The sequence below is a fragment of the Carassius gibelio genome, chromosome A22 (assembly GCF_023724105.1).
Source record: "Carassius gibelio isolate Cgi1373 ecotype wild population from Czech Republic chromosome A22, carGib1.2-hapl.c, whole genome shotgun sequence".
NCBI lineage: Eukaryota > Metazoa > Chordata > Actinopteri > Cypriniformes > Cyprinidae > Carassius > Carassius gibelio.
In genome coordinates, this window is record NC_068392.1 from 6,419,725 (window position 1) to 6,491,813 (window position 72,089).

General features: G+C 37.7%; 3 protein-coding genes across 5 annotated transcripts in view; 2 read left to right on the forward strand and 1 right to left on the reverse strand.

The window, feature by feature from the left end:
* mrasb (muscle RAS oncogene homolog b) overlaps positions 1-4,499 on the forward strand; it is a 10,328-nt gene extending 5,829 nt beyond the window's left edge. Inside the window, exons 3-7 of one of the 2 annotated variants that reach the window (XR_008149639.1) lie at positions 1-114; positions 195-294; positions 1,594-1,673; positions 1,760-2,815; positions 3,335-4,499. The exon at positions 1-114 is cut by the window's left edge and continues 40 nt beyond it. Coding sequence is in view for 1 of the 2 variants with exons in the window: in XM_052539857.1 (XP_052395817.1) it covers positions 1-114; positions 195-294; positions 1,594-1,673; positions 1,760-1,859 (394 nt within the window). In the remaining variant the exon portion in view is untranslated. Of the gene's footprint in view, positions 115-194; positions 295-1,593; positions 1,674-1,759 lie in introns of both variants that reach the window. The other variant, XM_052539857.1, reaches the window with a different exon arrangement.
* Positions 4,500-10,917: 6,418 nt separating this feature from the next.
* On the reverse strand, positions 10,918-42,411 carry LOC127942608 (parathyroid hormone 2 receptor-like). The gene is made up of 13 exons (XM_052538433.1): positions 42,092-42,411; positions 41,398-41,500; positions 35,794-35,904; positions 35,599-35,714; positions 35,266-35,363; positions 33,889-34,072; positions 25,339-25,492; positions 23,992-24,052; positions 23,798-23,864; positions 21,515-21,609; positions 17,183-17,321; positions 13,168-13,209; positions 10,918-13,013 (listed from the first exon to the last, which is right to left on the reverse strand). Exons 1-13 carry the CDS (start codon positions 42,143-42,145, stop codon positions 12,456-12,458), a joined length of 1,782 nt encoding a protein of 593 aa, XP_052394393.1. The 5' UTR covers positions 42,146-42,411; the 3' UTR covers positions 10,918-12,455.
* Positions 42,412-46,802: 4,391 nt separating this feature from the next.
* Positions 46,803-72,089, forward strand: part of mgat5 (alpha-1,6-mannosylglycoprotein 6-beta-N-acetylglucosaminyltransferase) — a 56,028-nt gene continuing 30,741 nt past the window's right edge. The window contains exons 1-3 of one of the 2 annotated variants that reach the window (XM_052539047.1): positions 46,803-46,978; positions 56,762-57,183; positions 63,991-64,158. In XM_052539047.1, coding sequence (XP_052395007.1) covers positions 56,943-57,183; positions 63,991-64,158 — 409 coding nt within the window. In that variant the 5' untranslated portion in view covers positions 46,803-46,978; positions 56,762-56,942. Of the gene's footprint in view, positions 46,979-47,021; positions 47,482-56,761; positions 57,184-63,990; positions 64,159-72,089 lie in introns of those variants that run through there. The other variant, XM_052539046.1, reaches the window with a different exon arrangement.

Here is a 72,089-nt window from a genome sequence, read left to right on the forward strand (position 1 = left end):
AGAGCAGTATATGAGGACAGGAGACGGCTTTCTCATCGTGTTTTCAGTCACTGATAAAGCCAGTTTTGAACATGTGGATCGTTTCCACCAGCTGATTCTGAGAGTGAAGGACAGGTACGAACACGCAAACTCATCTGAGATGCAGACTGATATTCAGTGGGATTTATGGAGTGATTTTATTGTGTGTGTTGCAGGGATTCGTTTCCCATGGTTCTTGTGGCTAATAAAGTCGACCTGGTGCATTTACGTAAGATCACTAGTGAGCAGGGACACGAGATGGCCTCCAAACACAGCGTGAGTTAAACGCTATTCACAACACATTTCATCTGTCAAACAAATACTTTATAATATCATGTTGACTTTTTTATTCATTTTTCTAAATTATAATTTTTATATAATAATTTAATATTATTAGTAGTAGTATTTATTAATATTTTATTTACAATTTGTTCGTTTAAATATTTTCAAATATTTTACAATAACGCAAAATACTAATACGCAATAAGACCAGCAGTGTTTATGAAGTCCATTTTTATTTAATCTTTAATTTTTCATTCATTTAAAAAAATGCTTATTTTTATATTATATTTACGGATTTTTTACATTATTTTTTATATTATTACATTATAATTTAATGTTTATTATTATAATTTTTTCTGTCCATTATTATTAAATGGTCCAATTATCTTTATAAATTTTAATTATATTTTTATATGATAATTTTTTTTTTATATGAATATTTATTATTGTTGTTATAATACTAATTATTATTATTTTTCTGTCTGTTATTGTTGAACAGTCAAATTATCTTTATATATATTTTTATTATATTTTTACAAAATAATTTTTATTATTTGAATGTTTATTATTATAATAATAATAATTATTTTTATTATTGATCAGGACATTATTATTGAACAGTTGAATTATCCTTATATATTTTTTTATCATGTCTTTACATTATTAATTTTATTATTTGAATGTTTATTGTTATTATAATCAAAATTATTCTTATTGATTGGCCCATTTGTTTTGTAATCTTTAGTTTGATTTTTAAAAAATATATTTTTAATATGTATATAATAATTCAACTAAAAAATAGTTCACCATAAGTGAATATATTATATATGTTTTTAAATGTCAGTTTTGTCAATTTCATACTATTTTTTCCATTCATTTTTCTACATTATATATATATATATATAATCATTTATTGTTATTCATCAATTAATTTGTTGTTTGATTTTTTTTAAACATTATTAATTTATATTATATTTTTAAATGTTCACATTATTAGTACATTATTATAATTTTTTGTAATAAAAAAGATATCACATTTTTATCGATTGATCCATGTTATAATCTAAACTTTTATTTAATATTTTCAATTCAGCAAATATTCTTTACAATAATGCAAACCAATAAATGGTTGACAATAAGACCAGCGGTGTGTATTAATAAATAGTCTATTCTGATTTCATGTTGACTTTAGTTTTTATTTTATATTAATACATTGCTAGTATCAGTCTTAATCACAATAATAATAGTAAATAATTTTCTACTAATTGTTGCATATTCATATCTTCCTGACAGATCACTTATATTGAAACAAGTGCAAAGGATCCACCCATGAATGTAGACAAAGCGTTTCACGAGCTCGTCAGAGTGATACGGTGAGTCGAATTTTACAGATTCCCTCCTCTTTGCCACTCCGTATGCTACAAAGCTAGCTATGTGTTAGCATCATCTCCGTTTACAGCCAGCAGATCCCTGAACGGGGCCTGAAGAAGAAAAGGAAAGCTAAATGGCGGGCAGACAGACCTTCGGGTTCCCAGAGGCTGCACTGCGTCTTACTGTGACCGCACACCCTCTATCTCAATGCCGCGTCAATGCCGCGATGATGACTCCGTGACACGGACTGTTAAAACACACACACAGCTATGATTAATATCCAGGAACTAAAGGACACAGCTTGAATATTCCATAATTAATGACGAAATTCCCCAAAATGTGGAATTTCAGCCAATTTTCATGGGGTTTTCTTAGCAGGTGAAAGCCTGGATGATCTGACAGAATTCTAGCGCTGTACTCTCACATTATCTCTCAGAGAAAAATTCAGAGACAAGCTTTCTGAGGCCTTGTTTTGTATTGTGTTTCTATATTTATTGTGCTGAATTCTATATTGTTAATTGATTGTTAATACAGCATAACAGCTTTGAAAACAACAAGGGAACAGATGGGACTCAAGTTGCACAACTGGCATTTATAGATACAGTAAACTCCTAAGGCGAGGGAAATACTGGTTACCATTGTCAATCATTTGTTTTTATGAAGAAAATTAAGATATTTTGTCAAAACAAAAGGGAAAAAATGCATCAGTTTACACATACGACATTAAATTAATGCAATCATGTAAAACACATAATAGAACAAAGTGTGTTAAAGTTTTTAATTAAAAAGTTTTATAAATTTTATATGACGTCAACAACAATTTACTATAAAAGTATTTGTTTTGGCTTGTTACATATAAATACAGTTTTACTACTCTAAGTATATATGTTCTAATTCTGAATTTATGTCTCACATTTCTGAGTTTAAACCTCTCAATGTTTTGCAATTCTGAGTTTAAACCTCTCAATGTTTTGCAATTCTGAGTTTATGTCGCAATTCTGAATTAACGTCTCGCAATTTTACTTCTAACAATTCTGAGTTTGTAACTTGCAATTCTAAGTATATATGTTCTAATTCTGAATTTACGTCTCGCAATTCTGAGTTTGTGACTCGCAATTGTAAGTTTATAAATGACAATTCTGAGGTTACAACTTACAAGTTTAAGTCTCACTATCATAAGTTTATGTCACAATTCCTAATTAATGTCTCACAAGTTTTAGTCTCACAATTCTGAGTTTAAAACTCTCAATTATAAGTTTATGTCGCAATTCTGAGTTTACGTCTTGCAAATTTAAGTCTCGCAATTCTGAATTAATGTCTCGCAAGTTTACTTCTAACAATTCTGAGGTTGTAACTCGCAATTCTAAGTTTATATGTTCTAATTCTGAATTTACATCTCACAATTCTGAGTTTAAACCTCTCAATTCTAAGTTTATGTCTCAATTCTGAATAAACGTCTCGCAAGTTTAAGTCTCACAATTGTAAGTTTGTAACTCGCAATTGTAAGTTTATATGTTCTAATTCTGAGTTTACGTCTTTCAAGTTTAAGTCTCGCAATTCTGAATTTACGTCTTGCAATACTATATTAACGTCTCGCAAGTTAACTTCCCACAATTCTGAGTTTGTAACTCGCAATTCTAAGTTTATATGTTGCAATTCTGAGTTTACGTCTTGCAAGTTTAAGTCTCGCAATTCTGAGTTTGTCACAATTCTGAATTAATGTCTCGCAAGTTTACTTCTCACAATTCTGAGTTTGTAACTTGCAATTCTGAGATAATCTATTTTTTATATTGCAGAATAACGAGCTTTCGTTTAAGTTTAAGTTTAAGTTTATGTCTCGCAATTCTAAGTTTATGTTACAATTCTAATTTACTTCCCACAATTCTGAATTTATGTCTCAGAATTCTGAGTTTACATCCCACAACTCAATTTACAAATGGTCGCCTTTGCACTCGCGTAAATAAATTGGTAGATATTCTTTGATTTTCCTCTTAGAAATGCATGGGTAACTGTGGTAACCTGGATTTGTTTATCCCGACATTAAACCACGCCTCCAATGTGTGATGTGTCGCTTGTATCTATAAAAACTCAAAGAAAGTTGCTGTTCTTTCATCAGCACCCCAGTGACGATGTTATTTTATTAATCAGGTTTGTAGTTCAAAACTATCATGATGAAAGTTTTGAAAATGTAATGCCTGATTTCAGTTACGTTGCCATTAAACTGAGTCAAATCAGTAATTGCACAAAATGTTAGTGTTATGTTAAGATCACAGGATTGATCTCATGTTTATATTTTTCTGCTTGTCTTGAATGCATCGTCACTTTATTTTGAATGTGTTTTTGCTTGTTTCAAAGTTTTCATTGATGTTTTGAATGTATTGTATGTTGTTCTATACGCCAATTTTGCTTTTGATGTTTCAAGTCCTGCTTTAGTGTTTAGCATATTAAAGGAACATCGTCTTAGTAGCCCGTTTATGCATTTTGTGATTGTATACTGCTCATTTACTTGTTTTTTGTGTGTGTGTGTGTGTGTTATTTTAACTTTACAGAATCTGTTTTGTTCCAAAGACTGGATGTTCTTACATTTTCAGTTTTGTTTGAAACTTGGTGCAAATTTTGTGGATCAGTTAATACATTTTTGTTTTTACTTTTCTTTTTTAAAGTAATTTATTATAAAAATGACATGTATTCTGTGATTATGTTTGTATAAAGATCATTAAGACCAATTAAGGCCAAAAACTGCTCTGAAAAAGAAGGGATTTTTACATCAGGAATATTGTAAGAATTTGTAAAGTGGAATATAAACATAATAAAAATCTAATCAATCAGTTTTAAACTCCTTATTGTTTTATTTGTATTATTATTTTTAATCAGCATAATGATGTAATGGTTCAAAAGGTGAATTATCTCATTGTAGTTGTTTTTATTATTATTTGCACATAGGCTAAATATAAAACTTTATTTAATAATTTCTTAATTATAACTGAATAAATTACGCTTAAATAAAATAAGAGAAAATTTGTTATAAATAGCATGCTGCTTACCACACGTTATTTATTATTTCATTATTTATGTTATGCCTTTTCAGCCAAAAGATGGCGCTATTAGAGTTCTCACACAAAGTGAACACTTCAAGTTTAAGAAAAACAACCTTATTATCCACAGCATCCTAATTCTTATGCGACCTACTTTACATGAGAGGAAATCAGTCGCTGGATATGAAACGTACTCATGCCTGAACATACTAATGTTCATAATTATTATAATACTATTAACCTCATTCACAGACAGACCCAACAATACCGTGCCCAAATGCAATCAGCAAACAGAAGGAAAGCTTAAGTGTTCTTAAATGATCATAAACCATTATATTCGTCTTGATCAAGGGTTTGCAGCACTTTCCGAATGGATTTGAGTGTGGAAAGCTCTTGTTATTGTGCCAGTCACACAGTTACTGTGACAAAAGAAATAACAGAAATTCAAAGTCAAGGTTCCTGTAGGACTACAACAAAAAGATATTTGTATTCGGCACTTCAGTGTATATTTTGCCTTTTCCCTGCATGATTCATTTCTTACCTGATGGACGGATTTTTACATTTAATCTTCAAAGGGTTCCATCAACTGAAACAGTTTCACACATCAAAATTGACCGTTATACTTGAACCAGCCAAAGAGATTTGTCCCCAAAATTCTGATATATATCTTAAGTCTCACATATGCAGATCTTCGAACCATCATGAGAATATAAAAATGCTTCTGTAAAGTTCATGTAAGGAAAGGTTATCTGAGGATTCTGGGTGCAGTATAAGTTAAACCCTACAGCATTTAATTGAGGGATGAATCAAAATTGTATATAATATCAAATATTATATTTGTTATTTTACACTGCTCTATATTTTTGTAAATAACCACTGTATAATTGCTAATTTTGCTGTGTTGCTTCGCGATCTAATTTTTTGTCAAGCACAATTGAGGTGTTCAAGAAAAACAGTTAAAACCAGCCTAAGCTGGTTGGCTGGTTTTAGCTGGTTAGTCATAAGGCTGGTTTTAGAGGGTTTTTGACTTTAGCTAGTCAGGCTAGGAGACCAGCTTTCTGAAGTTTTCGTAGGTTACATGAAGATGAAAATGGTACCATTTTCAAAAACATGCACTTTGAAATTTGCATTTTCAAAAGTTTTCAGGCCCCCAGAATGCTATTGTTTTAATGAACAACTCAAGGTATCTAAAATATGGTCATGCAGAATAAGGCATTAATACGTAATTCATAAATACTAATAAACAGCCAACATGCTAGTAAAGTGCATATTAATAAGCAAACTGTTAAATGCATAAAAATTGTCAGTTTTTAGTGTCACGTAAACTACACAAGTTACTGGTCTAACAAACCCACAACATTCCTTTGACTTTGGCACTGAAAATGAAATAAGTTTTTGTTATATAAAATAGTTTTTGCTTCTTCCAGGTTTTTTTCTGATAATGATGCTCTCTGTCAGAGTTAAAAGAGAAACGGAGGGCTTGTGGGTATTCAATTGGTCTTTTTCTGAAAAATAAACCTTCAAGGAGAACTAAAAGTGTGCAGTAAGACTGATTTCCTCTTGAATTTCCACTCACCTTTCAGGGGGAATTGAACTGCGACTGAACAGAATATGAGCTTCTTTTGTAAGGTTCTTTAGTAATGATGTCGTCTGCTGTCAGTCTGTTTCCAGTTATAAGAAAACCTGAGGGCTTATGGGTAGTTTTTGTACACCTCTATCTTTCACTGTTCTGGAACTTTTGTTTCTTTCTTTGTTTCTCAACTCTTTCTTGGATAGGATCTCTTTAGCCAAGTGTTGTTTCTAACACAGAATGACTCTCATTTCAATTATTCCACCAGTAAAGATGAGACTGAGAACATTGATCGCCCACAATGCATTGCAGCATAACAAATAGACTATCATGGGAGAACCTCAATACGATGTGATTGAGTATTATCTATCTGAATACGTGATAGGTATGATATAAAGATGGTTTAATCAGCATACTGAGTAGGAGGGACATTTGGGAGAATAGCGAGACAAATCTTGTTCCTATATTGCATTGTGGGTGGGGGAAGAACAACTCTGAATGGCGTTAATGAGTGTATCAGGCTTAAGTGTCAAGGTCACTTTACTAATTACTGCATTTGAAAAGTAACTTCACTACTTATTACTTTACTTTACTTTTTTAGGGCCCTATGAAATCCGTTTATTTATTCCCAAATTCGGTTGAATTTTTTTCCATATTCTGTTTTTCCGTTTAAATTTTTCTGGATTCCATTTTTTTCTGTTTATTTTTTCTCAACTCCTTTTTAATGGTTAAATTTAATTGTATTAATCAAATACTTGTCTTTAAATTAAATCAGACTCTTATTTTGACGTGTTAACGTGAATACCTTTACAGTTCCGTATGTGATGTGACCCTAGTTTTACTCAAATCAAACGGTCAAATGCTCATGAAGTGAACGCAGCATGACTCTCAGTGCAGTTCTGGAGGGGGAAAAACATTTCAAAAGGCTATTTTAAGAAATAGTTGAATAAATTAAGTTTAAGTTTTTATGCATGTAAATATGTCAATGACTTGCTGAAGTGCTTGAAAACCAGCTGTATGTATTAGACCTGGAAATAACGTCTCTCTCTCTCTCTCTACTGTATTAAAAGTACATTATATATTATTATGTAAAGTATAATCGGGAAACCCGGCCCAGAACTTCACACACAGGCAAACACGGCATGTGTAACGCAGAAAAGCGCGTTCCTATAGTCTAGTAAAGTAGTGTAATTACCATTATTATTATGGTAATGCGTTACTTTACTTCGTTACCCAAAAAAGTAATATAGTTACTGTAATCCGTTACTTTGTAACTCGTTACCCCCAACACTGTTCCAAACCTGCACACTCTTAAAAATAAAGGGTGGAAAACGAGTTTTCACAGTGACGCAATCGAAAAACCATTTTAGGACCATTTTCCAGCCTTCCAAAAGAGAAATCAGTGGTTAGCTTGTATTAACACTGTTCCAGAACAGATCAAACCAAATATTATGATCTGCGCAGATTCTGGGAGAGAAGACTACAATGCCAGCTGTTTTGACTCACAGTCTGTAAGTATGTTTTCATATTTAAAAAATTTGCCACTGATGATTCAAATGTGAGTTTTGAGCAGTGTAGTGTAGACTTGTTGTTTGTTGTTTCTCCGATCACAAATGCAGACATGGTTTTATGTTTACGTGGCGCAATGCAACGCAACGCGTAAAAAGACAGTATATGTTATTATAATAAGTAATTATTTCCCCACTGGTCACGTCGAGAGACAGCTTCATAGTATGGTAAGGGGCGTAACATTTCCATCATACACTTGAGGTTTGGCCAATCACAACATAGCTGGCCAATCAGAGCTCACTTCACTTTTCATAACTATGAGCTTTGTAAAAATCAATGCATTTCAAAAGGCAGGGCATAGAAGAGAAACAATAATGTACAGCATGTGAAGAATAATGTGTTTTTAGAACCTTAAACCTCATAATCACATTTCATCACCAAAATACACAAAATAATGTAATTTTTTAGTAACGTCATTTGACCCCTTTTAAAGAACCGAGATTTGTTGTGAATCAGACTGCGCTGTATGTTTTTGATTCACATAGCGCCATTTTGGAGAATACTTGCTGGACGCAAGCAGCGTACGCTCTTCTGTGTCAGCCGTACTGGATGGATACACTGTATTCGTTCAAGTCAAAGTGTAAATACATGTAGAAAACATATCCTTGTGTCACGTCTTGGAGAATAGCGTACGTAGTTTGCGTTCAACAGATGTTCTCCAAAATAACTCTACTGTAATACAGAGAGACATAGAGGAGACTAACTGTTGAATAAAATCATTATTTTTGTTTGTTTTTCGCTTACAAAAAGTATTCTCGTCGCTTCATAATGTTAGGGTTGAAAGACTGATGCTTTTCATACTTTTCTGGACCTTGACAGTGTATTTTACTTGGCAGTCAATGGGACAGTCACAAGCCTCCCGGTTTTCATCCGAAATATCTTAAATTGTGTTCCCAAGATGAACTGAGCTTTTATGGTTTTGGAATATTCATTTTGGGGTGGAGTAACCCTTTAACATCATTAATATCATTTGTAAAGTTGCATTTAAAAATTTAGCAGAAACAGATATTGACGCACATTGATTTATTTTACATGGAGGGAGGGAACTAGAGCAACAGCAACACAAAAATAACATGAGTTACAGACTTTTCCAACAAATATATTGTACTAATTTTGATGTTAATTTTGACATAAATTTTGGCACTTTAGAAATTTTTTTTTTTTTGAGTGAGAGAAATTGAAATTGAGCAAGAGAAGGGTTCTTTCCACAGATTGTGTTAAAAAAAACTTTGCTGCTGGAACTTCTACACAAGAACAGGCATTCAGAAGGTTTCTAAAAATACATTTGAAATTGCGATTTTTTTTTTCTTCAACTGGACAAAGCAGGGGTCCTTGCTAAAGAGAAAGAGTGTTGAAAGATTGGTATATATATAAAGCCCATTAAGATGAGTTTCACCTGCTATGCTTGTCAGTGGCTAATAAGCACAGGAAGTGCAGGAGAAGGAAGATTAAAAGACGAGGGGGGAGGTGGGACACTTTGTATTGATGCATTTGCTAATGGCGTCAGAAATTCGCAATATTAATGATGGAGGGGACACAGAAATGTACAAGCGTAATTTGAGAAAAAGCAACATTTTGTCACCTGCTCTCACAAAATGGCCATCATTAAGGTTAATAATTTTCCATTTCCTTTCTATGAAAATAATTTGTTTGCATGTTCAAAAGGACAAAGCATCAGCTGCTTTTCACAGGAGACCAATCAATATTGCCATGAGTCTGAGGACTTCAATTCAGCTTCATAATAGGGAAAATTGGTAGGATGTGGTTTGATTTTTGCAGTTTAGTCAAGAATGTCTGCCACCAACTGATCTAAATGAAATTCAAATGCATATGTTCTCCAAAAGAAAAGATAGTGGAATTGTTTCAATGAAGTATGACCTGTACAATTCCCAAGAGAAATAAGACACATAAAATGAGACAATTGCTGACCAAATTGCTGCAAAAATACTTTGCATGGGTCAAAATTACAGATTTTTAATTTATGCATAAATCATTAGGATATGAAGTAAAGATCATGTTCCATGAAGATATTTTGTAAATGTCATACTGTAAATATATTAAAAAGAAAAAAACTGTTGATTGGTAATATGCATTGCTGGGCAATATTTTTTGCACTCTTACAGTCCAGATTATTAAATAGTTGTATCTGGGTCCTATCCTAACAAACAATACATCAATGGAAAGCTTATATATTAAGCTTTCAAATTATGTATTAATCTCAAATAACACTGAGATGAGAAGCCAGTTGAGAGTTTTACAAAAGTTGCCAGTTTCTTAGATTTTTCATATAGACATAATGAAATAAACATTCAATTGTATAGCATGGCTTACAAGTCCTTCTAAAAAAATAGCATATTGTGATAAAAGTTCATTATTTTCCATAATGTAATGATAAAAATTAAACTTTCATATATAAAGGCAAATAAATGCACATCTGCACCAACTTAACTTTTATTTCACAGGAATAAAAAAAAAAAACATAAACATCATGGACATCATTATCAAAAAATCTGATAAATCTCAGCACTAATTTTTATATTTCATTTAATAAAAATAAAAATAAATAATTAATTTAAAATGCTGAATCTCAGTACCAACTTGTCTGGTTTAGATCATTTGCAAAGATTAATATGAAATGACTTCATATTAAATCTGGGACTTCTGAGCACAGTTTGAAACATTCATTACAACGCCATGAGATTTTTTTGGAGTTATCATTTGTTCTTTCTGGCCTGCGAAATAATCAAAAAGTATGCTTACATCTATTACATCTTTTCATATATGCATATTGCATTTGTAGATTTATTTTCTAAAAATGTATATTTCTGTGTGATTGAACAGGAGTCCTGTTGAGAAAGGTTATGTAACTGTTATCACAGTATGAAGAAATAACATGGCTCCCACAGGGCCTCAAATAGCTGTTCAGTCAATTTAAACTCGGAAGCAAGACACATTAAGAGCGCCCTGGGGAAACCAAGGGTAAACACTTCAGTCTATTAAGGACGGCTTTCGACTTAATTCAGATATTCAGCTATTCACTAGGAGGCGTACGAATATCCCAGTGTTGTCAAATTTATCAGCCTGTCTTCAGTAATGTTTGTTGTTATTCAGATGTAACATGTTGTAACGTATTTTTATTGTTTGTTTCACATACATTTAAGTGTGTAGAATGACACATCGATGCACAATACATTTAAAACAATTTGAGAAAAACATTTACTGATAAATCACAGTAGAAAAATAGCTTGATGTAAAATTTGTGCAATCAAAATATTCATGCCAAGCAACGTCCAACTGACTTATTTTCGCTAAAGGCGTCATCAAATACCAGCAGAACTCTGAACATTGGGTCGCATTCATGAAACACGAGCGGAACTAATATTTTGTGTAAATTTATTGGTGAAAATGAACAGCACATTTTACGCACAGATGGTTTTGCGAACAATTTTTACAGACATAAAACACAAGCAGAACAAATTTGTTTAAACGATTTGTAAAACCATTCTTGCATAAACTGTAACAGAACAGACAGAATTTACATAAGAACATGTTTTACGAACTATTTACGCAGAAATTAATTTCACTTGTGTTTCATGAATGAGTCCTGCTGTTTGATTTCACAGAACAACATCATTTGTGTGTCAAAAATGACACAGCTTGACACTTGGCAAAGGAAATATTTACACATACTTAATTCACCAAACTTAAAGATGTTAACAATCTTATACGGCAGTGCGATGGCGCTAATTTCCAGCAAAAAATAGTGCAAATTTAAAGACAAATCTTTCTCCAAGGTTTAAAATGAGTGAAACCAGATGATCCCAACCAAATATTTGTTTTCATGCATCATACAATACAAATGGCCTCTTTATTTGACTCGAAAATAATTTTACAAGTCAACATGAAGTCAAAATAGAGCCCATTTACTTTTCTTAAAGGAATAGTTTCACTGGAAAAAGTAATATTATGGAGAATATTTCTTTATTTAAAAACATCATGGATTTGTTTCTTACAGACAGCTTTTTGCTTTACAAGACGTTAACTGATGGTCTGGAGTCGTGTAGACTACTTGTGGATTATTGTGAGGTTTTTATCAGCTGTTTGGACTCTCATTCTGACGGCACCCATTCACTGAGGAGCATCCATTGGTGAGCAAATGATGCAATGCTACATTTCTCCAAATCTGATGAAGAAGCAAACTCATCTATATCTTGAGTGTAAGTAAACTTTTAAATTTAATTAAAATTAATTAATTTTAAATTAAATTAAAATTTTGGGGGGAAATATTCCTTTAAGACACACTTTCAGTCTTATTGTGAATCAGTGCATGTCATTCCAAAGAAATTGTTTTATTTATTCTTTGATTAATACTTACTTTCCTCTAAGGTAAATTTTTTTTACACCATTTTCACTTAGACCTTTATCACTTAGCATTATTGGATAACGCTAACAAATAGCCAAACAGCTATTTAGGCACTATTTTATCAAATTTAACTCCATTCTGGTATTTAACCCATCAATCCCCAAAGAATAAAACCAAACACCCTGTTTCAATTGTAAATATTGTTGCCTTACAGAAGTAAAACGGGTTGCAAACAGCAATTCACATTTTAAAGTACTTCCTCGTCCTCTTGATCCAAACTGTTGTATCCCACCGATGAAGACTCCTTCAACGATATTTTATCAGTGCACTTGGAGATTTCGGAAGTGGTGATGTCATCAGGACGACATCTGAGATCATCAGAATCTGTGTTGGATGAGCTTTGTCCGCTCTCTTCGAAACAGATGCTGAGGGCTTCCTGTCGTACAGCAATGTGGTTAACGGCTTTGAGCGTGATGTCATCGATGTGTTTGGCCTCCTCTTCGATTTCTTCTGGAATGGAAGGCGGTAGGCTCTCGATGTCTGAGTTGCTGAAGACGTATCCAGGCAGGGTGGTGTGTATTTGCGAGCTGTGTACGAGTGAGCCGATGCTGGACCGAGCGGCGCAGCGGTATACCCTGCTGGGGAGGAGGGCAGAACTACGGGTCACAGAGGTCATCTGGAACTGGACGCTGGCACCGCTGCTGTTCAGGACCGTCCCATAGCGGTAGTTGGCCAAAACAACAGGACCTTTCCAGTCAAATGCAAGTGTCCAGCGGAGCCAGGTCTTCCGGATTTCTGTCTGGACCTGGGAGAGAACAATGAAGATCAAAAATGAATGGTGTGCACTGACCTTCTACAAAACCTTTGAAATGTTGAGATAAAATGAATAATCACTTTCAATGTGAACTTTACTGAAGTGGCAATATTTTAAATATGAATGCTGTTACGCCCACACTTACCTCTCCATTGCAGAAGCAGTAGATAATGGACACAAAAAATCCCTGAAAGAGAGCAAAAAACACCTGTGAGAAGGACAAGTGGACAGAAAACCTCCACAACACACAATATAATATCACAAGTGAAAGAAAGTTTATTTTGCTCTTTTCTTCTTTTTTTTTACCTTTCATTTCTGGTTTGATTTAATATTAAATATATTTATTATATTTCCCCCCAATTAAAAAAAAAAAGAAGATGGAAGACCTGCTCAAGATCTTCACCAAGGTGAGCATCCGCCAGCAGCAGATCATGGAGCACATGGCCTCTTCAACAAGGGGAAACTGAACGCATGGCCGCTGCCCCGTGAACTCTGCTACCTGACCCCCGTGCCCAGGCCACACAGCTCATCCCCAAGATGACGGCGCATGATGACGTTGAAATGTTCCTCCAGATGTTTGAGACGATCGCTACCTGGGAGGCGTGGTCCTGAATGGGCATGGATCATGGCGCCATTGTTGACAGGAAAGGCCCAGTGAGCGTACTTTATGCTTACCCCTGAGCGGTTCATATGAATAGCTGAAAAAGGAGATCTTAGGACGGGTTGGATTATCGCCCATTAGTGCCGCCCAACTCTTCCACCACTGGTCCTACAACCCAAGGCGGCCTGCCCGTGCTCAAGTCCCACCGTACACCAGGTAGCGGAGCGCGTAGTGGTCGACCGCCTCCTTCAGGCCCTTCCCCACCCTCTCCGTCAGGCAGCCAACATACGGAACCCCACCAACGTTGATGAGCTTGTGGAGGCCATTGAGCTGGCAAAGGCCACCCAACACCAGGAGGTTGGGGAGCGAGCACCGCCCTTTCCCCACAGGGTGGTCTAGGAGCGACGCACGCCGGAGGGCACCCAGTGACCAGGAAGCAGGTCGGCGGTTCCCGGCCCTCAGGACGAGCCCATGCCCGCCGAAGCACCCCACTACCCTGGACAGGCTTGGCTAGCAGGCTTTGCCATACACACTGTGAGAAACGTCCTGCTTTACTGTATCACGCAGCGAAGGGGGGAGGAAAAAACCCTGCTGGTTGTTGATCCAAGACAGAAGAGGTGATGGAGCTGGCACATGCACATCCCATGGCAGGCCACCTGGGTGCCCAGAAGACGGTTCAATGCATACGCAACCGCTTCCACTTGCCAGGCCTGGAGGCCGCAGTCAAGCGGATCTGTCAAGACTGCCCTACCTGCCAGCGGGCATCTCCGCGTACCCCAGCCCGCTGATTCCGCTGTCTTTCATTGAGGTGCCCTTCCCGCAGATCGGGATGGACCTAGTGGGGCCGCTGCCGAAGTCCGCCCGGGGACATGAACACATCCTGGTCATCCTCGACTATGCCACCTGCTACCCTTAGGCCATTCCACTCTGTAAGGCCACCACAAAAGCCATCGCTCAGGAGCTCTGCCTGCTGAGTAGTCGGGTCGGCCTACCATCCCAGATACTGACTGACAAAGGCACCTCGTTTATGTCCCGGGTGATGGCTGACCTCTGTAAGCTCCTTCAAATTAAACAGCTCCGCACCACCGTGTACCACAACCCAAACAGACAGCCTGATCGAGTGGTTCAACCAAACGCTCAAGTAGATGCTACGTCGAGTGGCTGTTGAGGACAAGCGGGACTAGGGTAAAATGCTGCCCTATGTCCTCTTCGGGATTCGAGAGGTACCCCAGGCTTCCACCAGCTTTACCCCCTTCGAGCTCCTCTTCAACCGACAGCCCCTTGGCCTGCTTGACATTGCCAGAGAAGCCTGGGAGCAACAGCAAGCCGTCCACCGGACCACGGTGGAGCATGTCCGAGAGATGAGGGAGCGAATCAACAGGGTCATGCCCATCGTCTGGAAACACCTTGCCAAGGCCCAACAAGCCCAGTAACGGCACTATAATAGGGCGACCCAGCCACAGGAGATCATGTCATGGTCCTAGTCCCCACAGCCACCTGCAAATTCTTGGCCAGCTGGTAAGGTCCCTACACCATCACCGAAAGTATCGGTCCTGTCACCTACCGAGTCTGGCAGCCCGGAAGACGGAGGGAAGATTAGATATACCACGTGAATCTCCTGAAGTGCTGGGTCGGGGCCAGGCCCCAGCTCTCTGCCCTTGCTCATATACCTCCCGTGGCTATCGACATGGACCCCCACATTTCGGCCGCCCAAAAGTTGGAGCTGCAACACCTGGTCAGTCAGTTCACTGATGTGTTCTCTCCCCAGCCTGGGCTTCCGCTTCTGCAATGACTTCCTCCGCCTAAATGAAGTTCGTCAGCTACCTGATGCCGCGGGTTGAAGAGCTGTTGGATCGCCTGGGAAGGGCCCAGTTCATCTCAACCCTCGGCCGCATCAAGGGCTACTGGCAGGTCCCCCGGTGTTCTCATCCCCAAGTGGCCACTGGCAGTACCGGGTCCTTCCCTTCGGCCTGCCTTGGACCCCCGCCACCTTCCAACGCCTCATGGATGTCCTCCTGCGGCCCCACCAGCTCTATGCAGCGGCCTACCTCGATTATGTCATCATACACTCAGAGACTTGGGAGGACCACATGGAGCAGCTGCGGAAGGTGCTGTTGAAACTCCTCTCCCCGACAGACCTTACCAGGAAGGGGCAACCGGAGAAGGTCCCGTGGAACCCGGAGACGGAGAATCCGTTCCATCGGATAAAAACAGCTCTGATGTCGGCGCCCGTGCTCAGAGCCCTCGACTTCAACCGGCCCTTCCTGCTGCAGACGGATGCCTCCAATACCGGGTTGGGAGCCGTCCTCTCCCAGCTCCTTAATGGCGAGGAACACCCGGTAATTTATATCAGCCGAAAGCTGTCCCCAGCGGAGCTACGGTACGCGACCGTCGAGAGGGAGGCATTGGCCATCAAGTGGGCGGTCCTGGAGCTCCACTATTACCTCCTCGGCCACCAGTTCACCCTGGTCACTGACCTTGCCACTCTACAATGGATGGCCCGAGCCAAGGACACAAGTGCCAGGGTTGTCTGGGCTTCACTGTACAACACCGAGCGGGGGACGGCCAATGTGAATGCCGATGGTCTCTCAAGGATATGGGCAGCTTTCGCAGGTCTGTCAGGCTCCACTTCCCGCACTCCCCGCTTCTCCACAGGGATAGGACGACGCTTGAGGGGGGGGGTTGTGGCACATGTCCCGTGCTCTCGTCACCCTGGAAACAGAGGAGGCACACCTGCACCTGCTCATCACGGGCTGAGCAGCCACACCTGCACATCATCAAACGCTGGCTTCATAAGCCTTACAGACGAACACAGAGGTGAGAGATAACCTACCTCTGTTATTTCTTTCTCTGTCAGAACTTTAAGTAGTTCTGATAGATATCATCATCAACTTTTAAATGAACATAATTTATTTTGATTTATTTTAACATTTCACTTTATTTAAAGCTTTTATTTCAAAGTAACTTAAATTTCACAGGAAAGACAGAAAAGCAAATGAAAGCTTCTAACACACACCAGCATTGACTTTTAATGTAAATGATTTTTTTTAAAATGTTTTTTAACTTTAACTTTTTAACTTTACTTTTAAGTAAAGGCACAATATCAAAGAAGAAATATAAGCACCAATTTCTAATTAGTTTTAATTGAATTTATTTTAACTAAAAACCAACAAAAGTAAAAGCTTTTGATGAAACTCAGCACCAATTTTTAATTTTCATTTTATTTTAACTTTTGTTTCACATGTAAAGACAGAAAGCCAAGGGCCAAAAAGCTTCAATGCACCTCAGGACAAACTTTTAATTTAGTTTTTTTTTAATCTATTCAATTATTTCATAAATTGTTTAGTTTTTTTTTTATTACTGTATCTCCCATAATTTATTCCATGTGCTGTTATTAATTTCCCATCGTCTACAGATAAGCTGCAAAATGCTTTCGAAAAATGAAAGCAGTTATTTATGACCCTGGCAGAGCAAATTAAACCGAAATGCAAAGCAACACATCATTTTACTAAACGTTATCACAGTGAGTATTTATTGAGAGGGTAAAACATTAAGTCACCTGGAATGAGTTGAAGAAGAGTTCACAGTACATGCGGAGCTCCCAGCCGACACCTGTGAATGTGTGCGGCATTCCCACAAACACGATGTAGTGGACACCGAAAACCAGAACCAGAACCAATGTGGACTTTGCCAGCTTCCTGTACACACACATATACATTTTCTGTCTGTAAATATTTACATTTTATATCACACTTTATTCACAATAATTAAATCCACATCTATATAAAGAAATAAGTAACATGTGGCTCTTACAAACAGGCTGCTTCAAATTGTAAGGTTTGTTGAGAAGTAAGCAATCAGCAATGGATTTTTATTACCTAGCAAACCCCCAAAACAATGGCCTAGAACACCATAGCCACTCAGAACACACTAGAAACAACCCCAAACCACCAAACTAACTACACAGAACACCTCAAAAATCACCAGAACACCAGTGAAACCACTCAGAACACTTTACATTGCATACATCAATACCAGCCATAAAACCATACCAACCACTCAGAACACCCTAGAAATTACTCAGGTTCCCCTAAAAACCCAGTACACCAGAGAAACCTCTCAGAACACTTCAAAAACTACTCAGAACACTATAGCATCCACTCAGAATACACCAAAACTACACGGAACACCATAGCATCCACTCAGAACACCCCAAAACTACTCAGAACACTATAGCATCCACTCAGAACACCCCAAAACTACTCAGAACACTATAGCATCCACTCAGAACACCCCAAAACTACTCAGAACACTATAGCATCCACTCAGAACACCCCAAAACTACTCAGAACACTATAGAATCCACTCAGAATACACCAAAACTACACGGAACACCATAGCATCCACTCAGAACACCCCAAAACTACTCAGAACACCATAGCATCCACTCAGAACACCCCAAAACTACTCAGAACACTATAGCATCCACTCAGAATACCCCAAAACTACTCAGAACACTATAGCATCCACTCAGAACACCCCAAAACTACTCAGAACACTATAGCATCCACTCAGAACACCCCAAAACTACTCAGAACACTATAGCATCCACTCAGAACACCCCAAAACTACTCAGAACACTATAGCATCCACTCAGAACACCCCAAAACTACTCAGAACACTATAGCATCCACTCAGAACACCCCAAAACTACTCAGAACACTATAGCATCCACTCAGAACACCCCAAAACTACTCAGAACACTATAGCATCCACTCAGAACACCCCAAAACTACTCAGAACACTATAGCATCCACTCAGAACACCCCAAAACTACTCAGAACACTATAGCATCCACTCAGAATACCCCAAAACTACTCAGAACACTATAGCATCCACTCAGAACACCCCCAAAACTACTCAGAACACCATAGCATCCACTCAGAACACCCAAAACTATTCAGAAAACCATAGCATCCCCAGCCACTCAGAACTCCCCAAAAGCTACTCAGAACACCATAGCATCCGCATCCCCTCAGAACTCCCCAAAACTACTCAGAACACCCCAAAAGCTACTCAGAACACTATAGCATCCACTCAGAACACCCCAAAACTACTCAGAACACTATAGCATCCACTCAGAATACCCCAAAACTACTCAGAACACTATAGCATCCACTCAGAACACCCCAAAACTACTCAGAACACTATAGCATCCACTCAGAACACCCCAAAACTACTCAGAACACTATAGCATCCACTCAGAACACCCCAAAACTACTCAGAACACTATAGCATCCACTCAGAACACCCCAAAACTACTCAGAGCACTATAGCATCCACTCAAAACACCCCAAAACTACTCAGAACACTATAGCATCCACTCAGAACACCCCAAAACTACTCAGAACACTATAGCATCCACTCAGAACACCCCAAAACTACTCAGAACACCATAGCATCCACTCAAAACACCCCAAAACTACTCAGAACACTATAGCATCCACTCAGAACACCCCAAAACTACTCAGAACACTATAGCATCCACTCAGAACACCCCAAAACTACTCAGAACACTATAGCATCCACTCAGAATACCCCAAAACTACTCAGAACACTATAGCATCCACTCAGAACACCCCAAAACTACTCAGAACACCATAGCATCCACTCAGAACACCCAAAACTATTCAGAAAACCATAGCATCCCCAGCCACTCAGAACTCCCCAAAAGCTACTCAGAACACCATAGCATCCGCATCCCCTCAGAACTCCCCAAAACTACTCAGAACACCATAGCATCCACTCAGAACACCCCAAAACTACTCAGAACACCATAGCATCCACTCAGAACACTCCAAACTACAAAGAACACCATATCATCCACTCAGAACACCCCAAAACTACACAGAAAACCATAGCATCCACTCAGAACACCCCAAAAACTACTCAAAACACCATAGCACTCACTCAGAACACCACAAACTACTCAGAACACTATAGAATCCACTCCGAACACCCTAAAAACCACCAAGAGCACTGAAGCAGCCACTCCAAACACCCTAAAAACTACCAGAACACCATAGAAACCACCCACAACACTCTAAAACCCACCAGAACACACTGTAAACCATTCAGAACACCCTAGCAACCACCCACAAAAACAATGTAGTGGACCCCAAACCCAGAACACATTTTCCCATCCCTATTTTCAACCCTACCATGCAAAGTCATTGCTATCCAATGTACTTTGAAATATACCCCAGTATTCACATGGGACACCAAAAATGTCATGGTTTTACTGTGGTTTTAGACTTCACACCAAGCAAAAGTGATGAAAAACAGCCTCTGTCTCGCTGCTGAGAGACTGAAATTGAAATGAGAGCAAGACACTGAGAGTGAGACTCAACATCTCTCTAAACCCTGATTATTACATTACAGGCCAGAAAATGAGAAATGAGTTGTTAAGTTTTGACTATAGCATCTGCATCCACTCAGAACACCCCAAAAATTATTCAGAACACCCTAAAAACCACCAGAACACCTTAACAGCCACCTACAAAAACAATGTAGTGGACACCAAAACCAGAACACATTTTCCCATTCCTATTTTCAACCCTACCATGCAAAATAATAGCTATACTATGGTACTTTGAAATATACCCCGGTATTCACATGAGACACCAAAAATATCATGGTTTTAGACTTCACACCAAGCAAAAGTGATGAAAAAATTCCTCTGTCTCACTGCTGAGAGACTGAAATTGAAATGAGAGCAAGACACTGAGAGTGAGACTCAACATCTCTCTAAAGGGTTATTATTACATTACAGGCCAGAAAATGAGAAAAGCAGAGTTAGGTTTTGAGTTGGCAGCATTTCTGCTGTTTTTTAGATCCTCAAATAAAGTGTCACAGAAGCAGAGGAGCCCTGCACTGAGCTCAAATCCCATGGAAATCTTTTAATTACTTCAAGTTCAGAGCATAAGTCCGACTCTCATTAAGAGTAAAATGCGACTGTGTCCGTTCATCCATAACGTCTTTAATAGCGCTCATTGCCTGGATTAAATTTCTCTCAAGGTTATCAAACCCCTGTAGGTTTAAAACCCTCAGCAGCAGCTCTAATACTTTCCCACATTTTTTAGAATATATGATATATCAATTAAGGAAGTTTAGCCATAAATTTGGTCTTTGTCTTTGGACAAAAATATAGTGTATTGAACAAGAATAAAATTGTTAATAAACATTTTTTTTCTCTCGTAAAGCTGAAATGGCAGTTTGGCTGACAAGGAATAATGAAACACTCCTTAATGAGGATAATGAATCTTTACAAATGTTTAAAGATTTGGTCGAAAAAGTGGGTTCGTTTTGGAGTATAAGTTCTAAGAATTAATAAATGACATTGACTCCTTTTTTATGTCAACCCTGTGGAGACAGAGGTAATGGAATTGATTTTTATGCGTATGTGTATATATATAGCCTATGTATCTATATGTATATTTATAACTGTTTGTACATAAAAGAGTTTTAAGTCTCTCTCTGTTTCTCTCACTCAGCCTTTCAAAGCTTTTCTACTCTCTGGAAAATGACAGTCCTCTCCTGGATATATCAGCAGTGATGTCCAATCACTCCACCTTGCCGAAAGCAGCCTCAAGAACACAGGCAAACAGAATCCAGTCAAGGCACAGGCTGCTATGAACCTATTTTCATATATTATATTAAGTAACACCTGTTCTATTGGGCTCGTGGAATCAGGTGCCATCAGAAACGGCAAGTATTGGATTTTTTGCGTTTAATTTGTCACTGGTCAAAAACAATCCCAAGTGTAGTATCATGCAGTATAGATCCTCATATGAGGTCATATACCAGCATAACAATAATTTCATGCACTTACCTGCACTGTTTACGTGTGTCGTAGCGCCCCGCATTCGTTTCTCGGATCTTCGTGGCCAGAACTCGAACGATATTTACGAACAGAATAAAATTCAGCTGCAAAAAAAGAAGCGATTCATTTAAAATTAATTTGTCTTAAGGGTCAAACACATACGATAAAGATGTAAAATAAAAATGAATACATGTTTTAAAATATATTTGTATAATATCATCATCATGTGTTTAGGGACAGCTACGGAATAACCATTAGTAAGTAAAGAAAAAAAAATCCAAAAAGTATTTAAAATGTTGTTTCCACAGACATTAACTGAGATGTGGCGGAAATGACAAAAAAGAAAAAAAAATTGAAATTTTAAATAAACCAGTAAATAAGAAAAAAAATTTAACTAATTTTTTTAAATATAAATTTCATTCTGCTTATATTTTTACGCTCGGGAATTAGTCTGTCAATGTGTGATGAGCTTTTGTCGCATCTGAGCCTCTAAAAGTTTCAGCAGGTTGGTTAACATATTCTGCTTTACTCTGTTTAGACATCATAATCAATAAACCCTAGAAATTGTTAGTCATGAGCGCTTGTGCGCAAATTCATCCACGTGTGTTAAGTACTAATTTATATGTTTTGCTGACAAGCAGCCAGGACGGAAAAACATTTGCATTTCTGTCGCATAATTACAACTCTCCTGGTGCGCAACGGTCCAGATGTTCTTGAAATGGGAGATCCATTACTATGGGAAGCGCTTATGCTCGGCAAAGCTGATAATTAACAGCATAATGTCTCTGTCTGCCCATCCAGCAGATAAATATATGCATGCAAAGGCTAACTGGTCAATCACATTCAGTCGGTGCATGTCAAGAAACGACAGCACGCTGCTATCCAAATCGACCCTTTGACACACTGGATTACAGGACTTTGACGAGCTCTTTCAGTGTGTATCATGTTCAGAGCATGGGGTTGATTTCGGGGTTAATGGGAAGACAGCTGTAACTGCTTTGATGCCACTTTCCACCAAAACGGTGCAATTTGGCGGCCCATGATGCACCAGTTCCATGTTTTGCAATGAGAACTTTTAGATATATTAGATAGACTATTATCCAACATACAGTTAACCCAAAATGAGTAGTTAGTTTTAAACTTCTCGAATGTTTCTAACCCACCATCCTGAAAATGGTGGTTTTGGCTTGTCCCATCGCAGACGTCTTGACGTTCTCAACTGTATCCATTAACTAAATCTTTTTAATTTGTCTAAATCATTTCATCAAAGTAAAATAATGTGTTGTTTCAGACTAGTGTCGAGACAAGTCCAATCAAGTCAACTTTATTAGCACTTAGTACAATACAATTTGTTTCAAAGCTGCTTCACAGTAATAAACAGGAAAACAGCTAAATCAGTTATGAAGCCCATTTTTTAGAGGCAATTAAAAAGACAATAGTGTCCTTATTTAGCTTAAGTTAGTTCAAAATAATATAAACCAATTCTTAACAGAATAACAAGAGTTGTACATTTTATCTAAAGTTAGTTAGCTAGTTGCTAGTTTAGGGCCAAATGTTGACTGATAGTTACTGGTAAACATATATCACACATAAATCTAAGAAAAATATTTTTTCTTACTAAAACGTTTAAGATTTCAAGCATATTTTTAAAGGCAGATTTCACAAAATTTCACTTTTTTCACATATCATCTGCCTGATTTTATGACATAACATGTTAAGGAATATCCTAAATACCCTCTTTGAATCTTATTTGTCAACAAAATGAAAGAGAATGTTGAACCAGACGTTAAACAAAGTTCAGATTTATTTTCTGGAAATGTATTCAAATTGGTGCGTATTAAATTAGATAATTGTTCATTGCCTATTTTAACAGAAACATTTAAGAAAACTTAAAAACCTTAGAAAACATAAAACAACAACAACAAAAGTTTGCAATCTATTAAGTAGTTACATTCTTACCATATTCATCTTCATTATTGACAAATTTTAATGGCCAAAACCTTTTGTGTGTCTTTCACCCATACACGAAATGTAACATTCCTTAAAACTGTTATATTTAGGAAGTGACATCATCTGCATGTCAGGAAGTAAATTGTAGTGTTGACTGCATTTGTCAAGATCAAGCATTCAACTTAAATGTTTACCAATAACTATCAATCAACATACACCATGCATGAAATGTATGTTATTGTTAACTAAAACTAAAACTATTACAGAAATAATAATCAAATATAAATATTAGATGAAAAACGTAATGGTAAATTTTTGTTGGCAAACTCCTAACCAACTCACCCCAATTGCTGTCAGTATCGGAACTTGGTAAATCCATTTAATATTGCCAGCGCTCAACTCCCAACACCTTTGAGAGAAAGACATCTTCAGAAATCTTATATTACATTTTATATATAGAACAGCGTCTCTCTCAGTATATAAATGTACAACTTTTTTCCCTTACTGAGAATCTGGATCACGTACGGGAAACTCACCTTACATCCATCAGCGTTGCCCTGACGACAGCCCAGGTTGATACAAAGAGAGCGGGAACACCTGCGGTCACACAAATTAGAAAATGACAAGATTTATCAACTGTAATGCAGCATACAAGCACAGGAGCATGTCCGTCACTTGCCACAAACTCACCGGAACAACACAATTTTCTGTTTGTTTGATTTTGAACTGATGAGATCCGACAAGTCAAACGCTTCCCGAAAGTCTCCTTGACCCTCCTGACCGTAAATTAAATGCAAAGTCTATATTTTCTGTGTTGACACAAACAAAACTGAAGGTTTCTGATCACTCCCCTCACTTGCCATTGTCAAAAAGACGAACAAAAATCAATGTAGTTCCACTCCAATCTCACACTATTTTTTTAAATAAAAATCTTTAATGTTTTTTTTTCAGCCATATTCTGAAAAAATAAATATAAAAACTAATATATGTTAATATTCATGTACATAAAATTAAAAATTAATTTCAATTATATATACCTTGCGAACAGCCTCTTATATCACAGGCTATTGCTAATCTCAAAAACAGTCTTTGCAGGGAAATACTGATGATTTATTTACAGCTGTGGCTGCCACCGCGCATTACATGGAGATAGTCTTTTAATTTTGAGAAAACTACACTTCAACTTTCAGATATAAATGATCTGGCTATAAAAACCACGCTGAGAGTAAGCACCAGTGGGCACTGATTTATGATGTGTCTCCCTAAACACAGAGTTTATTAATTATGAAAAAGCCAAAAGAGCCTCAGACCTCAGCGAAACGTGTTCCAGCGATGTGTTTTTGATCTTATGTTTCAGAGTGCTTGAATATGAAAATGTAACCCGCATTAGGTGGTTACTATACTGCAAACGTACCGATGCTAGGAACATTAATTATGCATTTTTGATTATGATTACACATTAATATGTTCGGAAGATGAATAAGTAATGCACATTATCATGCTTTTATGTCATTGTTTGTCTGTTTAAAGTAGGACAAACATGTTTGGGCTTCTCTGTCGTCTGGCTTTTAACAAAGTATTTAAGCATGCGGGATCCTTGACAAAAGTATTTGCACTTCAAAGGTGTCTGTTTCGCTTGCCTGGCAAGTATTATGCATCAAAACATAAAGTATGAATAAATAAGGCTTCAAGTAAGTGTTGCTGCCTCAAAGGGCACCAAAACGATTTGACTGAGATTCTTGAAGGCAGATGTAACACAAGCCTCAGATGAGAATTATCATAACAAGCTGTGAAACTGGGAAGGTTGCGTCTGGGCGTCTGGTAAAATAAACAACGTTTAAAAACAAAATCAAGTGCTGATTGATCATAACATGTGCACTTACCCCACCCTATGAGGGTGAAACCCCAAAGATATTTGGAGTCGGAGAAGAACGCCATGAAAATGAGACTGTGAAGGTACAGGCCCTCCACTAGGATCCAGTAGTAGTTCGTTGCCAGGAAATAAATGAAGAATAGGACTGTGATCTTGCACCCGACCTGAAAGTACAAATGACGCTGGCTTCAGCCAATCAGAATTCTCAAAACCATGAGCATTCAGTCAATCACATTTACATTTAATGCATTTAGCAGATGCTTTTATCCCAAAGCGATTTTAAGTGCTTTCAGGCTATAATTTATTTTATTTTTTTACCAGTATGTATGTTCCCTGGGAATTAAACCCACAACCTTTTGCACTGCTAATGCAATGCTCTTCCACTGAGCCACTGGAACATAATCACAATCACAGCACAACTATTCATTGTCATCAGTGTTGGGGCTAGTTACTCAAAAAAGTAATATATTACATATTACATATTACTCTCAAAAATAGTAATGCCTTACTTTACTTTATTACTCCCTGGAGAAAGTAACTAGTTATATTACTAGTTATATTACTAGTTACATCTTTTTTTCTTAATTACTCTATGATTGCCTGAGATGCATCAGATGGAGGGAGAACATACAAAGGAGGAGTGTTCTTTAGGGTCTTTATCAGTGGCGGCTCCTGCCAATTCTCTCAGGGGGGGCAAATGTTTGCTCTATTAATGAGGATAGGTCACCCATTCAATTGATAAATTAACGGGTAGTTAAAGATGTAAAGGGAACCGAACTACTGTAGTATTAATTAAAAATAAACTGACATTAGGAATCAATCTCTTGCACTCCTTATTTTTCTATATCCGTGTTAACACTATTCAGCAGCATATGAAGACTAACACCAGGATGTGGTTTTTCCAAAAAATACTTTTTACTTTTCGATTTCAGTTTAATAAGAAATAATTGAAATCACTGTTTACACAACTCACTTATATTACTGCTCGTCAGTACACCTGTTCTCTAATCAGCGGTTAATTCCATCAGGTGCGTGATTTCACATAGAGCAGCTGTTACTACACAGAGCCGTTATTAACTGAGAAGATGCGCAAATCCACGTTCATTTTCAGCGTTTATTGGCACGGTTGTATGAACATATGGTTCACGCACCTGATGGAATAAACCGCTGATTAGAGAACCGGCTTTACTGAGATGCGCATTAACGAGCGGGCCGATCGTGATCGGAGCACTCCTACAAAATAATTACTGAATCTCCACCCGTCGAAACTAGCTTTCTGTTGCTGGGAACCTTCCTCTGAAAAAGAGCTTGCCGTTGTTGACGCTTCCATTTTCCCCATCTGTCTGAGCGTGCCGCTCTGCTGCCGGCTGTCGACCAATCAGTGATGGTAAATTATACCTCGTGCCAAACCCAGACCAATCACTGTTCCATTCACGCCCTCCTTCCCTTCCCTTCTGTTCTCTGTGTTGTGTGCCTTGTGTGTGATGAAGGTGCTACTGGCAAATGTAACGCAAGTAACTAGCTTGGGAAAACTGTAATAATATTACCATTTTCAGACGAGTAATGCCTTACACTACTAGTTACTGAAAAAGTAATATTATTACTTTGTAACGCGTTACACCCAACACTGATTGTCATGCAGCCCTTTAGTTGCAATGAATGTATTTACAAGGTGAACGTGCATGAATTCTTCCACAAAGGCATATTTACCAGTCGGAAACTGTTGGGAGAGTGTCACTAAAAAACACTGGTCGTGCAGGAAAAACATTGGGAATACAAATAATTGTACAGTATATTAAGGAAACTTGCTTCCGCTACTCAATACAAATAAATAAAATACTTTTTATCACTCAGTTCTGACCTTTTTCTCTGAACTGTGCGATATAATCTCACAATTGAGAGAAATAAAGTTATAATTGCGCAATATGAAATAGAAATTGCGAGATATAATTTCTAATTGAGAGGAAACAATTCTGCATACAGTTCTGGCATCTTACTATTGCGAGTTTATATCTTGCAGTTCTGACTTTATAAGTTGCAATTGTGAATTTATATCTCAATAAAAAAGTCAGAATTCTGAAATAAAAAGTCTTAATTACCTGTTTTATTTATTTTTTGTTCAGTGGCAGAAATGGGATTCTATAGAATACTTAAGTCCTGACTGTCAGCATTTGACCTCCTGTAGTTTGTTTCCGTGCCTCTAGAGGTCCCCTGTGTTCCCTTCTGTCTTTGTTCTTCTTTGTCTACTCTTGTTAGCGTTATCCAGGTCACCTGTGCCTTGTTTCTGTTAGAGTATTTTAGCTGAGTCTTTCCCTTGTTTGACACTTGGTTTTTGAGTTCAGGCTGCATGATACCAGCTCTGTATTTACTAGTTCTTCCAAGTCCTCCCAAGCTACCTCAAGTAAGGTGTTCCTAGTTATTTGTTTCTTCACACGCTCTTGATCTGTTTTCTCCCCTTGTGGAGTTTTTATTTTCCCTTGTGGTTTTGTTTTCCCATTATCTCTCTTGTTATTAATTCCTCTGTCTGAGAAGAACTTTTGTTGGATTTTTTGGCTTGCAAAGTCCTTTTTTTTTAATAAACCAAAATTGCTTGGAGTACTGCCTTGAGTATTTCAATTGGGTCCAACACCTCAGCCTCTGTGGCCTAGTGGCAGATCTCTCACCCACCACACCAGAGACCCGAGTTCTAGCCCGGCCCGTGACAGAAAACCAAGTCACTCATGGACCCCGAAACACTCAGTTCCAAGGACCTATTGGCAGTGATTGCTCAACATGAGGCATCCTTTCAGTGCCATGAAGCCGTTCTCAGCCAACAAGAAGAGCTAATGACCAAACATTCTCAACTCCTGGCTGATGTGATGAGCTCCATCCGCCAGCTATTTGAACGCCTCCCGGGTTCTTCACCTTCCTCTGCATCACCTCCGAGTGGCATCAGGCCTTCTCCTGTGGCGGAACCCCGACTACCGCCTCCTAAGCCCTTTGCTGGAGATCCCAGTTCCTGCCAGGGTTTCCTCACCCAGTGTTCTCTCACTTTTGAGCTCCAACCATCAAGCTTCCCTACGGATCGCTCTAAGATTGCCTACATTATCACCCTTCTCTCAGACAAAGCACTCTCTTGGGCCTCAGCAGTGTGGACACCTGTTGTAGTGTGGACACCTGTTCCAGGACACCTGTTGTAAGTCGTACATGGCATTCGTGGAAGAGTTCAAGCGAGTGTTTGATCATCCTGTCAGTGGTCGGGAGGCTTCTAAGCGCCTACTCACTCTCCGTCAGGGTCCCCGTAGCACTGCAGATTATGCCATTGAGTTTCGGACCATAGCTGCAAAAAGTGGATGGAACGATGAGGCACTGAGGGTCTGCTTTCAGGGAGGGTTGTCTGAGCCCCTTCAAGATGAGTTAGCCACTCGAGAAACGCCTGAAGATCTTGAATCCCTCATAGCAATGGCCATCCGTCTAGACAATCGTCTGAGAGAGCGGAGGACCGCCCGTCGCAAGGAGTCTCAGTCCCAAGTTCCTCTGAGGAGGTCCGGTTCTCCAGTTTGTGCTCCTTCCTCCAGAAATTCCCCAATTCCTGAACCGCTCCATGATTCCCCAGAAGAAATGCAATTGGGCCGTTCCAGGCTTTCTCCAAACGAGAGGGAACGTCGCATGAGGGAGCGTCGTTGTCTCTACTGCGGTGCCTCCGGCCACTTCCGTTCCTCTTGCCCCAAGCTCTTGGGAAACGCCTGTCCCCATACAGCAACAGGAGGGCTGTGATGGGGAAAATTAGAGCTCCTCCTGCTAATGCCGTCCTAGCAGTTCCAGTTACGTTGTCCTGGGAGGGCCACCAGCGTCAGGTCCAGGCTATGATTGATTCTGGGGCTGCAGGCGACTTTCTAGACCTATCCTTGGCGAAGAGACTTAATATCCCCTAACAACTTCTCCCTCACCCCCAGGCAGTTACTGCTTTGGATGGCAGACCTCTGGAACCGGGCAAAGTTACAGAGGCCACTCAATCCCTGCGACTTACCACCTTCAACACCAGCAGGAGGAGACCCTCTATCTTATTGACTCCCCTGAGTACCCTGTTATCCTGGGTCACCCTTGGCTGTGCAGACACAATCCCCATATCGACTGGCCCACTGGCACTATCCTAAGCTGGGGCTCTACTTGCCAACTCTCCTGCCAACTTCAGAGTTCCCCAGCCCCTTGTCCCGAGTTTCAAGAGTCTATCGACCTGTCTCGAGTCCCCAGAGTTTATCATAAGTTTAAGGCAGTGTTCAGCAAGTCCCGGGCCACCTCCTTACCACCTCACCGCGCTTATGACTGTGCTATTGAATTACTCCCTGGCTCTTGCCCTCCCAGGGGTCGGATCTTCTCCCTGTCTCCCCCTGAGCGCTCAGCTATGGATCTCTACATTAAGGAGTCCTTGGCAGCCGGTATCATCCATGCCTCAACCTCCCCAGCTGGGGCAGGTTTCTTCTTTGTTCAGAAGAAAGACGGGGGTCTTAGGCCTTGTATTGATTACCGGGGCCTCAACAAGATAACGGTTCGTAATCGATACCCTCTACCGCTCATGGCCACTGCCTTTGAACTGCTTCAAGGAGCCTCTGTTTTCACTAAACTGGATCTCCGCAACGCTTACCATCTTGTGCGGATCCGGCAGGGAGACGAATGGAAGACTGCCTTCAACACCACCACAGGCCACTATGAGTATCTAGTAATGCCGTTCGGACTCACCAATGCCCCAGCGGTGTTCCAAGCACTAATTAATGATGTCCTCCGGGACCTTCTTAATCAATTCGTCTTTGTATACCTTGACGATATTCTCATTTTCTCAAAGTCACTGGAGGAGCATGAGGGGCATGTAAGCAGGGTTCTCCAGAGACTCCTTGATAATCACCTCTACGTAAAGCCAGAGAAGTGCGAATTTCATGTTACCCAGGCTCAGTTTCTTGGATTCATTGTCACTCCTGGCCACCTGGAGATGGACCCTAAGAAGGTAGAGGCGATCCACAACTGGCCCATACCTACTAATGTGAAGGAGGTACAACGTTTCATTGGCTTTGCAAACTTCTACAGGAAGTTCATTAAGAATTTCAGCTCTGTTGTTGCCCCCTTGACAGCACTTACTAAGGGAGGAGGTACCAAGGTTTCGTTGAAGCCTGGAGGCAGCGGGGGCCTTCGAAGATCTCAAGCGCCGTTTCACTTCCGCTCCTATTCTTCTGATCCCTGACCCAGACAGACCTTTTGTGGTGGAGGTGGATGCCTCAGAGGTGGGGGTGGGGGCCATCCTGTCGCAGAGAGGTACAGATGGAAAGTTACACCCTTGCGCCTTCATATCTCGTCGCCTGTCGGATGCCGAGCGCAACTACCACGTGGGGGATCGTGAGTTGCTTGCAGTTAAACTGGCCTTGGAGGAGTGGCGCCACTGGCTCGAGGGGGCCCAGCACCCTTTCCAGGTTCTCACGGACCACAAAAACCTGGAGTATCTCCAGCAGGCTAAGCGGTTGAATCCTCGGCAAGCTAGGTGGTCACTGTTTTTTAATCGATTCCAGTTTCTCCTATCTTACAGACCTGGCACCAAGAACGTCAAGCCAGATGCCCTGTCTCGAGCCTACTCCCCTGAGACACAAGAGAAGCCTTTGACTCCAATAATTTCGAGGTCTTGTATTGTCGCGCCCCTTCAGTGGGAACTGGAAAGAATGGTGCGAGAGGCCCTTGCCCATGAGCCCGATCCAGGTGGTGGTCCCCCTGGACGCCTGTTCATTCCTCTAGCGGCCTGATCCCGGGTCTTGCAGTGGGCTCATGAGTCTCCCTTTACTTGTCATCCAGGTAGTGCCCGCACCCTTGACTTTCTCCAGCGGCGGTTTTGGTGGCCATCCATCAAGAGGGACGTTAAAGTCTATGTGGAGGCCTGCCTGCTGTGCAACCAAGGGAAGTCTGCACATCAGCGACCTCAGGGACTGCTCCGTCCCTTACCTATTCCCCGCAGGCCATGGTCCCATCTCTCCCTGGACTTTGTTACCGGGCTTCCGCCATCCAAGGGCAATACAGTCATCCTGGTGGTTGTAGACCGGTTCTCCAAAGCGGCCCGGTTCATTCCCCTGCCCAAGCTGCCTTCAGCCAAGGAGACTGCGGAGCTCCTCATGAACCATGTCTTCCGCATATTTGGTATTCCCCTGGACATTGTCTCTGACCGAGGTCCCCAGTTCTCGTCCCGGTTCTGGGGAGCCTTCTGCAGGCTTATTGGGGCAACGGCCAGCCTATCGTCTGGGTTCCATCCGGAGTCTAATGGCCAGACGGAACGTATTAATCAGGACCTGGAGACCACCCTACGGTGTATGGCGGCTAACAATCCCACGTCTTGGGCCACCTATATTATTTGGGCTGAATATGCCCATAACACCCTCCAGTCCTCGGCCACTGAACTATCCCCCTTTGAATGCCAGTTTGGTTATACCCCTCCATTATTCCCAGAGGAAGAGGCACAAGTTGGTGTTCCCTCGGCCCAACGCTTTGTCCAACGCTGTCGGCTTACATGGAGGAAGGCCAGACGTACCCTCCTTCGGACTTCCCAGAGGTACCAGGTTCAGGCTAATCGTCGCCGTCGGACAGCCCCCAACTTTCGAGCTGGTCAAAGAGTTTGGCTATCTACTAAGCACCTGCCCCTCCGGGTCGAATCCAAGAAACTCTCCCAGAAATACATCGGCCCTTTTCGCATAGCAAGGAAAGTTAACCCTGTTTCTTATCGTTTATTTCTCCCTCGTTCCCTTAGAATTAACCCCACATTTCATGTCTCTTTACTAAAACCTGTCTTGTCTTCTCCGTTTGCTCCCCCGCACAGGCCCCCTCCACCTCCCAGGATCATCAACGGCCAGCCAGCCTACACAGTGCGCCGGATACTGGACTCCCGGAGGGTCCAGAACTCATTACAATATCTGGTGGACTGGGAGGGCTATGGGCCAGAGGAGCGCTCCTGGGTTCCAGCCAAAGACATCCTTGACCCAAGTTTAATCCGGGAGTTTCACACCCGGAGGCCCGGGTGTTCTGGAAGGAACGTCAGGAGCCGTTCCTAGAGGAGGGGGTCCTGTCAGCATTTGACCTCCTGTAGTTTGTCTCCGTGCCTCTAGAGGTCCCCTGTGTTCCCTTCTGTCTTTGTTCTTCTTTGTCTACTCTTGTTAGCGTTATCCAGGTCACCTGTGCCTTGTTTCTGTTAGAGTATTTTAGCTGAGTCTTTCCCTTGTTTGACACTTGGTTTTTGAGTTCAGGCTGCATGATACCAGCTCTGTATTTACTAGTTCTTCCAAGTCCTCCCAAGCTACCTCAAGTAAGGTGTTCCTAGTTATTTGTTTCTTCACACGCTCTTGATCTGTTTTCTCCCCTTGTGGAGTTTTTATTTTCCCTTGTGGTTTTGTTTTCCCATTATCTCTCTTGTTATTAATTCCTCTGTCTGAGAAGAACTTTTGTTGGATTTTTTGGCTTGCAAAGTCCTTTTTCAACACCTCAGCCTCTGTGGCCTAGTGGCAGATCTCTCACCCACCACACCAGAGACCCGAGTTCTAGCCCGGCCCGTGACACTGACTATGTTAAGTTTTGTCGTGAACAGACATGGTCATTGATATAGTCGCTACAATTTATTGTTGTTAAGGTCTGGCCACATTAGCAAAATTTCAGCAAAATAATGCTAGCAAAAACATTATTGTTAATGTAGCAATGTATGAAGCAGATTATTAAAAAATAGCTAATTTACTTCAACAAATTGATCCAGGAAATCTTTCGTCCTAATGTGAAATTCCTGATCGTGTGGATCTAAATGACTGGATTTTGTCCATGAAAATTTAACGACTAGCGCTAAATGTGGCCACACTTTGAACTTTAACTTCACTAACAAAATTACTAGCAACAATGTTAACTGATGAAACGTTTTCCGATTTCATCAACAACAACAAAGGCGTAAAAAGACGCATTGTGATAATTAGTAAACTATTGAAAACATAATGTTACCGAAAATATGCTAATTAAAAAAAACACATTCAAATGTTAACAATGCACTAACAATATTTGTAAGTTATTTTATTCCCAAGAAAAAAAAACGTTTACAATTAAATTTATATATTATAAACAACATATACAAATAATTAGCATTTAGTTTACTGTTGATAAAATAAGATCAAAGTTCATCAGAAAAATAGTGCTGATATAGTCATAACATGAGGGGACTGTATTATAAGACAAATAAATAAATTACAATAAAATAAATACATTTCCCATCATTCCCAGTAGCTCAACAGGAATAGTAAAATGCACAGATGCAATTTCAATCACTTGAACACAATGGAGTAGTCTTTAATACATTTCAAACATTGCAATTTATAGTTAAAGCCTGTGCAGTGCAAGAATGAATGAATCTTTGATGACAAAAGAACACTCAACCCATATTAATGGAGAGAAAGTTAACTTAATTTAAGTTAACTAAAGGAAATTAAAGTCATTTTGCCAAAACTAATTCAGCTGAGAAAAAATTACAAATCATTAAGCCTGGCCAGGTTTATCAACGTAGCTCATTCACTGCACTCACATACTGAGTCTTGTCCAGAGGGGAAATGGAGACAGTGCTGATGTTGTCCATTAGCATGGTGTCGTACTCCTGTAGCACACCATTAGCGTACACCACTCTGTCTTTGACAAAGATGCTGACCGCACGCAGCATGAAAGACACAAAGAGGTGCATGTGAATGTAGTTTCTGGTGCAGTGGAGACGCCTGGGAGACAAAAGAGAGAACATTTCAGCTAAATCACAGGAATCATGTCAATTTTGTCCTTTATCTCCTTCAAACCGGCATGAATAACTGTAATTTCTGCCACATTTCAACTCACCATTCTTTCTGTGATGGTTTTGGAAAATAAATTTTGAATATTTATGGAATGAAAAGGCAAGTTTTTTTTTTTGTTTTTGTAAAGATTTTCTGTTCACAACTGACATATCTGATATTTCATCTCAAACTCTTAATTGACATAGTTGTCTTCATGGGAATATAAATAAACTAAATACATACATAAACAAACTAATTAATTAATTGTTTGTTGTGCTTGATTTTTCTTTCTTTTTTTTAGAAATTAAAATTAATTATTTGCAAAAAAATATTGAAATATGTTATGTTTATTTCACTCTGTTTATATAATCAATTTAATAATTAATACTTTTATGATAGATTTTCATATTTAAAGATTGAACGTCTGGGACTAAAAAGGTCTATAACAATAAAATAATATCATATGCATAAATTACATTTGAACAGTAATAAAAATAAAAAACAACTATGGTAAAAAAGTTTTCAAGAAAGTTTTGAGTTGACCTTCATATTAGCGGTATTTTAGTATCATTAATATACTATCATAGTTAATACTGTTAATATTTTGATTTCGGATAATGTTTTGTTATTTTGTTGTGTGTTTTTGTAATTTTATTTGCAAGTTTTCCTTTTTAGTTTATTTAGTTATGTTATTACTTCAACTTTAAACTACAAACAAAATGAGAAATGTTGCCTTGTCAAATTGCTAAATATTTTTTTTATGTATTTTATTAATATAAATATAATATAAATATAAATAATATAAATATCAGTTAATTCTTCTTATTATTTGTGGTATTAGTTTTGCTACGTTTGTTTAAAAATATCTCATAATGATTATACATAAATGTGGACCCAGTAACATCCTTCACAATTAGAAAAAGCAAAGCACTAGTCATTCAGTTTTAGCAGAAACTCAGTGGGGAACTCTTCAGCTAATTTAATGTCTCAAGGTCTTTAAAAAAGATGAACACCTGAGACTCCTAAGAGCCCCTCAACAGCAGCCACTTGTGCAGAACAAGTTCATTTTGTTCGCTTGCTGTGCAACTTCATAATGCATATCTAGAATTATTAGTGTTTTTTTTTTTTCTCGGTTCAATTACCGAAAGTATCCAATGATGAAAATGGCGACCAGCAGCGAGCTGAAGGACACCGCGTAGCCAACTGTGTACATGATGTGCAGCCGCTCAAAAAAGTCCCTCTGGAAACACAACAAGACTTGAGTCATCTCAACAACATCCTAAACATTTCCAAAAACGTTTCACTTAATAAATCTGTGGCATTTGAATCTATATAAGCAGCTTGTCTGATAAGACTTTGTGTTGAAGACACCATCCCAACTACATCTCATTGGACCGTTGTTATCAAAAAGTAACTCTTGAATGATTTTGAAACTTGTCTGTAAGTCACCACAAACTCTTCCGGCTTGGACTTACTTTGCCTTTTTCAACGCCTGGAGCCAAGAAGCGCAGACAGTCTGAATAATTGACCCAAGTTCTGTTCTCCACCGATACCCACGACCCATTCGAGTTGCACTGACGGTATACAAATCCTACGAAAATGAAGAAACCGAACAATTTGATTAGATGCTGTTGGAAAGAAACTGGCGATCACATCAGTTTTGCAAGTACCGTTGTGGTTGAAGTCATACACATAGCTGGGACACTGCACTTTGGTGACCGTTCCTGGGGATCCTCGAGGCCAGCAAACCAACCCGTCCCATCCTGGAGAACAGACCTCATCTGTGTGCAAAATGTGTAAACCACAATCACACTTTATGTAATCTGTGAGTCTGGAAGTTAAACTGCTTTAACATCACAAGCCTGTGTTGTTGTTTTTCCTAGCAGTGAAACTAAATAGAGATCCAATTTTGCTGCTAAATTCTGGTTCTGGCTCCAGTTCCCCTGAATAACTTAATTTCATTAATGGTTCCATTAACAATGCTTTAAGAACTTTGAGGAAGAAATCCAAAAGAATGAACAGAAATCCAATTCCACTGCCAAATAATAAAAAGTAAGTGTGTAATAATAGCAATTACGTTTATGCATGGAAGATGCCTTTATTATTATAAGAGCCAAAATATTCATACAATACAATGCCAAGTTAATTAGACTATGATTAACAAGCAAACTAGAGAAGATGAGAAAAGCAGATCAGAATTTAATATATACAAATATTTATTTTGGATGTGATTAATCGCGATTAATCGTTTGACAGCACTAATACATAATATGCCTTCATTGTCTTCTTAGCTTTAATTCTCAGATACCACACATGCTTTTTGGAAATATCTCAACAATATCAGCTCAGATTGTTCAGCAGTCAGAGTTTATATCATCATATAACAATTTCATCAGCTTCTTCCAGGAGTAATCATCTGAACTCTGAATATCTGAAATTATTCATAAATGAACATATTTTCAAAAACGAGTTCTTTTTATTTTCACAATCTCCATTAAAAAAAATCTTCAAAATGGGGTATGATTTGTTGGACTCGACCAAAAAAAAAAAAAAAAAACTTAACTAAACTTGAGAAAAAGACAAAGCAACAGTTTAAATCTGTCTGAAACACTGCCCTTATCAAATCGAATCTGTAATCTGTATACACGGCCCTATTCTAGATGACACTGTGGATAGTATTCTGTATGTTTCATTGCCTGTGCGTTTCTCATTCAAAACGAACCTAATTAAAACTGTTCAGAGTCCATTGGGGAACGTCTAATGTAATTATAGTTTCTTTAATATCAGACGGTAACAGGGTTATCTAAAGTGAGACTTGACATCTCGTGCTCTCAGACATTATAATTGCGAACAATGCTTTCCTCAAAGCATAAAAGCATATTTGCCTCAGCAATTTTCACACATTTCACACACTTACTAAGCTCCGGTATCAAAAAAAGATGGTTTATTAATCAAATAAATCACAGTTCTATGCATTCGAAGATTTCAAGAAAATGGAGAAGAATATAAATCAGAATCTTGCAAAGTGAGCACGAAAGGAATAACCTCAAAGCCCATGGAGACATGAACAGTTTATCTTCCTCGCGGCTCATTGATTCGGCGCCTTTGTAAGTCTTCCTTCTAAGTGCAAGTATTCCGTCAACCATTGAATAAACCCCGCAGAGCAATGTGTGAAAAGGGCAGAGTCTCTGTATGGGAGCACCGCACCAGCCGGTCAGCTCCTTGAATGGAGAGGGTCCGCGCTGCTAAAAGTGCATGATGCTATTTAGAAACTTTATACAAAGTGAATGAATCAGCAGAGCTCAATTCAACCTGGTGGCTTGCTGATGACGGTTGGAAGAAAGAGCATCAACAAACTTTGTCTGTGCTGTTTCTATTTGTGGATTCCATTGGTCATCGGGTTGAGATGTCACCATGTTGTCTTTCACACTTGAACATTTATTGATTTTTAGGTCCTGACTTAATAAACAAACCATTTTCAGTATGACGGGGAATCTTTCTTTTTCATACAAACATATATACACATAGGGTGAATTTGGGTAAATTGGGATTTTTGCCAATTAGTTGACTGGGAAAAATGTCCCAACTAACCTTAATTCAGCTCTATGTATAAAACATACAGAACTGTGAAATTATATTTAGAATATCTTGAACATTCTGAGAAAGTTCTGAGAGTTGCCATGGCAAATTTATTTTTAGCATTCGACAACTTGATGCAAATGACAATAGCTACACTCTAATTAGCTCTAATAACCAATATTAGCAAATGTTGTCAAACAAAGGAGAGCTTTTTTGTATAGCTTTTATTTTTTACCGTGCCTTTGAAGAGCAGCACAAATGTCCAAATGAAAAGAAAATGACTGGAGATATAAACCTTGGACAAAAGCTACTTCACAGCGGGTTAGAGATTGAAAAATGTATAACATCTGGTGGGAGATTTATAATTGGGTAAGGAAATAAAATGCCGTGTGTAAGATATACGATTAATGCAATCTGGTATTTGAATGTGATTAACTGAGCGTAGTTTCAAGAGCACTTATCCACCTAATTTTTAACGTAAGAGCGGATGCAAATGTGCAAGCTTCAAGTGTCATTCGCTTCCAGTAATTCTTTCTGTAAAAAACCTCCCGTTATGGTGCTTGATAGCTTGATATTACAAACTGTTATCATATTATCTCAATTCAATTTCATAATCATAGACACACTAGTTTTAAGGTGCAAATAGTTTTACTGTTTGGTGCACTTTGTTATTCTTAGTTATAAACCAATGAATCGGAAGTCTCGAACATTCAAAGTCAATTTTTACTCTAGCTTACTTCTGTGTTTAAAAAAAACTTGTTAATATTCCAGCCGTACGGTGTCTGTTCAGTTTGGTAGTCTGTCGCTTGTCTGCATTTTTACTGACTCTTTCTGGAAGGTTCATAGTTAAGCCAAAAGGTGGCGAAATTAACCTCAGCTAAATCTTTACAAATATGATTCATTAATTCGAACAAGTGTCGACTGTGCCTTTAGGTGGGTTTAGATTGGTTCAAAAGTCCAATCTGAATGAAAGTGCTACTGTAATCACCTCAATTGGAATAAAAATGCCAGAAACCCATCGAAATTTCAATCTGGTTGAGAGGGGTGGGATTAACCTTTTCTAATCCATTTGATCGGATCGAAAACCGATACTTGAAAGTTTTGCGCGTGTGCAACGATGTAGAAATGTCGCAATGATGAATGCTGCACGGAACGAGCTCCTGTCGTTGTTCAGAATAATAAATGACTGTCGTGTCAATCTAAAATTCTCTTTTACACTCATCGTCTGTGAAGCGGTGCAAGATTACATTGTGCCACAAGTGCTTATTAAAAAACTCTCATTTGCAGATATGTTTTTACCGCTTAATTAATATAAGCATCATTGCACAAAGCTTCATGTTGTCGTCTTTTAATAAGTACCCAAAATAGATAAATAAATCTGTTTTTTAAAACAAAGAAAATGAGGATGGTTAGCATTTAAACACAGTGGAACACTATTTATATTTGTGCAGTGTGCGCATGTCAAAATATTAAATCTAAATTTAAAGCTTCTGACATATAAGCGTGCACATCAATGCAACCACTTTAATAAGTGTTCTTGTGAACACTATGTTTGGATTCATGAAATCATTCCAGTTGAAATAAAAAGTGCCCATGTAAACGTGGTTAATGAGTCATTCACTCAACCGTTTCATTCAAACATTATTCATCGAAGAATGAACATGGGTTTTTTTTTTTTTTGAGTCAATGAATCTAAACAAATGAAACACAGTTCATTCCGGTTTCTCTTATTTTACACAAGGTTACAATTGTTACATCACACAGCAACGGTGACATCATTTCCTTCTATGCGTTCTATGCCGATCAGGAACTTGCTGGATTTTGTAAATGGACAAGGAATCAGCTCATAGCGTGCGAGAACATGGAAGTCAAACTGTTTTTTTGGAAAATATTTTTCTTTAAAAATTGGGGAAAAACACTTAATGAACGAAACGTCACGGACATTGTTATGTCTCAATAACAATTTAATCAACATTAAATTCTTGTTTATTGAACTGTCGTATAAAAGTAGCTTTGGAACCCAGTTGTAAATAAAACAAAAATTATGTTTTACAGAAAAACTTCTACTTAAACATTTCACATTCGATTCAGTATTATTTGACCTTTCTTTGTAATTATTTGTGAAATTTCATTGCAATATCTGTTGAAAATCTTACACCAAATGTTTGCTTGCTAGCATTGTGGTGGTGAGTTTTGCAAAAGCAAACGCACTTCACATTTCTTGCTCTCTGAAATTAACACATTGACATCAGTGTATTTTGTATTCACAAAATCACGCCATTTGTGCTTGTTGGATTTGAAAATATTCATCTGTGTTGGATATTACACTGGCATGTGCCAGATTATTAGTTGATAATAACATTTTGTTGGATAAACTGCAAGAAATAGAAAGATTCCAGCTCGGATTATGTACATATAATCCTGTGCAGCTGACTGGAAGTGTCTCAATTTGCAGAAGCCTTTATAGTTCAGTAATGATTTATTAATCGATGTACGGAGCCATCACCTTGTTTCTGTGATGATTCACATGTGCTTGAATCATCCTCAAATTCCTAATTCAGAATTACGCAGGTAACCAGGAACCTCTCGCAATCTTAACTGGGTATGGATGCACAATCAGCTAACACAGGGTTAATGCTAGGACCAACATGTGTAAATGAGGAAAAAGAAAATGGAAAAAAAAAACAATACATGTGCGTCAGCTTCTGTAAACAGCAGGGTGACTCACAAGCCGCACTACACCATTAATCTGTGACATCACAAACTCCCATCAGAGTAAAAAAGATTGGACTGGATGTACATAAGTGGAGCATTTTTGCTGTGGCACATCCGAAAGCAATTGCACTTCAAAAGTTCCAGTATATCTGCAGCCTTTATTATTAGAGTAGATTTTACAAGAAATCTTTTTTTCTTGAAATTCTCATTTTTATTTCAATGATAATGATTTATGGACTCATAGCAATATGAGTGAAAAATGTTAAGTAAATCCTACACCTGTGAATTCTTGCTCCTGCTGGGATTCAAACCCACAACCTTTTGGTTACCAATCCAGCATTTTAACAACATACACCCAGCTTGCATTTAAGACGGAAAACTGTCACTAATTTTGTTAGAATTAAACCAGGCCAACTTGAAAAGTGGCAAATCCATCACAGCCGAGATCAATATCCTGCATCAAATTAAATGCAAAGCAGACACATTTTCATTAGTGCCATCATTTGGACTCCACTGTATATGTTGAGATGCTTATATGAGTGGGCAGATATAGACAGTACGTGACTGTAAGGTAATTCAGTGTCTAAATAAATCAACAAAGCAGAGAGAGCAACGACACTTGGACAGGAGCGAGAGACATTCAAGCTTGATTCATTAACCAACCAAAGATGTGAGACTCTTCAGTTGAAATGGATCTTGGATCTCTCTGGTGGCAGATTTTGACAGATAAATCCTCTAAGAAGATTCGAATGTCACATTCTGTTCCACGGATTATGCGTCAGATGTGAATTCACATGCAAAAGGCTTCGAAACTAATGAACTAATGACATAAATGCGTTTAAGTGTGAGTCACTTTCATCTTGATCCCCCCATATTTCTATCAGTTATGCAAATGATCTATCCTCTCGGGCTGCACTGATCATCCCAATAGAGGGGAAAAGGGTCAGAGGACCAAACAGAATCCGCAGGTGGGGTCTTACCGGCAGGACTGTGTTCGGAGATGTTCTGAAGGCACTGCAGTTTGATGTCGTACAGCAGGAGAACTTGTTCCTGAGCTGTTAATCCCACTTCAGGGTCCACATGCTGCCGAGACAAATACAGAGTCATTGATTGTCTGACAGCTTGACACGCTTATTTTAGACTTGATTTGGAAATTAGAAACCATCCAATTAGATGATTCAGAGGGCTCGTGGAGATTTAAAGCCACCAGCAGACCTTCAAGCTTCATTGTTAATTGGAAAATCATGAAAACCATCAAAAGAGATGTGCATGCTTGCTTGCATCAGATTTAGCAATATGCCACAATTTCTACAACATTTAATACAATTATGTCCAAATTAACCCCATTCACAACATCTGACTTTACACGACCTTACAATGTTGGTAAGCTAATGTTAGCCTTAAAATGATTTAAGAGGTAGAACTGGTTTATGTAAGCCAAAATAATATATATATATTATTAAAATATACTGAACCTATGTTAGGTTACAGCTGAAAGTGACTTTAAGAGTTAAATAAGATAGAAACATTTAGTATTTTTCGTTTTCACGGTGAACCTGGCAGGAAGCTAAACATTTAGACATGTCAAGAGTTAAACGTTCAAAAATGTTGACTTCAAATTTACATACAAACAAAGAGAATAAAAAACTGCAACAAATTGTTCACTCTTCTTACCTGTGCTTCGACGGAAGTACCAATCAAAAATAGCCACAGTACTATAATCCACATGTTGAACGTTTAAAATAGTTGTGTATGTAAATTGACTGTATTCGCTCATATGATGTGTTCAGTGTTTTCTCAGTGTTTCTAAAGCTCAGTATGCGCCTTTTCTGCGCCTCCGGTGATTATATCCAGCTCCATTTGCACAGGAGAATGAACTCAGCATCTGCTGAAAGCGAAGTGAATTGATGCCACCACCTACAGCAGAAATCCTCCTTCACAGAAACGAGAGAGGTGGTGCATATCTGCGCACTCCACTCTTCAAATGACTACGCAAAATTCTAATGAATAACTTTACATAATCACTGCACTCAGCAGTATTTTCTTCTTCTTCTTGCATTTAAAATAAATAAATCAAGAGTTTAGGCTTACTTGGGGTGGGTGGGGGGTTATATAATTAGTGTTAACAATAAAATTATATTAACACGGAAAATTATTTTTCAGTTATGAGTTATAAACCATTCGAAAACTTTTATCTTTCTGGTAATAATAGAGCGTAAAGTGTGATATTCCGCCACAAAATCGAATCTTCTCATTCTCGCGCGCTGGAGACGCAGATAACGGTTCCCAATGGCGCTTTTTGGCGCGTAAACAGAAGACCAACCGCAAAGTTCCTCACATGGAGAGGCGTTCAGTAGATTTGCCAGCAGACGGTTGATTTGGGTGAATGTGTGGGCAGGGGATCCCTGCAGTGGAAGGAAGGAGACAGTCAAAGCCACAGCTGTAGAAATAGCGCAGTTATGCTCCGGATTGACCTGATTTAAACAGCGACGCTACTGAAGTCACAGCTGCGTTGTAGAGATTAGTTTCAATTAACATTTTAGATTTTAAAGCCTTTCTGTAACGTCCTTTTCTTTTGCACTCTAATCTGTCCATTAAGATATAGCTACTAAGTTAGCCCTATTCATTTTGGAAGGAGATGCTGATGCACAATCTGACCACATTCTTTACTCAGGCATGGTTAGACTACTTTTATATTTTTCATAAAATCAGCTTTGTCAGTGCATTTAGTTTTGTTCAACGGGTGAACAGCATCTCTTTCTGTATCCATATAGTACAGCAATTTGAGAGCAATTTCACTGATTTAGACAATAATTTAACTCGAACCACCTCAATCTGTCTCAAACAGACATCTTTCTCTTCTCTTCGCCTCACAACACTGAGGTTATCTGTTCAGGACAAAACTACCCTCACCAGAATTATTTCTATTCCATTCAATTCAATCCCCTCGTTCTGTTATGTCCTCCTCTTTCATCTTGTCCTTCATGTGGTTTCATATTCATCATCAGAATTTCTCTCCCCTTCAAATCCGTCTTGTAAGAAGGAGAACTCTGCCCCGAAGGCAGCTGGAGTGTGAAGAGCCTTATCAGACCACTTTCAAAATATGACAACTTCAAAAAGTTCCCCTCTCTCTGTCTCCATCGCTGTCTCTGTTTAAATCCTCTTTTCTGTTGGACTCTTGTGCTGGGATTTTGCACCTTCCTCTGCATTCTGGGCAGAGCACCATGTTGCCTTTGTTTTATTTGAATCGTGTTCTCAGATTAGTGCTGGACAGCTGCATGTAAGGGACAGATTTCTGCTGGAACGTGCCAGACACTGCGGAATAAAGGGACACATATGAAATATGCACTAAACAATGCATTTTGTTTTAATGAAAATATATATTTTACATATATTGTAAAAGTATATTTTTGTAAAAGTAAATTGTATTTTATATATATATATATATATATATATATATATATATATATATATATATATATATATATATATATATATATATATGGTATTTTTAGATTTGTATTTTTACAAAATATGTAAATTTTAAAAGGTAATTTTATTACTTAAATTGATAAATCTATATATACATATTTCAACTTTTAAATACTTTTATTACAAATATTATTATTTTTTATTATTAATATTTATTATTTTTATAAAAATAATAAAATAAAAAATTGTCATTTTTAAGTTTCCATTCAAATTAAATATTTTTTATTATAAAAAAAATTTCTTCCCCACTGAGTTTTTAATATTTTTATTAAAATTTGTATTTATTTATATTTTCATTAAAACAGTATTTTTATTTCTTAATTTTATTTTTTATAGTTTAACTATAGTTTTGTTATATAGTATTTTTTATATAGTCTGTAAAATATTTAGCATTAATATTTTATTAAAGTTTTTATTTATTTATATTTTCATTAAAACAGTATTTTTGATCGTTTTACTAAAGTAGTATTTTTTTATTATTATATAGTCTGTCAAAAAGTGTGAAGTATGCAATGCTAAATATTTTAAAGCCAAATCATTGTGTAGGTCACACACTGCAAAAAATGTTGCAAAATTCCTTGTTAGTATACTGGCACTTATGAGCCAAAGAGAGATAGAGAGAAACAGAACTGCTTTAATAAGGCAATTTGTATCTGTAAAAGGAAACCAGAGTATGTTTTGTTGATGTGTGCCTGCTTGTGTGTGGGAACACATCCCTGCACTCAACAACCTTTTGCTTCCACTAAACCAAGCGTGAGCACAGAGGATGTGGAAGAATCCTTTCATATTAAACCAGAAATGTGTGAAGTGAAATAACATTCATTTGAAAATGGCGAAGTGTCAACAATGGAATATGTCAAGTGAATGACCTATTTTTTTTATCAATCGTTTCTGAAATGTTTGCATGACACAGAACCTGAATATTTTTCCCCTTCAGTGATCTTCTCAAGAGTGTTGTTATGGGAACCAGCAAAAGTGTTCCTAAAGATTTCAAACTTGACGCTGGGCTTGCTTTATTACTTTTTTGGGGGTTACTTATTAAATATTCAGGGTTGTATTTGCAACCGCACAGGAATGAAAAATCACAAATGACATCTATTTAATATCTTAAGTGTTGCTCTTCAACTGCAAGAGCACAAGAACAGTCTCGTGCATCTTAGATGTTTCTTCAAAATAAAACACCTGTAGAGTTTCAGATAGATCTTAAACTGTGCTTAGACTTGTCAACGTACCAATGTCTGCAGTCAACAGTAAGAGATCTTATATGAACTCCTGAAAAAAAAAACTATTTGGTCCATTGTTGTTTCTCTAAAAAGGATTTTCAGAAGAAACATCTCAAAATGAAGTAGAATGAGATCTCCATTATATCTCCTGAGCAGTTTCATTTTCACACTCTTGCGTGGAACAAAAAACATGCATGAAGTATATTTCATATCTCAGTTGCTTCTCAAACATTGTATTGCATTGATGTGATGTTGTGGTAGGCAATTTCAACCATTTCGTGGGGGATTGCCTGGTGTACGAAAAAAAAAGAATATTCGAATCTCAAAATTGAAAATCGCATGCAAACCCATAAACGAATATAAATATACAGGAGGAGATGTTCAGAGTTTAAAGGACGTTTCCATGTTTTGCATATCTGATTGTAGGCCTGTATGAAATAAGAAGACATACAGCTTTGTGCAAACTTGTTCAAGTAATGGATACATGTTAAGGATCTGTTCTGAGACGCCCTTTGAGCACACTGCGCACAGAATTATGGGATGTCTGCGATTGTGGCTGTAATTTCCTGTGAAATGTGTAATTATGCTTTCGCAGAACTTGTCGAGGCGGTTACCTGTTGAGAGTAGGAGGGAGATAAATATATAAGAGTATTCGTTCATGCTGAAAGCAAGCGAGGGATGAAAAGAAAGATAGATTGATGGATAGAGAGAAAGAATGGGTGTTTCGTTTCCTTCGGTGATTTTTTTTTAGCTAATGTCTTGTATTTCTAGTCTGTTATCTCTTGTCTTATGACATTCATCAAAGAAGATTGGACATCCATATGTATGTGAGAAGAAAAGATTGAATTTTTGGACCATTAAGTACTTACGTATCAATGTTCTTTTTTTATTATTATTATTTCTAGAGTTCTGGAGAGAACTACTAATAACTGGTTTAATCTAATTTTGTTCCCCAATGAAATTTTAGGAAAAACATCTAAAATTAAATGGATCCTTACAAGAAATCTCCATTACACATGAACTACAAAAGAGCATCCTTTTTCATTTATTTATTTTATTAATTCAAAGCTGATTTTCTCACTCTGTATGAGAAAAAAGAATGAGACCCACTATGTGTTTGTGAACAAAAGACTCAATTCTTGGATCATTACATACTTTCAATGGTATAAATGTTCTTTTTAAACAGATTATTTTTTTTTTCAAAGGCACTTCTGTTCAGCTGAATTTTTCTCATATGGGCACTTCAGCTTGAATTTTCTGTCAAAGCATGAATTATGGTTCAAACTGGCATTATTAAATGCACAAAAATGGACTCCTATTGAACGTTAGCAAACCCTTCAGAAATCATTCGGCATTGTGCTACCCTTTTAAAGTAAATTTTGCTGTCGTTATATTTCATTGGTTTCACAAGACTGACTTTAATCGTCATATTTAAAAACCAACGACCATCCAAATTAGCTTCTTAACTGCAGGTTCATTTAAAGTCCAATAGATGGCAGAATACACCAACACGTCCTAATCTACCCCAAAATCTGTCAAAATCAACATTAAGTGGATAGTTCACCTCAAAATCATTATGTTAAGGTTTACTCACCTGTTCGTCGTTAGGTCCGTCTCTTTATTTTGATATAGTACAAATTCAGTAGAATGTCTTTTAATGACAATGAATGATGTTGTCACATCCACAAAACTAACATAAAAGCAGTCCTTATAGCTATATGTCAAGTTTTCAAAAAGTAATACAATATAGTTTGTGTGAGGAACAGACCTATTTACGTAATATTCGCTGATAAAAGGCATATTTCACTCAAGTGGGCGGTTGACCGTTGTACTTGAAACCGTACTGGTGAGCTGAACTCGAAAACCGGATTAATTCACTTTTAAAGATTGATTCACTGCAGAGATTCGACTCAAATTAATCTTTCATTCACGAATCAGCCACTATTGTAATGTAAGATTAGGAACGGTTCACGACAAGAAGACATTGTTAAAACGTTTAGTTTTGGCGCCCAAAACATTTGGTAAGATCAGTTAGTCAGGTTATTTGTATCAAGTGCTAAACTAATTTAACAAATTAAACACACACACACACACACACGACGATTTTCTAAGTTAGGGACCCTGCAAGAGCGTTGTGTGTTCTTGTTTTTCGCTTTTCAATCAGGTAGGTAAAATCGCCACGCTCCCCGAGCGTCTCGACGCTCTTTGTGTTAAGTGTGATCAGACAGCGAAACGAAACACACCGACCGTTGTCAGGTGCCTGGAACCACACCGACGCAGATCACAGTGCAACCACCAGGTTTTCAACAGCCTTTAACATTCGTATCACCACCTTCGATCTTTAATCAGGTTAGTGTTTGTTTGGTTTTCCTACTAAAAACGTACGAAATGAAAGCAGGGCGCGTTTGGTGCGTTGCAGTCCACTGCGGAACACGCGCACATGTGTTATACGTCTTTATTTGGGTTATTTATACACTAAAATCAATCGATCACTAACGCATTAGGCGTTTAATCCTTGATTTGTTTATCAGTTTACGTATAAGCCTTACAGCAACATAATGTGGCTCTTCTGTCTTAAAGTGATGGTGCAGTCGTACTTTGATGTAAACCCGGGTAGCGTTACTGATTGTACTCGAAGGTACTTTCAAGAATACCATGGTGCTACGAATGTGTTTAAAAAGCCATGGTAGTACACGATATTATGTCCAAACCATGTTACCTCTCAGTGCTTTTTAGATCAGGCTATACCATTAGTAAGCCATGGTAAATGTATAAAAACAGGTTGTACTTTTTTGTACACAAACACCTACCACATGGTTTTTTACTTGTTACTGTTGTATTTTTTTTAAAAGTTGACTCGTGTAAATACCATGGTAATTGTTATTTACACGAGTTAAATACCAAGGTAATTGTATTTCCATTTAACTCTGTAATTATCACATGATAATTATTTAGTTCTATGGAAAGCAAGTATGTTAAAATGTCATGACATTAGTGTGATACTATCACTTTACCATAGTAAAACCACAGAAACGTTACTTCTTTAAAAATGTATTACAGAGAAACCTGAGGCTAAATGGTGGTAGGATCCACCTTATGTGGTTCAAACCTACAACCTTTGGATTGCCGGTCTAGGCCTTTAACCATTAAACTAAATTAGAATTTGCAATATTAGTGTAGTTATTTAAAATGGTTTAATTTTGGAGTAGTGTGGTGTAGTGGTTAAAGAGCTGAGGTGATTAAGAGAAGATTTCGGGGGTTGGGTTCCAAAAGTGCCAGTTGATGAAGCCTTTAGATCACATTTCATAGTGTAATCCATTAAAGAGGTTTTTAAGTTGTCATATTGTCAGTTTTGAAGAATAACTGGCTCTTCTGCATCATATATCACTGTCTATGGGTTTCGCAGATCACTGCATAATTTAATAATGTGTGCAGTGTTTTATATGTGTAATATTGATGCGTTTAGTCTTCTGGCCCGTCACAGAAAGTCCGACAGCAATCTGGTTCAAGTCGGTATACGTTTGTTCGCTTCAAAGTCGCAGTTCAACTTTCATTGTTAGTGAATACTGTCAATATTTTTTTATCATTGTTCAGATATAAAGTTAATTTTTTTTTGTTTCAGTTGTTGGCTGTTCATTATATACCATGTCATTCACAGTAGCATGAAATTTAATATGCGACAAAGTTTAATGCCTGTAGTTAAAGCCCTATTGACACCGCCAGCGACACTGTGATAGAGCGACATAATCCCATTCATTTTCAATGGAGAGCTGGCGACTTCCGGCGACACGGGCAACAGTGACCATTGGCGAAGGAAGGTGGGCGTGTCAAGCGATAAAAGTTCAGAATTCTTCAAATTTATGCAAATAAGCTGCAAATTTCGCAAGCGACAACCAAAGGGAGTAAAGTCAATAGAGAGCACATGATTCATCTGCTGTAGTGGAGTGTTACGGGGTAACTAGTCGACCATTAGTGGGAACGCCCAGAAGGTCATAGGTGGTGTGAACAGTGCTTAAGAGTTTGTTCAGATCCGTAGCCTTAAGGCTTGTTCACACTGGGCCGAGAATATTTCACGCGATTATCGGCGATGTTTAACGCCTTGTGACTAAACAAAGGGCGCCAATGTTAGTTTGCACACTGACACACAAAACGTGAGACTTAAAAGCGTGATTTTTTTTTTATACGCCTTGGCCTTGTTTTTTTTTGGTTTGACGTGCTGCGTTAAAAACTGGCCAACCAATGAGATTTGCGATTTTGTTTACGCGCCTGAAGTTACAGCTAAACAGACTTCGTGGCGCTCAAGCACAAAAACGGTCTTGCCGAGTACACTTGATAACTAAAAACTAAGAGAAGAGAAAAGTAAAGTAAACCAAGAAGATGCATCGAGGCGTGATGAAAGCTGCTGGTCTCATTGGTGTCTGAACACAAAGTGCTTTATGGCAAAAGCAACAGCAACTACAAAAATCTCGATAAGAGGCAGTTGTTATGGAGAGGAATTACCGATAAAATAGGATTCGATGTGTATCGGGGTATTTCTGAACACAAAAGACGTCTAGAAAAACATTGATGATAAGCACGTGTGATAATCATCCCGGTGTATATGAGGCTTTAATTGCTAGTCACAGTTTGTCTCAGAACTCCCTGATGTCAAAACTGAACTGACATCACAGGATGGCGAAACACTGATAACCGGCACAACGTCCATGTTGTAACATGCTCAGAAATTTCCTGTGTATTTTAAAGCGTTTTATTGCCACACACCTCTTTATAACTTCCTGTTCCTGGGCTGCACTTGGTCTCTTGTGTGATGGTCTGGACATAGACCATAAGTTCAGTGTAAATCAAGAGTCTAATCTGTGGTATCAATGAATAGCCGTTGACCTTGACCATTCGTTTCAAGTCGATTGCCCCCGCTTCGACTAAACTGGCTACTTTTCCACCTTGTTTACTATAAACGTTCTTTATGTTCGAACCTCTTGAACTTGTATAAAAGAAGCTTTATGTGAGTTGATTTGTGGAATGGGTGTGGGTAGCGTTGGTTAGGTGAAAAGAAGCTGTGGGTGTGAATTATATAAATAGTGACTCTTTTCCAGGTAACAGAAGATAGTCTGTTTCACCAGTTTACTCCTGGTTTCACAGACAAGGCTTAAGCCTAGTTCCTGACTAAAATGTAAGTCTGAGCTGTTTCAACTGAAAGAAACTTGCACTGATTGTTTTGTCTCAAGAGGCACATCAGTAATGTTTTTTCTATGGCACGTTTATAAAATTACTTAAAAATCCTAATTGAACTATGGCCTAATCCTGGCTTAAACTAAGCCCTGTCTGTGAAACTGGGCTTTGATGTGTTTTAAGTGAGCAAATGACATTCAATAAGAAGTAATTATTAATTTCATGAGTTTTACCTGGTTTTTAACGGCAACTTGTTTTGGTGGATTTCACTGTGGGCATTGACGTGAGACTTTTATTTTGATGTCTAGATTAAGTTGAGCTGACATTTTATTGACGTTGTCTTGTAAACCTGAGCAACAGCAAAACATTTGCACAGGAAAACCCCACTTAATTTTTTTTCTTTTTCAGAACCTGTTTTCAGAAAAATGGCTTTGGTAGAGTTAAAGAGGATAGTTTAGCCAAAAATGGAGATTTACCCACTGGCCATCCAGTATTTAGAGGAGTTTGTTTCTTCATCGGCACAGATTTGGAGAAATGTAGCATTATATCACTTGCACACCAATGGATCTTCTGCGAATGGGTGCCGTCAGAATGAGACATCCTCTATTCATAATACTGATTTCTCCAGTGAAAAAGGTGTCTAGTCTGAATCAGGAGAGAAATATGCACTGTTTGGAAGGGGGAAAAAAGGAGATCTAAACAAAAATGTCGGTGGACTTTGATAGGGGATGGAGTTTTTCACTGCGGGAAGCGTTATTATGAATTATGAATACATATTTTGGCCAGAAGTGATGGTTTAAAGTTAAAACGCCTTAATGGTGGTTTTGTTTCTAACAAACATGCAGCTTTTCTGGATTGCTTGTAGATTATTGTAATTTTTTATCAGCTGTTTAGATGCTCAATCTGATGGCACCCATTCACTGCAGAGGATCCAATGGTGAGGAAATGAAGTAATGTTAAATTTTTCCAAATTTGTTCCAATGGACAAACAAGCTCATCTACGTCTTGGATGGCCTGGAGATGAATACATTTTCCGCCAATTTTCATTTTTGGGTGAACTATTCCCCGAGGACTTGCCTTGCCGAGTAATGCATTTCTGTGGCAGTTACATTTGAAAGCTGGAAGCGGTATCTTAAAAAACGCCTGAAGATGACAATTTTAATTATGTAATGACTTCCGAACCTATTTTTAGGACACTAACGTTCACACATTCAGAATATTGCTCTGACAGCAGGCCTCAGTGGGGATAAGGAAAAGGCCCTTTTTGAACTGGAGTAAAGCCTCGCACACTGGGATCAACCCTTGTGTTTTTTGGCTGTCAAATATCAGTTGCAGTATTCCGGCTGGAGCTCCTTTAAAAACATCCTGGTTGCATAACGGCCCTGTTCTGAAATTCGACGTTTTTCAAGAACGTTGCACATGCCCTGGGGCCGTATTACACAAACATCTAAAATTCTAAAATCCGACATGATCTGATTAGAAACCAATGCCCTTTCATAATTTAGTGAACTTCAACTTAAAGCAAGTTCAAGGAAATTTGATTTTCATTTGTGTATTTTCTAGGAGGGACACTTTGATTTTTGGACAGAAATCTGTGTAGTACAGGATAATATTATCAATATTGATAATTTGTTCCCAATTAAGACTGTAAATGTTACATTTTCTCTCAACTGTTCTAGAATGAATGATTTTTATTATGTTTTAGCATGTCATATTTTCCTTGAGTGGATAGACATTCGATTTTTGCACATTTTACATGTCATTTGCAGGTCTTTGCGAGATATTGTTGATTTCTTTGACAGCGTTTCCTGAATCAGAGACTGGATCAACTTGCTTTTTGACCCTTCAGGAACATTTATTTGCATGAGAAGCCCGAAGTAATACGGATAGGAAAAAAAACATTGCCATAAAAACAAATAAATTTGCAAGCTACAAAAACAAGACAGTCGAATTTTTGACTTTTGGTAGCGTTATGTTCATTTAAGTGCCGTACTTTAATACTTGTGTATTGTGATTATATAACAATCCTGTCTCAACAAATTCCGAGCAGTAAAATGTCATTATACGCATCTAAGTGTGATGTTTATGTACAAATACAGTGTAATTAGATGTCACACTGTGCAAACGCCGCCTACTTACACCGATGCTATCAGGAATAAGTATTATAGCAATGTTTATTCAGTAAACATGTAAGATAACGTGTTTGGAAGTGGTGAAATTAATATTTGCATTTGGAAACCGTACCTCCATTGTGTACTTCCCAGCAGTCGTCGACAAATTAGTTAATTTTTAAAAACTATTTATTATTAATTGTATCATAGAATTTAAAGTTAAATAATAATGTGGTATCCACGGTTTCTTTTGATGTTTAAGTACAAACTAGGATTCTAAGTATCGTTGACAAAACTACTTTAACAGATAATATTGAGAATATTTACTTAATTGTCAATATTTACTTGAGAGCTATTTGGTTTTAGTTTAAATTAATCCTTCGAGCCCGAATTTGTAGCATTTAGTAACTCCATTAAGTGCTTCTCAGCTGTCGGTGTGATCAAATTAAGAAGACTGGAAGAGATGTACATCATTTTATTAAAGAATCTCATCAAGATGTAGGCCGAGTTTTAATCGTAACACCTGTCATATGCAAATTTAATCAGGCCTAATACATTAAATAGAAAATTTTCTTCAGTTTGCTTGCTAGACACATTGATTTAATTGATAGCCTTAAGAAGAATAAACTTAAAATTTGCTATTTGTTTGCCATTATGTGGTGTCAATCAGTTAGCCCGATAGTTATGATATAATTCGACTAATCAAAGGAGCTTGTGGCAAAAAAGATGGTGTCAATTTTGGATACGTCCACGTGTGCATTACTGCGCAGCATAGATACGTTTCCTTGAAAATCATAATGCAAATTCAGTCATGCGATTTTAAGCCCTCATAGCCTTTCGCTTGATAAAAGATAACACTGCTTAGTTTAGAATAGCACTAGATGTTTGCGTATCTCAAGGTAGTGTGTACAAATGTCAAAAGTTCTCACAATATCATCATCTCCTCTCAAGAGATCCTCCTCTTTCAGAAAGAACATTTACAGTCTGTAATTAGGCATGATACATTATAATAGTTACAAATACATTGCTTAGATAAATTGGTAATCTGATTGTAATTATATAATATAATAATAATAATAATAGTTTAGTCACTGATACTTTAAAAGACCTAAGCCTGGACTACTAGTCATTTATCAAATTATGTAGGTTTGTTCATATCTATTAGTAATTAAGTTACCTTTTAGCAAGACTTTATACAATTTACTCTGGTGTGTAGTACTGCTTGAAACGATTCAGAAATTGTTGATAATGGAACAGGCCATCCAGGATGTAGATGAGTTTGTTCCTTCATCAGAACAGATTTGGAGAAATGTAGCATTGCATCACTTGCTCACCAATGGATCCTCTGCAGTGAATGGGTGCCGTCATAATGAGAGTCCAAACAGCTGATTAAAAACATCACAATAATCCACAGGTAATCCAAAAAAATTGATGGACTTGAGTGGTGAGGGTTGATGTTTTTATCAGCTGTCATTCTGACGGCACCCATTCACTACAGAGGATCCATTGGTGAACAAGTCATGGAATGCTACATTTCTCTCCATTTTCAGAAGAAGCGAGTTCATCTACGCCAGGGATGGTCTGAGGGTGGGTAAATTGTCATATTTGGGTGAACTGTTCCTTTACACTGACTGAAAGGTATTTTATTACTCTTATGTTAAACCACACTAGTAAATCTTTTTTAAAAGTGGCTCAAAGATTAACTGTTACACCCAGTCTTAAAACTGACACAATACAGATACAAGGATCTAACATTCAGCAGTAAATGATGTAATGCATCACATTTCTGGGCCACTGGTCATAGTTATTATTAAACATGAGATGAATGATTTGAGTATGCCGTATTTGCATGTCCTGGGGGTTGTTAAAATACAAGTATCAGGTTTTCCGTAACAAGTGTTAATAACCTAATGGAAAATTAGCACTTGACCTAGTTTCTTTGTGGTTATGTGGCATCTTTTGCTTGCTGGTTTACCGGTTTGTACTTCAAGTGTGGATTTTTCGATTTTCAGTTTGTGTGATTCATATCGAAGTGTTTAATAATTGTAGCTAAGATTAATTAATATTTTGTACAAAACGGGGAGAGAGTGTGTGGGAGTTTAAGTGTTTAAGTTTGGCAAAGCAAATCAGTTGTAGTCTGGGAAGGATTCCTTACCAGCATTGAACTTCAGAGTCTGTTTTTTGTGTATTATCGCATTAAGATCAAAAACATCCCTTCGATCTCTTTTCCTTTTGCATTTCCTTAGACGTTTATGACCGCTTGTGAATAATTGACTTTTGAATTCATCTGCCTGAAGTGGGAAATATGTGTTGGCAAAGTGTTGAATCGTGAACAATGCCTGGATGAGGGAGTTTCATAGCATCCTGCTTCTGTAGATCCTAAGCAAACTTGGTCAGACAATGTCAATGACATTCGTACTTCATTTCTATATATATCAATTTTGCACGCATTTGGATTGTTAGAGGAAAGCATTGTTTGTCAGAATGTGAATATGCAAAGCAAATAGTTAAAAAAATGGATTGGCTGTGAGTATCTACTTTATACATGTTAAATATATAAACAATATACCATTTGTTCTAGTTATTATCCCATATTTTAAACCCATTTAGGCTGTAAATGTTATCCTTTTACTGTTACTCAGGGGTGTTTGTCACAGTGGTTTTAATAGGGTTGTTAGAACTGCTTCACACCTCTGCCTACAACAGTAAATATCAAAGGTCACATATAATAGGTCAGAAAGGGCATTGAAGAGTTTCTCAAACTGGTTATTCTGGGATTATAGGGTCATCAAGGGTTCAACCACATCAGAAACGTCAACAGTTATTGTGTGTCCTTTGTGCCCATATTATGTAGCATCCCTTTCTGCTGACTGTATTTAAATCTGTGCCCAATGCAAACAAGTATAGTGTTTCCCACAGGTTTAAATGATGCAGTGGTAGCTTTTATTACCCACAGCACAAAAATGGTCTAATACATGTGACAAATAACAAATAATGTATGATTTTTAACAATATGTTTCATTTAAGCCTATTAAAATTCATTTTTTTTTTATTATATAGGCTACTATTATATTTCATGATATACTCATATTTTGCATTTATTATGCATTGTAAATTATGCAAAATTCCAGCATTTAAATGGTAAAGTTTGCTTTTCATCTAGTGTCTCTCTCAGTAAATGGGTGACATCTATGGGTCAATATCACTGTAGGGTGCCTTTTGGTGTCCTTTACATAAATAACTCATTTGCCATGATAACATAACAATGAAAAGGTGTGTTGTATTAGGCTAAGTTTTTATATTCTCAACCAAAGCATAACTCTGCTCTTCTAGAGTCATTTTCTTGATTTTTGGAAAATGGCCACTTCTGGACCTTGTCTGAGTTTTCTAGACTCTTTTGAGTGGTTGCTGCTTGCTAAGCCCCTTTCACACTGTCATTCCGGCAAATACATGGGTAAAGTGTTCCGGCAATTTTTCCCTGGTCGCTAGATTTTTCACTCTCACACTGCCAGTGATTACCCGGGATATGTTCGTGCTTTCACACACAACCCGTAAAGGTCCCGTAACGACACATGACATCAGGGCGTGACGTGTAATGTACGAGTTGAGAAAACTTTAGGCACGTTATACTTTCACTGAAGCAATCAAACGATCTTGGCGTCAGCGCGGAGAGTAGAAAACTAACTGATCTCTGCTTCATTACAGTTTACACATATTTTTTTTGTCGCGAACGTTGATCTTCCTTCAAAACAACCGGTAAAAGAGTCGCACGATAACACGCGTCATCACTTCAACACGGCATTAGCTCTGGCTTTTGTTCACACAGCACTCGTTCCGGGTTGAACCCGGCAACGTTACTAGGTCCCCGACACGGGGGTCAGTGCCGGAATCAATCCCAGGACGTGTTTGCTTTCACACAGAAGGCGACCTGGCAATGTTCCGGAAATATGTCGGGTCCGATGTGCTGTGTGAAAGAGTCATCTTACTGCGCCATTTCTAGGGTCTTTACTAGGACATTTTTTTGGGGTAATTTTCAGGGTCTTCTGTGCAGATGTTAGAGCACGTGAATGGTTTCTAGGGCTTCTGGGCCATTTGCATGGTTGCCAACCAGGATTTCTTGGGTATTTTGGGTGGTTACTTGTTGGTTACTAGGTTTCTGGCTTATATTTTGCTAGGGTCAAGTGGGTGGTTGTTAGGGTCATCTTGCAATTTCTGGATAGTTGCTTACAGGACCAAATTAAAAAACGTTACTGCAAAAATATTGCCTGAAAATATTGTCTTATTGTCTTTTTTGTTGTTTAATTGTATAAGGCTTTTTTTCTAATTTTGACTCTCCCTGTTCTTTCCAGTGTCTTCATTGTGATGGCGCTTCTGGTGGGTGTGTCTCTGGTGTGACTGATAGCGTGCGCTAAAGGAATGGACTACAGTGAGGAAAAGAACTAGTAGAGACCACACCCCCAAACATCATGACGCTCAACCCATCCTGAATCGCACACACGTCACACAATCACACAAACGAACTTCCTCGCCATGGGCTCTGTGTACCTGTGGAAGTTGTCCTCCCAAAAGCTGGGATTCTTCTTGGTGAGTTTCGGCTTCATTTGGGGGATGATGCTGCTTCATTTCACCATCCAGCAGAGAGCGACGCACGAAAGCAGCGCTCAACTACGTACGCAAATATTGGACCTCAGTAAGCGATATATCAAAGCCCTTGCGGAGGAGAACCAGAGCGTGATGGATGGACCCTACGTAGGCACCATGACTGCATACGGTGAGTCCTTGTGTACCAAAATGTTCTGTTTGGGGTGTGAGTTCAGGGTTCAACATATGTTCAGTTTGATGGGATTTATGGCTTGATTCATGGCTGAAGAAACGAAGTAATTACACCATTTCAAGCATTTTATCTGCATTATATGTTCTGTAAAAAAAACTTATGTATCGACGGCATATCAGCGCATATTCGATTCCTGCAATCATAATGCCGCAATATTTCAATATTCGCAAAATGTCTAATAAATTGTTTCTTGGTGTTTAAATGTAAATTTTGACTACAAACTTTCCGAGTTTACACCTCATCATTTGTCTGAATTTATGACATTTGTTTATTTTTTCCCCCTTAAATTGACATTTTTAAGATCAAATAAAACAAACTGGCAAACAATGTTAAAGCTACGTTGATTCCTGCAATCCCAGCATCACAATGTTCGCCAAATGACAAAAAATAATTATGTGCCGACTGCCAACAAAACACATAAACACACTATCGACTGTTCATGTAACGTTGGGTTCTTTGGGAAGCTAAAAAATGTTATCTTTCCCCTTGCGCCCAAAAACACACTTCTTTGAAGACATTCTTCTCGAGCAAGTCCAGTGAAGGGCTTCCAATGATGTTTCAATGTGAATTTCAACCACGTAATTTCATAGTTGACATCATCTGCATATAATGTTGATCTGTTTTGATTGCTGCAATTGCAACATTGCTGAATGATGAAAAATCATCAGTTCTTGATGCTTCAGTGTCAATTTTGATTACATGGTTTTGTACTTGACATTGTATGTCGCTCTGCGTACATCATAAGGTCGCAACCAAAATGGAACAAATTTTCTAGTTCACTTGCAGTAGAAGTCCCGAATGTTTTCTGCTCTAATTCAGCTCCATAAACAACCTGCAACCTTTGAATACTTTTAAAGATGGTGTGAGGAATAGAGAGCCGTACTGTGAAGAAAAGCCGCAGTAACCCAAAAAACTGGAGATGGAACACTGCAGTTGTGCAATTTGCATCCAGCAGTCAGTTTGAAGTCGGTTTTCCCTATCAGCTGCATAAATCGACATGACCGCTGATCTGCTGCAGCACTAAACCTTGTATCTCACCTCCTCTGGCTTTGTCTTTCCTGGCACAGTTATCTTCCACTGCATGTTTGAACTTATATTTAGCTCTCTTGAAAGCCTGAGGCTGCAGCTGAGAAGCAATGCCATGCAGAAATCGCATTTGTGGTCAGCTGCAAATCATAACATGCAATGTTTGAAGAGACATCATCATCATCATCATCGCTCTTAAACAGAAGAAACCCACGACACTGTCTGTTTTAGCTTTTCTCTCAGCACACAGCCGTCGATAACTTATTCATGCCCCTAATAGAGCTTCTCCGTTCGGCAAGAGGTCTCATTATGATCACGGATGACTATCGATCCAGAAGCAAAGACACACACCATACAGCATCTTGCAAACAATATGCCCATCGTTTCCACCATTAAACTGCTGCTTTTATGGGTAAAATTGCAATTTGTTGATGTGTTTATCAAGTTCAAGAAGATTCCAGAGGCGTATGGTGCAATTAAGCCCTTGTGCCTTTTGGGTTTCTTGTAGGACAGGGGTAGGCAAATTCTGTCCTAGAGAGCCGCAGTCCTGCAGAGTTTAGGACCGAGGCTCTCTAGGACCAAACTTGCCTACCCCTGTGGTAGGAGAATTGAGCCCAGTGAAATGTTAATGCTAATTAAAGGATGCTTTTAGAGGAAACTCAACCGCTACGAGGAAGTACTTTGTTTCCTCAAGGAAGGGAGATTTGGGTGGTGTTGGAGAGGGTGTGAAGAATAATGTATGATTTCAAGATTCCTATATTATTATTATTATTATTATTATTATTATTATTATCATCATCATCATCATCATCATCATCATCATATAAGAGTTTAAGTTAGCCTTAAAAGTAATAAGTGTTCCTGTAGTTCAGTTGGTAGAGCATTGCATTATCAAGCGCAAGGTTGTGGGTTCGATTCCCCGGGAACACGATATGTAAAAATTGATAGCCTGAATGCACTGGAAGTCGCTTTGGATAAGCGTCTGCTAAATGCATAAATGTAATTTTAATTTAATAATTTAATGACTCTGTTAAACAGTCTTGTGGTCCAACAAGTTTTGTTTGTTCTCAACATTTGTTTTTGCAAAACATGTATAAAATAAAATGTTTATAAAATAAATCAAAGTAGGCCTGTACGTTAAACAGAAATATTTAAATGCAAATAATACAGTAACTAAAAAATGGCAAAATGAGATTATATTTCTATTATTGTAGGCTTGTTTTATGTAAAGTTGGTCTGTAAAACAGTCATTTCATAAGACAGATTTTTTTCAATATTGTAAATTAAACGTTGCTTTTAAAATGCATTTTAATTATTTCTGTTGTATAGTTTACAAATTTAGCCATATGATTAAAGTAATTTTTTTTAAGTGATCCTGATTTTGTTTGCGTTTTACGTTTGTAAGTATAAACGTAATCGTGAAACAAAATATCTAAATGCAAACAATAAATAAAAGAAATAAAAAATGTATTGCATTTGTATTTATTTTTTATATACTACATTCCCTTAAAATGTTTGATTATATTAAGCTAGTCTTTAAAATAATAGTTAATAACACTGTTAAAGTATCTTCAGTAAAGCTCAAAATGAATATCTAAATTTGCTTCACTTCTAAAATGAATTTTTAATCTTATTTAATGTATTTAGACACCGTAATCTTTTAGGATTCGTAATTGCAATTTCACTTGGTGGATAAAATGGGTGAGTAAAGTAAAATCTGGTTTCCGCATATTTAAGTTCATATGTAATTAATTTGCTTTTGTCTTAGTTATAAAATTGATATTGGTTTGGCTGCATTCGCACTAGACTTGCAGTCTCAGTTTTCATTGCGGTCTCAACCTGATCTGTTCCTGTTTGACCTGTTAAATTCAATCAGTGTGCCATCTGTAATGGAATCTGCTTTCTCTTGAAACAAAGGAACAAAACTGTACCTGCTCTTCCTGTAATATTTTGCATCTGTACTTTCCTTCGTATCCAACTATCGTATTCTGATCTGCTTCTGCTTTTCCTGTAAACCATAAGCGTGTTTTTGTATATAATGTGGATCTGTATCTCGCTCTAATCTAATCTTGGGCAGTATGTTGTCTTCTGTCTAGATCGCGCCTCACTAGGGCTGAGCGATATTATCATATATCGACGATGTCTCAGAAGTATTGCGATGTGGATTCCAGCAGACGAATATCGACATTATCTGGGGAAAAAAATGACAATATAAACCTAGTGAGTTGCAAAAAATATTTTACATAGCCCCACAGTCACCATACAGTCTTTTTGCATGCAAGAATGAAATAATTTAGTTTTAGGGTCATGCATGCTAAATAAATATCAAATACATTATAGCTTGATTACAAGTTTAAAAAGAATGCTGCAATTGTTATGATTAAGGAAATTAAGCTTACCATAATTAAATGTCTACACAGGAGATAATGGCAAAAAGTTTATGAAATTTTATGAAAGACATTAATATGACATCATCATGCATTTATCATTCTTAAAAATAACCACCAGAAAGTACAGCTTTACCATGATGAACTTAAAATTGGGTTATACTGTATTATTTTGCATGGTGGTGGTGGGGCTTAGGCAGACAATATTATCGGATATTGCAAAGTTTTTAAAGTTGATTATTGATAAGATATTTTTGACATATCGCAGAGCCCTACGTCTCACTGAAGCTCCAGGAAATGCATCTTGTTAATGCATCCCGTTTGCAGTTAATAAGTCAAACAGGTAGACGGACAGGTGAAGAGACCGTTACAGACACCCAGAAATTATTAAACCAGGTCGAAGCGAAAGATCAATTTGCATTATCCAGTGAGAGTGAAAGTGAGAAAGTGAGCTAGAGAAACAGACAGACAGGGGGTGTAAGGTCAGATATGACTCACCGCGGTCATATGAATGGTAAAAATGCGAATTCAGCCCTGGGGCTTTGTAATCTGTCAGATCTGGGTCAGACTCATTTAAAGGTTGTCTTACCTTTTTATATTAGAAGTGGTGTCAACATTGTTGGGTGCCATCTTAACCTTTATAAGCACAATGATGGTTCTTGAAGGTGTTGATTTAGGGTGGTGTATGCTTTGAAATATTGAAAATGATCTGGAGCATTTACATTCCTTCCTGTATTTATTTGTTTGTTGTATTATTCGTCATGTTAAAGTGCATTTTTATTTTTACATTTTTGTTCAGACTTTTTTTATTTATTTAAATGCATCTATAGACAATTTTTTTTTGTATTATTCTTCACATTCAATGCTAAAGTATGTTTTTTTTTTTTTGTTATTTAAAAAAAAGTTCTGAATTTGTACCGATAACTGATTTTTAATATGCATTTTCTACTTTTTGATACATATTAAAACAATAAAAACATTAATATTAAATATTTGATTCATAATAATTATAATTTTTATTACTATTGTTTATTATAATTTTTATTACTATTTTTATTACTATTGTTGTTGTTTGTAAAATTATATTTTTAGATTTGCATTTTAAGGGCATTTATCATTTTTAAGCTATTTTTTATTTGTAATGGCTTAACAAAAAAAATCCATTATCCAAACAATTTCTAAATTAAAAGTTACTTTACCTGCGAATATTGTTGTTGGGTGCTTTTTAAAGAAGTGAATAATGGTAAAAGGGAATATTGGTCAAACTGATTATCGGTTTTATCAGTTATTGCATGTTGAGCTGTTTTCCTTCAAAGCAGTGAGACAATGCTTGTTTTTCATTTCATGGTCCCATTATTGTCTGTAAGATTTTTTTTTTTTAATTCCCACAAAACTTGTTACCTTGCTGTCTCGCAGCTTGAGGGATTTAAATAGCACTTCAATTATTTTAAGGCTGTTTGAGTCATTTTAATGATATTTTAACTTGGAATTAATGGTTTAATATAGATATAGATCGATAGATCTCCAAACTATGAAATAAGTTACTTTACCTGTAAATATTGTTGTTGAGTGATTTTTTTTTTTAAAAGAACTAAATATCGGTAAAAAAAAAAAAAAAATGGTCAAACCGATTGTCAGCTTTATCGGTTATTGTATTTTGGTCTGTTGTCCTTCAAACATTGAGAAATTTAGTTATCTTGCAGCTTGTGGGACTGACAAAAAATGCCTAGATTTAAAAAATGTATGCACTTAAAAAAACATTAATATCACATGAATGCGACCCATCCCAAAGGTTTTACTGCTCTCTGAGGGATTTGGTAATCATGACGTTCTCATTATTGTTCTACAGCACTCACTTGCATAGAAATATGGATTATCCTCTCTTGTCTCCATCTGTCAGAGAAAATCTGACTGGATTTGGAATATTTTTTGAGCCAGAAAGAAAGCGATAGAATGAGTTCGAGAGATTCAAGTTTAGCTTCCATAATGTGACACATTTCTGCATGAAAAATAATATTTAGCAAGAAACAATGGGACGGGAGCGTTTGGGATTTGATTGGAAGGGAAAATTGGGTCCGTCTTCACTAGTCATGGATCATTAGAAGTACATTTCTATTCAGTCCTTCGTCCTTCTTTGAGATGAGAAACATCTTAAAGTATGTAACTGTAAATTAGTTTAACTACGTGTTTGTTCCTGGTTCAAGTAGTCGGCATGAATTGTATGTGAAGGGAATCTAGTTAATGATAGTAACCATGGCTCATTTCTGGGTGACCACAATTAAAGAATTATTCTTATTTGTCCTTCTCTATTGCTATGGTTTACTACATGTGGTTGGTTGGTTGGTTTATTTAGATTGATTCTTGATTTAGTGATTCATAGTTTTAAACAATCTCTACTGACTGTATCTCAAGATTCTAATCATTCTAAACCCCACTTGTCTTCTCTTTCTCTTTCTGTATTAGAGCAAAGTCATCTTTTATAGTGTGTTATCAAGATGAAACTCTTGGTTGAGTTATTGAGCGTATGGATGGTTCTTTATTCCTCTGTTCTGCAGGAAGTCACATTAAAGCCTGTTTGAAATGCTAGAGGTTTGCTGGCCTCAGTCGGTTAAGTGTGTGGATTGAACATCTAAATGGGCGCAAAGCCTATTTACTAATACTCATAATGATCTATTCTATTCTATTCTATTCTATTCATATGGAAGAAAAGACGGATTAGTGCTTAATACACATTAAAAGTGTGTTAATAAATATTGGGAATGGTATTGGTTCTTATTTACTTATAACGTAGTGTATTTTATGTGTGAAATGAAATTACATTAAAATAAACATATATTTAATAAAATAAAGTTGTTTTGTTTTATATATTATAGTTTTTTATTTTTTGTCTAGAAAATAACACTGAGGGAAATTTCATATTCCAAACATTTAGAAAATTAAAATGTATACTATAATAACATTTATATATTTACTGTATTGTTGTTTTATGTTTGTGTGGACTTTCAGTTATTTTTTTTCAAATAAATTTATATAGAATATATAGAATTTTAATTTTATTTTATAGAATTTTTTTTATTGATCTGTATTTTTTTTTGTATAAAATTATCTTGTGAAATATGGAATTTCATATATATATATATATATATATATATAAAATGTGTATCAAATAAAAAAATAGTTTAGTCAATTTATTTTCTTTATATTACAATTTTTTGAAAGTAGTAATTTATTGTATTATTTAATAAATATATATTTATATAATATAAATACTAAAACGCTCTGCTTTGTAATCTTCTAATTATTTATATGTTTATCATATTCTGTTGTGCAGATCTGAAGAAGACTCTAGCTGTTCTTCTGGATAATATAATGCAGAGGCTATCAAAGCTGGAGTCTAAAGTGGACAATATCATGTACAACGGCACCAGTACCAACCTGACCAATGGAACCGGGACCCCTGGACCGAACCCCATCAACCCAGAAAAAGTCAATGTGGCAGGTACAGATCTTCTTTCTCGTACTGAAGTATTTTCTGATAGTCCTTCTAATGAGCCATTCTCTTTCTCCTTGATCTTCACCCATTTCCAAAGTACACGGCCCTCTGTAGACCTCAGAGTATACACAGCATTCTTAACATCTCTCATCACATGCATCTCACACACACACACATACATGGTTTTCTTTGTCATTTCCTGCCTTTTTTATTGGTTCCCGTTGATCTCCAAGATGATTATTGACCATGGGAGAAAACAAATCGTATTTGTTAGAAAAAAGGGCTTGGTAACATTACCAGTTGCGAGTCAAAAGGGATATTTATCAATAAACACGGTTTGATTTTTGTTCGATTTGTTAATTGAAGGTAGAAACCTAAACTGGTTTTCTTTAGGATCACATGAGGTTCTCCGCTAGGTTACACCGTTTAATTATTTTGTTTTTTATTACATCGTATTGATTCATCTGCTAATGTAGTGTTGTTTCAGGTTGTAGTGACGAAACTGAGAGTTTATGTAGCTTGAATTTGCCTCTGAGGCAAAGTTTGACTTGGCAGCATTGAAGTTTGATGCTAAACTCGATGCGTGTGTTGTAATCACAATGCCATCTTGTTGACCGGATGACTGAATTTAATGTAATATTATGGTTGGACATCTGCCATGGTGAAACTATTCTCTATCATTCGCTATATCAAAATATCAAAGTACCATGATATTACCATCTAATTCTGTCACTGTTACATGGTAACATCACAGTCATTTGTAAGGTTATCAGTATTAGTTTGGGTGGAAAATCATGTTTTTGAACAAAATTATCCCTGGTGTTACTGTAGTTAAACTGTTTTGGCAGATTGGTCACCGTGGTTGTATAAATTTCACTATACTGTATAATTTCACACCATAAATACCATAGTAAATGGTGGTGTAGTCAAATAATACCATGTTTTTAGGACATTTACCACAGTAATACTATAATTTTCAGCACATGTACAATTATAAGTCAATGGTTTTGGACATTTAATACAGTAATATTGAGATTTGTGGATAGATGTAGTGCTATTTCTGTTTTTGTGCATTGTTTTTTTTTAATGTAAAATTATTATTATGTGATGCCATCACTGTAACACGGTTCATCCAGTGCTTTTCTGTGAAGGCTGTATGTGTGATTTCACTGTGGCTTGACTTGATGTGTGTGTGTGTGTGTGTGTGTGTGGATGTGATCATCATCTCTGACTCACTGTGCTTTATATAGGCCAAAGCCCTGTTGAGTCATGTGGGGCTTGACAGCGGCTGGATACCACTAACCCCCTTTCCTTCCGACTGCTTTTTTGACATACCCGATGTGATGACTGTTCTGGTGACGACCCTTTGTTTATAGCACAAACCGAGCCAAATTTACTTTATAAGATATATTAAATTGCAAAGGCAGGTTAAAACTGCAGCATGTGATGGATATGGTGTGTTATTATGGCATTAGATTATGTAACACTCAGCGTCCTGTCAATGCTAACTAGATTTGCGAAGATTGTGCAGAGCGTAAATAATTTAGCTCTTTTTTTTTCACCATTGTAAGTAGTGCTTGATAAGTCAAGCATCCCTATAATATCAAGGTTGCTGAAGCAACATTTTGTCAATTTCATTTAGTTTAACATGATGTACTAAAAAATATGTAAATGAAAAATAGACGTATAATAAAATAAATTGACATTTAAAAAAGGAATACAAATGACAAAAAAAAAAAACGAAACAAAATTACTAAAAAGAATTTTAAATGAAAAAAGGAAATGCAAAGATAAAAAAAATCAAGAGCAGACTAATGCCTGCAAATCATCAAGTTGAAATAGGCCAGAAGATGCTAGCAACAGCTAAACACGTTAAAACCACGAAGATGCTAGTTTTGCACTGTTGAAACGCCGTTTTAGGTCTCTCTTCTCTTAACAGACTTTTCCTTTACTACTACACTACACTGTCAACTTGCTGGAGATGTCTTTGAGAACTCGAACCAACATTTTCAGATGTAAGTCATAGTTCAGGATGACAGCAACTAGAATCTTTACACACAGTCCTGAGCTCTGCAAAGCACTATTATTCCCTGATGTATGACAGAGTGGGCCTGGCAGCTAGCGGAGAAAAGAAAGAAAAGTCCTGCTTCTCAGAGCTATCAAACGACTCTTTATAGTCCATCAACATGATGACAAAACTAAGTAATACCGTCTGAGAGGGCCGCACAAAGACTGATTGTGGTCTTAATGTTGGAACTGCAAACCAGCGAGTGTACGTGTGAACTCTTGCGCCCACATCAGAGAACATTCTCCTTCTGTTCATTCTTGCCGATTTCCTCTCAATGGGTGCATTTGATGTTAGAAGAAACAAATATTTCGAAGAAATGGAAGGGCTTTTTGTTCGTAGGTCATCTGCTGTTAACCTCAATTGTTTCCCAGCAATATCACGGTCTCTTTGTCGCAGTTTGAAAGTCGTCTCAGTTGACAACCAATATACTATTGAATAGGTTTTCTGATTGACCCCAAAAATATTTATTAGAAGAAAGTGAGTGTATTTGTTGAGGTTGTTTTGGAAGCATGCATCTTCGAAGTACCAGCAGCCAGTTAGCTTAGCTGTTTTTTGTGAACACAAATTGTGGTAGTGACACGCTGCAGTTTGTCGTGACTAATTTCAAAGAATGATATAAAATATCATAATTTTCAATATAAAATTATATTTTATAGATTCGTGGATCACTTCTGCGATTTTCCGAATGCATCGCGATTCTCTCTGGAATGGATTCTGAGCTCAGTTCTTAACAGCAGATGGTGCTGGATGCTTTAGAAACAGTCATACATTGCTTGCTTGAAGTTCCTTACACACAGACACCACTTGAACCTAAAATAATCATTCATAAAGTTCGAAAAAGTGAAAAAGACGCGACTCGCAAGAGTTTTCAGTGGACTGTTTATTATTATCTCGCATCATAAAAGCTGAGGTGCTAGTACATTTAACCACTTACATTGCAACACACTTGGACTCAAGTGCTCTTTTTCATGAGAATTCAAGTGCGTGGTAAAAAACTGTTAAAAACGACGGTCTTAATCGATTCCAGAAAGAATCGTGATGTATTTGCAAAATTACAGAATCGAGCCACAAATCGATTTGTCACACCCCTATTATTTTCTTTGTTTATATTGTCTTCCTCATTCATCACAAATTTGTCTGATTAAAGCATCGAAGTCATAAAAATACTACAGTAGAAAGTATTGTTGTTTTCAATGCAGAAAAATTAGTGCAAGCTAGCTACACTTTGTTTGATGTCGGGGTTAGGGTTCAATGAAAATATTGGCCGTTTTGGCATAAGACGATCCGTATATGCAACATGCCAATATGTCAGCTAGGTACATTTAAGAGGGCTGTTAAGTATTTTTCACCCCAGACGAAAATGTATGATCTTAATGGTAAATGCTTAAAGTTATTTTTACTCATTAAAGCTTAATAAGCAGAACCAGCTGCAAGCAAGCTCATCATAAACACTGAAATATAGACCCTGTTGCGCAAAAACCAACCTAGCAACACTATCTCAACCAAAGTCTTGAGTTTCAAGACTAAACACCCAGAAGATGGTGGGAATATTTGTATGATTGTTTGGAAAAATGTTAAAATTCTATGCTAATTCTAGCTCCGAAATGACACTCATAACGTGTGTAATATGCTAATGTTTGGTCCTTTTGTAAATCATTCCTATTGTCTTCACTCTTAGGATAACATCCGACCTGGATTGGCATTATATCACGTCTGCGTCTGTGAATCCACAAGATAAAAACGACTGATCTGTTGCCCGCCGATGTTATCTATCCAAACATAGCACATTTCACCCGGGCTTTCTCTCTTTATCAGAGGTTATCGGCTCCGCGTGCCAGCAGTGAAGAGAGCCCAGGTGTTTGTGCGGCTCGTGTGTGTGTGTGTGTGTTTGTTTGTGCCAGTGGTGTCTGTTACCGTCTCTCTGGACGGAGCTGAAATGACGCCGCTGGCACGCTCCATGCTTCTTGCTCTTGACTAGATCCTAGAATCCTTGGAGAGAGAGAGGGAGAGCGAGAGACAGACAGAGATACCCACTGTTAGCAAACAGAATGGCTTGCTTCATTGTGCTCGTAGATGCCGCTGGTGGACGCAAGGCCAACATGTAATTAATAAGCTAAACACTCACAGGCTAAGAACAATAGCACAAAGATAGCATTCATCCTTGCTAGCGAAAAGAGTCATCGGGTTAACGTTACAGTTAAGGCCTGTTTACATCAATAATGCTAACAATATTAGTAACCACACCAACTCAATTCTGTTTATTATAAATAAACTGCAGTTACGTCATCTGTCGCTTCTCCTTTTTAGTTAAACCTAAGTGTTAAATTGAAGTCATCCCGCACTGTTTGTTTGATAGACGAGAACGGAATCTCACAAAATGAGATTTGTGTGGCTTTTTGTGAACGATGTCCTTCTACTTTTCTAAGCAATTCAACTTACATTTTTACATAACAAATAACTGCTTCAGCTTCAATTTTGTGAGTTTTGCATGATTTTTGTCACTTCCTTCAGTTAACGTGTGACCAAAAATCTAGTTTGGACTTCTTTTTTATCTCTTTTAAGGCAACTAGGGGTTGCGCCAATAGTAAAACTGTGGCTTACAATTATTTTTATATTATGAGCGATAAATAGACAATACTAATAGTTATGATTTTTGACACTACGTGTTTAATTGCTATCGTCTTATTTTGTGTGACTTGTTGTGAACCAAGTCCTATTTCTTTTCTTAGTGATCAAACTTATGATAACTTCAAGGAACTTCAAAGTTGGAAGTTCTACCACTTTGTTCTAGTTTAGTTTTCTTTTTTATCTAACCCACTTTAAAAATTCTGGATGATTATTATTTTCATGTTAAAATCAATAAATGGACGATATTAAAAGTGAAATCTTGTCGGTTAAAACCGAAATGTACATCCTTAGCATTTAGGCTGATGTCCATAAATCCAACGTAGGCTGTTTCTTTCTCAACCGTTTAGGAGAAAAACTATGTTTACAGGGATATTTTGACAATTTTGTGTGTATTTCATGTGAATAAATGTGTGCATGGTCACTAATTGACTGTTAAATATATTTGTCATTTCTTTTCTCTGTTGATGATTATGGTCTTTAACTGTTTTTTATTATCGATGCAATATTTATTATCATTGCGATACTTGCAAGACATCGTCGATATACGATAATATTGTCATATCGCCCAGCCCTACTTCTTAATGAACACACAGCACAAACAGAACTCACACATTTGCTCCTAATTTCCCAGTTCTGGATGTTTATCACCTGTTTTTCAGAGCCGGAGGTCTCCAGAGAGACGTGGCTGGGTGTGGAGCATCCCTCCAGATGCATTCATACGTCCGGGGCGGATGTGGCTTCCCCCTTTAGGGAACAGGCTAAACCAGTAATACTAAATACAGCTAGCTGAGTGCAATGATTCATCTCGCCAACCACGCAAGACACTCACAGTTGGGACATCCTATTTGTATTTTGCAAAAAAAATTTTAGGAACTTTAGTAATTAATAAAACTTGTAGTTAGTTCATGGACCATTTTGTTTGTCTCCAAAAATGTTTGTCAGGAACACGCAGCTCTATCAGAAGTGCAATCCGACCATTTGTTTTTAGTTTTTCAATTCCTAATTTTCGAATTCACTTTGACAATCCTTGGCAGTTTTTGTCGGCCCATGTGTGTGTGGGCTCCCGGTGGATGGGTGCACGTGCCGAAAGATGGCCGAGTCTGAAATGTGCACTTTCAGCAAGTGGTAACTGAAGCGCAAGGAGTGTAACCGGTGAACGGACTGGTTTTGAGTTTCATCCATTGGGCTTGATGCTATTGTGCTGTGTCATGACGCAGTGTGTTGCTGATGAGAGAGCACATGTCGTTTTTTTTGTCCGTATTGTCTCCATAAGTGTGTATCTGCTTGTCTGTCGGTCACATTGTTGGCCTCTTCAGCTCTTGTGTAGTCAGAAATGTGATCGTTATCAGTGCTGGGTACTGAAAGGCTCATTGTGTTGGACCGTCTTCTTGTGGGACTGGTTCAGAGAAAGACGGTCACCACACAGTGGAACTTAATTAAGAGTCTAAAACATGATATTTTTAGTAATTCCTATGTAAAAAGTGAATTTAAGTATCAAAAGTCTTTCTGGGGAGCCTTTTGAATTGTCAGTACCTTCAACCAGACGCTTTCTGGAGCTGCGTAGACCTGCAGCAGTGACGTGGGGTTATTTGGGCCATTTCTCTGTCCAGAACTGTTCCAGCGTATGTATTTTTGCGGTGTGTTACTTTAAATGGCCGTTCCAGATCACAGCTCACTTCTTGGACAGTCCAGTTCTACCCAATACCAATTTTTAGAATCATAATCATCGTCATTTTATTAAATAGTTTAACTTAATAGTTCATTCATTTAATCTTGCATTATGAATATAATGCAAGAAATATTTAAATTTTTTTAATTGTATTTTTTTAACATGCTAGTAGTAGTTAAACATTTTTTTTTTTTTCTTGCATCCATTTGAAAACCCTTCCAGCTTGGTAGAAAGACTGAATGGCATCAGATTGTTTAGAACCGAGATTATATACACACACACAGAGCACTGTGCTCTCACACTCCTCCATACTAGCCATAGAAGTGCACTCTGTGTGTTTTCTGGTGTTGAGAGAGACGAACACACGCAGCTCTGATGGAAATGTGTCTCACTGAAGCGCTACACAGAGAGAGAGAGAGAGAGAGAGAGAGCGCTCGTTCAATTTCTTGCTGTTTCCTGGCTGAAAGACACACTTGTTATCTGCTTGATTACTCTTGTTTGTCGTGCGGGGTCTCGCGCTATTTAGCCTGGAGGAGTATGTGACAGAATACGCCTATCTGTGTGTGTGGGTTTATGAGATTGCTTGTTTACAACGCTGGTGTATGTTGAGCCTGTGTCAAGCACAGCTGTCTTTTCCACTCTACATAGCGCCACATGCATATTCAATCATTCCTTTTCTCTCTTCCTCTCAGCTAAACGTTGTTTTTGCATGCTCCAGTAAGGAAGTAAGTTTAGTGGAGTTCATGAAAGAAGAAAACGTGACTAATGTGATGTATGGATGATATCGGCTAATCAACAGTCAAACGTTTTTATCCAAAGCTAGTCCACTTTGGTAGCGCTGAAGGGATTCTGAGTAATATTACCCTAAAGTACACAAACTTATGCACACTTCAAGAATCCATCGGATTCCTGCCACATTTTTTTTTTTACCGAAGAGTTTCCCTCCATAAAACTTCGCAAACCTTCATATCGCTGAAGGGATTGCGAGTAATAATAGTCTGAAGTCTACAAACCTATTCATACTTTTAAAAAAAATCAATACGATGTTTCTTGAGGAGGTCATGCTTAAAACTTCACAAACTAGTCCAGTTTAGTAGTGCCAAGGGATTGTGGGTAATTTAAGCTTAAAGCCCGTCAGATTCCTGGCATGTTTCTTGAACTTTACGCACTTCAAAATCAGTAATAGTATGCCATGGAGTAAGTTTGGCGTATTGTTTCGCGACTGACAATTTCCAATATCCCAGCATGCATTGCACGGGCCTCTTCTCTAAACTCGGGCTAAATTTGGTAGTAGTGTGACGTGACATTCAGCCAAGTATGGTGACCCATACTCAGAATTCGTGCTCTGCATTTAACCCATCCAAAGTGCACACGCACAGCAGTGAACACACACACACACACACACACAAACCGTGAACACACACCCGGAGCAGTGGGCAGCCATTTATACTGTGGCGCCCGGGGAGCAGTTGGGGGTTCGGTGTCTTGTTCAAGGACACTTCAGTCGTTGTATTTCCGGCCCGAGATTCGAACCCACAACCCTAGAGTTAGGAGTCAAACTCTCTAACCACT

Excerpts from the sequence above, each read along its gene's own strand:
- LOC127942608 (XM_052538433.1), bottom strand. The coding sequence starts at position 42,145 with ATGTGGATTATAGTACTGTGGCTATTTTTGATTGGTACTTCCGTCGAA. Across the intron at positions 41,501-42,091 it reads GTACTTCCGTCGAAGCACAG|CATGTGGACCCTGAAGTGGG; the intron begins GTAAGAAGAGTG and ends TTGTCTCGGCAG. Across the intron at positions 13,210-17,182 it reads TCTTCTTCAACTCATTCCAG|GGATTTTTTGTGTCCATTAT; the intron begins GTGACTTAATGT and ends GCTCTCTTTCAG.